The sequence below is a fragment of the Mustelus asterias genome, chromosome X (genome assembly GCF_964213995.1).
Source record: "Mustelus asterias chromosome X, sMusAst1.hap1.1, whole genome shotgun sequence".
Classification (NCBI taxonomy): domain Eukaryota; kingdom Metazoa; phylum Chordata; class Chondrichthyes; order Carcharhiniformes; family Triakidae; genus Mustelus; species Mustelus asterias.
Window position 1 is genome coordinate 1,102,077 of NC_135834.1, and position 51,163 is coordinate 1,153,239.

Sequence of the window (51,163 nt, forward strand, 5' to 3'; positions counted from 1 at the left end):
CGAAGGAGCATTGCTCCGAAAGCTTATGGTATTTGCTACCAAATAAACCTGTTGGACTTTAACCTGGTGTTGTGAGACTTCTTACTTTGAGTACCATCCCAGGACTTGATGGCCAAGGAAGATGCATTCATAACATGACCAAACAGGTTGATTATCAACCTGCAAATCTTTTCAACACATGCCCATGGTAGGTGGTAAGAATGGGAGATTCCTGGTCAGGCAAGTGATGGAAAGAAATTGGAGCCTCTACCATCACTATCCATAGCTCCTGACTACAACATGCTTGTTAAAGTGTATGTTGTCAGAACTCAGACTCCCTGAGTGATCTGTAACCCACCACCACCGCATAACAATTGTGTTTAAAAGGATAAAGGGATTTGATAGGATAGATTGAGTTTGTATTGATGTGGATATCCAAAATCGGAGAGCATAATCTTAAAATTGGAGCAAGGCCATGTCAAAGGGAAATCAGGAAGCATTTTTTCACAAAGAATAAAGGAAACTTGGTGATCAGCATAGGCCAAGGATAGAAACTGGGCTCTTCTTGCTCTGTTTGTGGGACTCAGTACCACGCTGGGTTTGAACGCCTTTCTGTAGATGAGGGCATATTTCTCTCCGTAAAGTGCCATTAAACACCTTCCCAGTTTAGTTCATACATTTTTCTTTAAGTTAGCACACACAGGTAAGAAGAACCCGTGGGGAAGGTTTCTGTGGTGTGCTCCCTATTTCTAGGAAAACTGTAAAAGTGCCCATGATTTCAAATTTATTATTTCACTGGAAATTGTAACTAGAACAAACGTTTCCAGTCCCAGTCTGAACACCAGCCTAAGCACAGATCAGTTTGCGCCAGGCAGTCCACTTAACAAGTGACCCACCAAATGAGGCTTAAGCTTTTCACTTTTAAGAATTCCAGAGAAATGTTCTGAACATTCAGTGCTCATCTGTCTCACTTTAAAATGCCTGAACAATAAAAAAGAAAGCCAGTCATTTTCTTGCTGATTTTTCTGACCTTGGTTACCTAGTCCCTTCCTGCACAAATGTCCCTTTGGCACTTAACCTCAGTATGTGACTGTTTCCTCTCCTCCCCAACATGGAATACCTGGTAGTCTTAAAGGTCAGCATAGTGGCACAGTGGCTAGCACTGCTGCCTCAGCATCAGGGACCTGGGTTCAATTCCGGCCTTGGGTGACTGTGCAAACTCCACACAGGCATTCTCCACGTGTCTGCGTGGGTTTCCTCTGGGTGCTCTGGTTTTCTCCCACAGATGTGGAGATGCCGGCGTTGGACTGGGGTAAACACAGTAAGAAGTCTCACAACACCAGGTTAAAGTCCAACAAGTTTATTTGGTAGCACAAGCCACTAGCTTTCGGAGCGCTGCCCCTTCATCAGGTGAGTGGGAGTTCTGTTCACAAACAGGGCATACAAAGACACAAACTCAATTTACAAAATAATGGTTGGAATGCGAGTCTTTACAGGTAATCAAGTCTTAAAGGTACAGACAATGTGAGTGGAGAGAGGGTTAAGCACAGGTTAAAGAGATGTGTATTGTCTCCAGCCAGGACAGTTAGTGAGATTTTGCAAGTCCAGGCAAGCTGTGGGGATTACAGATAGTGTGACATGAACCCAAGATCCCGGTTGAGGCTGTCCTCGTGTGCGGAACTTGGCTATCAGTCTCTGTTCAGCAACTCTGCGTTGTCGTGTGTCGTGAAAGCCAAGGTTCTCCAAGGCAGCCTTCACGACACACGACAACGCAGAATCGCTGAGCAGAGACTGATAGCCAAGTTCCGCACACATGAGGACGGCCTCAACCGGGATCTTGGGTTCATGTCACACTATCTGTAACCCCCCACAACTTGCCTGGGCTTGCAAAATCTCACTAACTGTCCTGGCTGGAGACAATACACATCTCTTTAACCTGTGCTTAACCCTCTCTCCACTCACATTGTCTGTACCTTTAAGACTTGATTACCTGTAAAGACTCACATTCCAACTATTATTTTGTAAATTGAGTTTTTGTCTTTATATGCCCTATTTGTGAACTGAAATCCCACTCACCAGATGAGGGGGCAGTGCTCCGAAAGCTAGTGGCTTGTGCTACCAAATAAACTTGTTGGACTTTAACCTGGTGTTGTGAGACTTCTTACTGTGTTTCTCCCACAGTCCAAAGATACATAGAATCATAGAAACATAGAAACCCTACAGTACAGAAAGAGGCCAATTGGCCCATCGAGTCTGCACCAACCACAATCCCACCCAGGCCCTAACCCCATATCCCTACATATTTTACCCGCTAATCCCTCTAATCTACGTATCCCAGGACACTAAGGGGCAATTTTAGCATGGCCAATCAACCTAACCCGCACATCTTTGGACTGTGGGTTAGGTTGATTAGCCATGCTAAATTTCCGCTTGGTGTTGGGGGATTAGCAGGGTAAATAAATAAATGGTGTTACGGGGATAGGGCCTGGGTGGAATTGTTGTCAGTGCAGGCTCGATGGGTCGAATGGTCTCTTTCTGCACTGTAAGGATTCTATGACAGGCCGGGTTAAACACAGCTGTCTCTCAGGCTAAATACTCCTATCTACGAGCAGGAGAAATGAATGCCTTTGTGGACAAACATGTTACAGTGGGTTTGAGTTAATGACTCCTTTTGTTCTCTCCCTTCAAATCAAACAAATGAAAACCATGCCATGCAAATATACACCAACGCCCACAGAGGCTAGAATTGCTGGATCATCACCACCTGATACCTACCTAACCTGGAGTGCAGTTGACTGGAGTGTTTCTGTGTTCTTTGCTCATCTCAGCTGTCAAATCTGCAGACTCTCATCGATCATTGAATCACACCAAAGCACCAAGGTAATGTAAATTTAAATATAAAACCAGTCAATTTTAATTTCCACTGGGAACTGGGCATAGCACGTCTCATCAGATGAGGAAAATTCCTCAAATTCATATGCAGCGGATTCAGAGACGCATGGAGTGGGGCAGCTGATTTTTTTGAGAAACGAGAGGGGCAGATGTTTACCTTTCTCATCCTCCTGAAAGGTCAGTATGTTTAAAAGCATCACTAGGTGAGATCTGAGGACTACAGGAGTAAGTTTATCAAGGGGGTTCTGTACTTTCACTAGGATAATTCTCAACCACTCCAATCCAGTTTTATGCATCATTTTCTTTGTTTAATCAAGCACCGCACTCAATATACCCGGGATATATTTTATTTATTTAATTTATTAGTGTCACGAGTAGGCTTACATTAACACCACAATGAAGTTACTGTGAAAATCACCTAGTCACCACACTTCGGGTACACTAAGGGAGGATTTAGCACAGCCAATGCACCTAACCAGCACATCTATCGGACTGTGGGAGGAAACCGGAGCACCCGGAGGAAACCCATGCAGACATGGGGAGAACATGCAGACTCTGCACAGACCGTGACCCAAGCCGGGAATCAAACCCGGGTCCCTGGCGCTGTGAGGCAGCAGCACTAATCATTGTGCCGCCCATATTTTGTTCCAGCTTCTATGTATAGTGGAGTAGCCTTATGAAGATTTGCGCTGGTCAGTTCTCCCAGTGAAATTGTTTACTAGTAAATAGGATGAGAAGGCAGTTCCATTTTTAATCCTGGCAATGTTGTAAGGGGCAAGTGGTATTCACAATCCAAAATAATATATCTCCGACAAATACCATAGGCCTGGAATTTCCTGTAAGTGTACCATACACCAACGAATGCACTGTACTATGGTTGTCTGCCACTTACACTGAACACACCTGAAGCAGTTTAACAATGCAAGTGGCAGACATACTTCAGTTCCTTACAGGGCTACCAATACACCAGGATTGTCCTGGAGGCTCCAGGAATTGAAGGCTAATCTCCAGAACACTACTGCAAGCTAAACCCAGGAGGAAGATCACAGGGGCACTTTTAAAAAAAGCTTGTTTTTTTTATTCTTAGAACACTTCTGTTCATTAATTATAAAAGTATTGGAGATAGGGGAATATTGGGAATGAGTCTTTTCACTGATTTTTTTTTAACCCCCAGATGAGGCACCGTGAGGATTGATGTGTTTGGCAACCAATGGTTGGATTGTGAGGGGTGAAGCAGTAGGAGGTGAAGGTCATGTGATAAAATCATAAGGAATATATTCAACCAGAGTTGCCAAACCTAGTTCAATTTGGAGTATTGTGTACAGTTTTGGTCACCTAGTTACAGGAAGGATGTAAATAAGGTTGAAAGAGTGCAGAGAAGGTTCACAAGGATGTTGCCGGGACTTGAGAAGCTGAGTTACAGAGAGAGATTGAATAGGTTGGGACTTTATTCCCTGGAGCGTAGAAGATTGAGGGGAGATTTGATAGAGGTGTATAAGATTTTGATGGGTATAGATAGAGTGAATGCAAGCAGGCTTTTTCCGCTGAGGCTAGGGGAGAAAACAACCAGAGGGCATGGGTTAAGGGTGAAAGGAGAAAAGTTTAAAGGGAATATTAGGGGGGGGCTTCTTCACGCAGAGAGTGGTGGGAGTGTGGAATGAGCTGCCGGATAAAGTGGTAAATGCGGGGTCACTTTTAACATTTAAGAAAAACTTGGACGGGTTCATGGATGAGAGGGGTGTGGAGGGATATGGTCCAAGTGCAGGTCAGTGGGACTAGGCAAAAAATGGTTCAGCACAGACAAGAAGGGCCAAAAGGCCTGTTTCTGAGCTGTAATTTTCTATGGTTCTATGGTTCTATCGTCAATATAGGGAGGTGGCTCAATGCTTTTCCACCTTGCAGCCTTCACCAGCGAGAGTTCTTTCACAAACACTTGCCTCTTTTTTCAGCAAAATACGTTGATTTGCAGAAAGTTACAATCCAAACCAGAATGTCAGTGGAAATGGTCTTTAATGCTGTTAGCAATACCCCTGGATTGCTGATATGGAGAATTGAGGTGAGTTGGTATTCTTGAGCTGCACGCTTGTTTATAAATGGATGGTAGAAATTTCCTCCAATCAGTTGCCATAAGTCAAACGTAAGATTGACAGAAACCCCAGAAACGAGTAAACCGAGTTTGCGCCATATTTACAGCTGTTAATCAGGCTTTCCGAGTTGTAGAGTGTTTGTTTGCAGCGGGTGCCATTGAGAGACCAAGAGACAGTAATCCAAAGGATTAGATTATCAACTAGGAGTAAAGTTCTTGATCAGCGGCTCACCTACATATTTCAAACCAATAGCAGCCTAGTCCTTTCAGTTGTCACTAAATAGTGGCAGTGAAATTTTTATTTTCTGCTTTCTCTTATTACTCTTGGTTAAGTGTGATCTATTTTTTATCAGAAATTGGAGTTGGTGCCTATTCCTGAGAAGGCCTATGGGAACTTTTTTGATGGTGACTGTTACATCCTCCTCGCGGTAAGTTTAAAAACCCGGCTTTACAGCATTGTAAATGGAAATAAGGCCTGTTAAACTATTTTTGGTGTTGGTTCTTGTGATAATTAAAGCAATGGAAGTCAATAATAGGGAAGATAAAATGTTCCAATTTTTTGGACTCCACATCACGCAGGGCAGGTATAGTGTTAGGTACAGAGAAAATCTCCCTTTACACTGTCCCCATCAAACACTCCCAGGACAGGTACAGCACGGGGTTAGATACAGAGAAAATCTCCCTTTACACTGTCCCCATCAAACACTCCCAGGACAGGTACAGCACGGGGTTAGATACAGAGTAAAGCTCCCTCTACACTGTCCCCATCAAACACTCCCAGGACAGGTACAGCACGGGGTTAGATACAGAGTAAAGCTCCCTCTATACTGTCCCCATCAAACACTCCCAGGACAGGTACAGCATGGGGTTAGATACAGAGTAAAGCTCCCTCTATACTGTCCCCATCAAACACTCCCAGGACAGGTACAGCACGGGGTTAGATACAGAGGAAAGCTCCCTCGACACCGTCCCCATCAAACACACCCAGGATGTGTACAGCACGGGGTTAGATAGAGAGTAAAGCTCCCTCTACACTGTCCCCATCAAACACTCACCAGACAGGTACAGCACAGGGTTAGATACAGAATAAAGCTCCCTCTACACTGTCCCCATCAAACACTCCCAAGACAGGTACAATATGGGGTCAGATACAGAGTAAAGCTCCCTCTACACTGTCCCCCATCAAACACTCCCAGGACAGGTACAGCATGGGGTTAGATACAGAGTAAAGCTCCCTCTACACTGTCCCAATCAAACACTCCCAGGACAGGTACAGCACGGGGTTAGATACAGAGTAAAGCTCCCTCTACACTGTCCCCCATCAAACACTCCCAGGACAGGTACAGCACGGGGTTAGATACAGAGTAAAGCTCCCTCTGCACTGTCCCCATCAAACAGTCCCACGACAGGTACAGCACTGGATTAGATACAGAGTAAAGCCTCCATTCAGATATCACAATAATATATTCTTATTTCTCATACAAATATGGTTATGGTTTCTCTGATGATGTAACCAATTGATCTTAAATTGTGGGGTGTTTGGAATGGAATCATTCTGGGGTGAACTGAAATAAATAATCCAGCAGCCTAACTGTGGGGGAAGGAGGAGTTTCTGCTCTTGAGCCTTCAGCTAGTCAGAGCTAAAATTGGCATTTTTAAAAAATGACGAGATGTTTGCTAAGTATTTAATTTCCTTAGCCAGTGTACTGGTGGGACCCATTACAACAACCTGTACGCTCCTGTATTAGAAAGGGAAATCAGTCAGATTCCTGCTTCTGATCTTTATCAACTAGTCTATGCTGGGAGTACATTTGTGTGTGAATGTCAGGGCGGTGAGAGTGTGAAACTCGCTACTAGGAAGAATAGTTGAGGTGAATAGCACGGTTGCATTTAAAGAGAAATTAGATAAACACATGAGGGAGAAAGAAATAGAAGGGTATGCTGATAGGCTGAAATATAGAGGTGGAGGAAGCTTATGTGAAGCATAAATACCAGGTTAGATTTGTTGGGCCGAATGACCTGTTTTTTTTGCTGTGTGCTGTATGAATGGAGGAAGGGATGGGCAGGATCAGCCTGGGCCTATGCTCACTCCTACATCCTTATTCTAATTATGTGTTACAGCATTGTTGGTACTGTGATGAAAATTTGCAAATGATATGTATCTATAAATTGGGCGGAATTTTCTGGCCATGTTCGCCACAAAACTGGAAAATCCTGCCCAAGGTCAATGGACCTTTGCATGATCCACGCCCCCCCCTCCCACTACAATTCCCGTGGCGGGTGGGACGGGAAAATTCCCCCTCCTTGTGTGTCCTTTATGTTTCAGGAGAATGTTTTAAAGTTCCGCTTTTTTCTACAGGTAGTCAGTATACCTGGAAGGAATACAGCTCAGATGCTGGGAGAGCAGAATAATTACTAATTTCAACCTTGCAAGTGGTTATGTTAAGTAGAGTTAATGGACTTTTGTTTATTTAAGTTCCCCAGGGATTTCAGAGTAGAGTGATTGACAGGGTCATGTGATGTAGTTTATGTGCAGTCCTTGATATGTAGCAAATTAAACAGGCTTTTGCTGAAAGGAGTTGGAGTTTGGCTGTTCTAGTTGAAGTTAGGACAGTTTTGCAGGCTTCTTCAAGCTCTATATCTTTCTGAACACTCCAAGGCTGTCCACACTCATTATAGCAAGTATATTTGTGATTGCTAACTATATTTAAACTGGATTTTAAGTCTATCAAAAGAATGTTGCTTATTTGGAACAGAAATAGTGATAAATTAGATATTAGAGTTGTTTCTTTTCACGTTTAAATATTATTCAACAGTTTAAGAGTTAAGCTGATTCATTTTGTTAGAGTTATATGTAAACTGTGTTATGAATAAAGCTTGTTTTGATAAAAGATCCCTAAGTTGTCAGTGGGATCACTCCTGGAACAAAGCATCCTTTCCTCACATTTATGCCAAAATAGAAAAATTGTTGGGGTCGAGTCTAGCTTCATAATATATCTTGGGGTTCTGTTCTGGGACCCTAACAGTACTAGCCTGATACCTCTGCTTGTTGATTTACATTGGCTCCCAGTCTGCCAATACCTCCATTTTAAAATTCTCATCCTTGTTTTCAAATCACTCCATTGTGTCCTCCCTTCCACTGTAATTTCCTCCTGCCTTCCCAAATCTCTGCACTCCTCCAATTCCAGCCTCTTGTGATTCCTGATTTTAGTCACTCTGCCATTGGTGACCATGCTTTCAGCTGTCTGGATCCGAAACTCCAGAATTACCCCATAACCTCTCTGCCTCTCTTTCAAGATGGTTCTTAAAATATATTTAAATTTCCTTAGGTGGCTCAAATGTCCCAATGTTGGTCTGATGTATGCTCCTGTGAAGCATACATCAGACCAACATCTTCTGTTAAAGGTGCTATATAAATGCAAGATGTTGTCAAAACATTCAAAACCTTTTCTCCTCCTCCATTGTGCAGACCCAGAGAGTTGGCAGTGGTTTCAAGCGTGACATCCATTTCTGGATTGGGATGGAGTCGTCCCAGGATGAGCAGGGTGCAGCTGCAATTTACACAATCCAGCTGGACGAACACCTGGAGGGAGCTCCAGTGCAGCATCGGGAAGTACAAGAACACGAGTCAGAGACCTTCAAGGGTTACTTCAAAAATGGAATCATGTGAGTTATTTTCTTTGTCTGTGAGTAGGAGGACAGACAGCACTTGGGGTGTGATAGTTGGGGGACATAATGCTTAGGGCTCATTATTGTTAGGGGCGGCACAGTACTTGGGGTTTGATCTTCAGCGCACTGTGCTTGGGGCTCAATATCCAATGGACACATTACTTGGGGTGTGATATTGGGGGGACGCGCTGTTTGGGACTTGATATCCAGTGGACACGGCACTTGGAGTTCACAATTGGGGACACCACTTGAGATTGGATATTCAGTGGACACAGTACTTGGGGCTCCATATTCAGCAGACACTGAGTCTGGGGCTCGATTTTGGGGGTAACTCAGTACTTGGGGTTCAATATTTAGCAGGGGGGACATGAAAGTTTCAGGACCAACACTTGTCATGTAATCATGGTAAGATCTAAAAATAGATCAACCAATAACTATGACCAAACTTTTAGTTTCATTGTAAGATTCATACAGCCCTTCAGCACAGGAGGTCCTTTGGCCCATTCTCTGAAGGAGCTATCCAATTAGTCCCAGTCCCTTGTCAGTTTCACTGCAGCCTTGCACTATTTTCCTTCAATTATTTTTTTCTTACTATTTCCCCCCGTTTCCCCCCCCCCTCCTTTCCACCCACGTAAAAATAATCTCTCCTTGCATTACCTCAAACGTTGACCTCAAATGTCTCACCCACGGAGCCACGTGAGTCTTAACAATGACTAGTGAGAGACTGTTCAACCATCAAAGCCATCCCAACTGTTCGATCCTATACCTCTCACCAAGATGTTCACTTTCCAGCAGGGATCTTTGGAGGGTAGCCATTTCGCTCCTACCCAGCTCATCAATTACTGAGGTAATAATCCAGCTAACAGGGCGGACCAAGGTATGGGAGTTTCTGCTCTGTATTTTCACTGGGAAAATTGAAGGAGTTATCAAGCAAATGAAATTTATTTGTGCGCATGAGCTTTTTAAAAATCCCCATCCTTCCTTATTTTCATAGTTTTTCTGAGACTGGCTGAACAGGCAGCCTACCCCCAGGCCTCTGTCAGTGCTGCTCTGAGTTCATCACTCAGAGATCCATGGAAGGTGTCCTAAAGCACAAAGTCTAGTTACTCATCTTAATGTGGAGGCCTCTGGCCTCCATGAATTTTGAAAAAAATTGTTTTGTGTCTTGGCAGTGCTGCATAGATTGGCCATTCTTAATTACCTTGGTGATGATGGGCCACCATCTTGAACCACTACAGTCCATGTAAAGGTTCTTTTACAGTGATGTTGGGTGGGTAGTTCCAGGATACTGACCCACTGGCGACAAAGGGACAGTGATACATGTCCAAGTCAAGATGGTGGGTAACTTGGAAATGATGGTGTATCCACAATATTGCTTCTATTGTTCTTTGCTCTCATTCTTTATTTTAGGGTCTGCTGAGCTTTGTGCTTAATGCTATTTAAGAACAAAGAACAATACAGCACAGGAACAGGCCCTTCGGCCCTCCAAGCCCGTGCCACTCCCTGGTCCAAACTAGACCACTCTTTTGTATCCCTCCATTCCCACTCCGTTCATATGGCTGTCTAGATAAGTCTTAAACGTTCCCAGTGTGCCCGCCTCCACCACCTTGCCTGGCAGCGCATTCCAGGCCCCCACCACCCTCTGTGTAAAATATGTCCTTCTGATATCTGTGTTAAACCTCCCCCCCTTCACCTTGAACCTATGACCCCTCGTGAACGTCACCACCGACCTGGGGAAAAGCTTCCCACCGTTCACCCTATCTATGCCTTTCATAATTTTATACACCTCTATTAAGTCTCCCCTCATCCTCCGTCTTTCCAGGGAGAACAACCCCAGTTTACCCAATCTCTCCTCATAACTAAGCCCCTCCATACCAGGCAACATCCTGGTAAACCTCCTCTGTACTCTCTCCAAAGCCTCCACGTCCTTCTGGTAGTGTGGCGACCAGAACTGGACGCAGTATTCCAAATGCGGCCGAACCAACGTTCTATACATCTGCAACATCAGACCCCAGCTTTTATACTCTATGCCCTGTCCTATAAAGGCAAGCATGCCATATGCCTTCTTCACCACCTTCTCCACCTGTGACGTCACCTTCAAGGATCTGTGGACTTGCACACCCAGGTCCCTCTGCGTATCTACACCCTTTATGGTTCTGCCATTTATCGTATAGCTCCTCCCTACATTATTTCTACCAAAATGCATCACTTCGCATTTATCAGGATTGAACTCCATCTGCCATTTCTTTGCCCAAATTTCCAGCCTATCTATATCCTTCTGTAGCTTCTGACAATGCTCCTCACTATCTGCAAGTCCTGCCAATTTTGTGTCGTTGGGCTACCTGTTTAGGCTACCATTGGGCTACCTGTTTAGAAAACAGGTAGCCCAATGCAGTAGCCTCACCAGGTTTGTACCCCATTTTAAGTATACAGGTGCACCATTCTACACACCACATGAATCAGAATTGGTCTCTTAGTGTGTTGGTGATGAAAGAGTAATGGAAGCCCCAGGGCCCTGCGCGAATGGATTGTGCTGCTGGAGTGCAATTCTGATTTTTTCTAATGGCCCAAAGTGCATCATATGAAATATGTCCTTCACCTGTCCCACTTAGAACTGTAAGATTGACAGCTCAGTAGAATTGGAGGGGGGAGCAGTTAAACCAACTCCTCCCCATTCTACAGCACTACATGTGGATATGCTCCATCACTATGCAGGCCAACCAGCTTTGGGACATCCTGAAGGTGTGAAAGGCATGTTCTTTGGCTGTAGCATGGTGGCACAGTGGTTAACACTACTGCCTCACAGCTCCAGGGATCCGGGTTCAATTCCAGCCTCAGGTGACTGTCTGTGTGGAGTTTGCACGTTCGCCCCGTGTCTGCGTGGGTTTCCTCCGGGTGCTCCGGTTTCCTCCCACAGTCCAAAGCTATGCGGGTTAGGTTGATTGGCTATGCTAAATTGCCCCTTAATGTTGGGGCATTAGCAGGGTAAACACGTGGGGTTACGGGGTTAGGGCCGGGGTGAGATTATTGTTGATGCAGGCTCAATGGGCCAAATGGTCTCCTTCTGCGCTGTCGGGATTCTATGAACACTGGTCAGGTGTAGTAGCGCATTGCTCTCGCATTTAATTTCTTGCAGCTACAAGAAAGGGGGGGTGGCCTCTGGAATGAAGCACGTGGAAACCAACATTTACAACGTGCGTCGCCTCCTCCATGTGAAGGGAAAGAAGACTGTCATTGCTACTGAGGTAAGACTGTCCCCTGAACACTACCTGCAGCTAGATAAGCCTGAACCTACCCACTATAAAAAATATCTGGAATTAAGATTCTACTGATGACCAAGAAACCATTGTCAATTGTTGGAAAAACCCATCTGGTTCACTGATGTCCTTTAGAAAAGGGAATCTGCCGTCCTTACCCGGTCTGGCCTACATGTGACTCCAGAGCCACAGCAATGTGGTTGACTCTCAACTGCCCTCTGAAATGGCAAGTCAAGGGCAGGTAGGAATGGGCAATAAATGCTGGCCAGTCAGCGATGCCCATGTCCCATGAATGAATAAAAAAACCCAGAGTCATGGATTGGTCTTGGGTCAGTCACACAACGTGGTGTTCTGTCAACCTGTTCAAAGATTGAACAGGCTGCAGCTCTTTTCTCTCAGAGAGAAGGCTCAGGGGTGATCTGATAGTGGCCTTCAAGATTATGATATGATTAAATAGAGTAGATGTAGAGAAAATGTTTCCACTTGTGGAGAAAACCCAAACTTGGGGCCATCAATATAAGACAGTCACTAGTAAATCCAATCAAGAATTCAGGAGAAACTTCTTTACCTCGATTGGGGAGAATGTGGAAATTCACTACCACAGGGTGTTGTCAAGGCGAATAGTATAGAAAAAATTACAGCTCAGAAAGGGGCCCTTCAACCCATTTTGTTTGCACCAGCCAAAAAGAGATCAAAGGAAACGAGCTGCACATTTTAATCGCACTTTCCAACATCTGGTCCGTAGCCTTGCAGGTTACAGCATTTTCTTTGCAGATTAAGGTACCTTTTAAATGAGTTGAGCATTTCAACTACCGATTCAGGCAGTGAATTCCAAATGCCCACCACCCTCTGGGTGAAAAGGTTTTTCCCCATGTCCCCTCTAATCCTTCGATGGCCCCTGGTAATTGAATCCTCGTGTGGAGATGCCGGCGTTGGACTGGGGTAAACACAGTAAGAAGTTTAACAACACCAGGTTAAAGTCCAACAGGTTTATTTGGTAGCAAAAGCCACACAAGCTTTCGGAGCCTTAAGCTCCTTCTTCAGGTGAGTGGGAATTCTGTTCACAATCTGTTTGTGAACAGAATTCCCACTCACCTGAAGAAGGAGCAGCGCTCCGAAAGCTTGTGGCTTTTGCTACCAAATAAACCTGTTGGACTTTAACCTGGTGTTGTTAAACTTCTTACCTAATTGAATCCTCAGCAGGGGGAAACAAGTCTTTCCTGTCTACCCCGTCTAGGCCCCTCATAATTTTGTGCACCTCAATTAGGTCACCCCTCAGCCTCCTCTGTGCTAAGGAAAACAATCTCAGCCTGTCCAGTCTTTCCTCATAGATGCAATTTTCAAGCCCTGGAAACATTCTTGTAAATCTCCTCTGCATCCTCTCCAGAACAATTATGTCCTTCCTGTAATGTGGTGACCAGACCTTTATACCGAACTTGAGCTGTGGCCTAACTAGCCTTTTGTACCATTCCATCATTACATCCCTGCTTTTGTATTCAATACCTAGCCCAATAAAGGAAAGCATTCCATGTGCTTTCTTATCCACCTGTCCTGTCACCTTCAGGGGCCCGTGGAGGTGTCCGCAAAGGTCTCTCACTTCCTTCCTCAACCCCTTTCAATTTCTTTCCTGTTTATTGAGTATTCCTTTGCTTTGTTTGCTCGCCCCAAATGCATAACCCCTCACTTTTCCCAATTGAATTCCATTTGCCATTTCTCTGTCCACTCAACCAAATCATAGCTGTCGACTCCAGAATGATATCAATCCTCTTCAACTACACAGGCAATTTTTGTGTCATCCGTAAATTTCCCGATCATGCCTCCCACATTTAAGCCTAAATCATTAATATATACAACAAACAGCAAGGGCCCCAACACTGTGGAACACCACTAGAAACCACTTTCCATTCGCAAAAACATCCACCAACCACTATATTTTATTTGCTGTCACTGAGCAAATTTTGGACCCAACTCACCACCTTCCCCTGTATCCTTCTCGTTTCTGACTAGTCTGCCATGTGGGACCTTGTCAAATGCCTTGCTGAAATCCACATAGACAATGTCCACTGCATTACCCTCATCAATCCTCCCAGTTACTTCCTCAAAAATTTTGATTAAGTTAATAAGACACAATCTTCCCCTAACAACACCATGCTGACTATCCTTGATCAATCTGTGCCAAAGTGACCGTTTAACCTATCTTCAAAATTGATTCCAATAATTTGCTTACCACCGATGTCAGCTGACTGACCTATAATTTTCTGGCCTGTCCCTCACACCTTTTTTAATAATGATACAATGTTCACAGACCTCCAATCCTCTGGTACCTCAGCTGTATCTAGTAAGAATTGTAAAGTGATCTTCAGAGCATCTGCTACTTCCTCCTTGGCTTCCTATAACAGCCTGGGATATAATCCATCCGGCCCTGGTTATTTATCCACCTTCAAAGATGTCAATCCCTCCAGTACTTCCTCTCTCATAATGCTTATTGTAACTAATATTTCACACTCCTTCTCTTTAACAAGAATGCCTGCGTCATTTCTCTCCTTGGTGAAGACAGAGACAAAGTACTCATTGAAAGCCCTGTTCACATCTTCTACATCAACACACAAATTACCATGTACACCTCTGATAGGCCCTACCCTTTCCTTAGTTATTCTATAATGTACCAGTAAAACATCTTTGGGTTTTATTTGATTTTACCTGCCAATATTTTTTCGTATCCTCTCTTTGCTTTCCTAATTTCCTTTTTTTTACTTAACCCCTTTGTCTACACTTCCAGGCTTTCTACAGTATGTGACTATCAAATGCTTTTTTTTCCTGCCTTATCTTGCGCTGCACACTTCTGGATAATCTGAATTTTTTGAGGAGGTAACTAAGTGTGTTGATGAAGATAGGGCAGTTGATGTCATATACATGGATTTTAGTAAGGCGTTTGATAAGGTCCCCCATGGTCGGCTTATGATGAAAGTAAGGAGGTGTGGGATAGAGGGAAAGTTGGCCGATTGGATAGGTAACTGGCTATCTGATCGAAGACAGAGGGTGGTGGTGGATGGAAAATTTTCGTACTGGAGGCAGGTTGCTAGCGGAGTGCCACAGGGATCGGTGCTTGGTCCTCTGCTCTTTGTGATTTTTATTAATGACTTAGAGGAGGGGGCTGAAGGGTGGATCAGTAAATTTGCTGATGACACCAAGATTGGTGGAGTAGTGGATGAGGTGGAGGGCTGTTGTAGGCTGCAAAGAGACATAGATAGGATGCAAAGCTGGGCTGAAAAATGGCAAATGGAGTTTAACCCTGATAAATGTGAGGTGATTCATTTTGGTAGGACAAATTTAAATGTGGATTACAGGGTCAAAGGTAGGGTTCTGAAGACTGTGGAGGAACAGAGCGATCTTGGGGTCCATATCCACAGATCTCTAAAGGTTGCCACTCAAGTGGATAGAGCGGTGAAGAAGGCCTATAGTGTGTTAGCTTTTATTAACAGGGGGTTGGAGTTTAAGAGCCGTGGGGTTATGCTGCAACTGTACAGGACCTTGGTGAGACCACATTTGGAATATTGTGTGCAGTTCTGGTCACCTCACTATAAGAAGGATGTGGAAGCACTGGAAAGAGTGCAGAGGAGATTTACCAGGATGCTGCCTGGTTTGGAGGGTGGGTCTTATGAGGAAAGGTTGAGGGAGCTAGGGCTGTTCTCTCTGGAGCGGAGGAGGCTGAGGGGAGACTTAATAGAGGTTTATAAAATGATGAAGGGGATAGATAGAGTGAACGTTCAAAGACTATTTCCTCGGGTGGATAGAGCTATTACAAGGGGGCATAACTATAGGGTTCATGGTGGGAGATACAGGAAGGATATCAGAGGTAGGTTCTTTACGCAGAGAGTGGTTGGGGTGTGGAATGGACTGCCTGCAGTGATAGTGGAGTCAGACACTTTAGGAACATTTAAGCGGTTATTGGATAGGCACATGGAGCACACCAGGATGATAGGGAGTGGGATAGCTTGATCTTGGTTTCAGATAAAGCTCGGCACAACATCGTGGGCCGAAGGGCCTGTTCTGTGCTGTACTGTTCTATGTTCTATAATCAGGGGGCTTGAGTACCAACCTTTCTCTTTATGGGACATGTCTGTACTGTTACAGTAGACTCTCACTTTTGAATGCTTTCCACTGATTTCACATTGTTTTCCCTGTCCAGTCCACTTCCATCAGTTCACCTGTCAGCTTTGTGAAATTTGTCTTTCCCCAAATTTACTCCGGTTCTATCTTTGTCCTTTTCCATAATGGTGCTAAATCTAATTGCATTATGGTCACTATCTCCAAAATGGTCCCCCACTGTTACTTCGTTCACTTGCCCAGCTTCATTTCCTAATACTAAATCTAGAATTGCACACCCTCTCGTTGGGCTTGTTCTGTGGTGGCTAAGCAACACATTAAGGGGAAAGGAATAGAAGGATACAGTGATGGGGATGAGATGAAGTAAGGAGGTGGGAGGAAGCTCATGTGTACCATTAGCACCTACATAGATCTGTTGGGCCGAATAGTCTGTTTCTGTGCTGTGGACTTGATGTAACCATGTAAGGGGGAATGCCACACTGTCAGATTGGACGTGCAACATGAAAGTTAGCAACATAGGAACAGGGGGTCATTCAATCCCTCAAGCATATTACATAGGAACAGGAGGAAGCCCAGTAGGTGGGTGCTTATCATACAGCAAGAGTCTCCTGTTCATCCACATTCTCTGATACTCCTTTTATCCACCCCACAAAGGTGGGAAGCTAAGTGAACACTGAAGGCCTTGATTCCAAATCTCAACGGACTGAGCAATTTGTTTTAGAGAAAATGCAACAGCTGATCAATCTCTGGTTGCTGGCACTGGGTGAAAGTTAGTCTATCATGTGTTTTACAGGTTGAAATGAGTTGGAAGAGTTACAACTTGGGTGACGTATTTCTACTGGATATTGGTAAAGTTATTATTCAGTGGAATGGGCCGGATAGCAATAGAATGGAACGACTCAAGGTAGTGTATTCGCAGTCAATGCTTTCTCTGCTTCTCTGAAAAACCTTTAAGAGGGAATATTCTGAGACATTTTCATGGGGTTAGTTCCCTAAATTTTCACTTCAATGCACTACTAAGGGAGTGTTGCATTGTTGGAAGGGCCAAGTGCCCTGGTGGCCTGTTAAATGTTAAAGATGCCATAACACAATTTGAAGAAGAGAAGGAAATTCTCCCAATGTCCTGGCGAAAATTCATTGCTCAACCAATTCTACCATAAAGAAGTAATCTGGTCGTTGAACCATCGAATCCCTACAGTGCAGAAGGAGACCATTTGGCCCATCGAGTCTGCACCGACTCTCCGAAAGAGCATCGTTACCCAGGCCCAACCCCCTGCCCAATCGTCATAACCCCGCGCATTTACCATGGCCAATCCAAGGAGTGATGAACAAAGCATCGTAGCTGTGAGGGACAGCTCGGTGGATAGGATATTGGTATGTAGATAGGCTGGAAAATTGGGCGGGGATCCTGGATTCAGGATTCAATCCTGGACCGGGGAGCGGCGCGGGCTTGGAGGGCCGAAGGGCCTGTTCCTGTGCTGTATTGTTCTTTGTTGTTCTTTGAGCAATTTAACATGGCCAACCCACCTTACCTGCACATCTGTGGACTGTGGGAGGAAACTGGAGCACCTGGTGGAAACCCACGCAGACATGGGGAGAACTACAAACTCTACACAGACAGTCACCTGAGATCAGAATTGAACCTAGGCCCCTGGCGCTGTGAGGCAGCTGTGCCACCGTGCTAGCCTCCTCTCATTGCTGTCTGTAGGATGGTATTGGTGTAAAATGTCTTTGGTGTATAATTAGCTGCCATGCTTCTTACTCTGGTAGTATTCTGAATTGTCAGATGTGGCTCAGTCGGTCGCATTTTTCCCTCTGAGTCGTAAGATAGTGAATTCAAGTTCTACTCTAAAGACTTAAACATAATATCCAGACTGACATTCCCAGTATTGCACTGAAAAAGTGCTACACTGTCAGAGGGGCAGTACAAAGAGAGTGCTGCACTGTTGGAGTTCAGTACTGGGGGAGAACTGAACTGTTGGGAGATACAGTGTTGCACTGTTGGAAGGTCAATGTGGAGGGACAATGTTGCTGGCACTGCACTGTTGGAGAGGCAGTATGAGAAAGCGGAGCACTGTCAGAGGGTCAGGACTGAGGGAAAGCCACACTGTTGGAGGTACTGTACTGAAGGAGCATTACACTGTTTGAAGGATACTATGGAAGGACAGTATTATGGTGGCGCTGCATTGTCAGGGGGACAGTCCTGCTGGAGCACTGCACTGTTGGAGGGTCAGTGCAGAGGGAGCACTGCGCTGTTGGAGGGTCAGTGCAGAGGGAGCACTGCGCTGTTAGAGGGGCAATACCGAGGAGCACTGTTGGGGGGTGGTGGGGGCACAGTACTGAGGAAGTGCCACACTGTTGGGGGGTGGGGGGGGTGTCATCAGTACTGAGGGAGCACCATAGTGTCAGAGCAGCAGTGCTGAGGGAGCGCCGCACTGGTCAGAGGGTAGGTGCTGAGGGAGTGCCACACCGTCGGAAGGACAGCCCTGAGGGAGGTGTTGTCTTTTGAGAGGGATGTTAAAAAAAAGGCCCCGTCTTTCCCCTGTCAGATGGATGTAAAAAAAATCCCATGGCACTATTTCAAAGTCTACCACCACTATCCATAGTTCCAGACTACAACAGGCATGTAAAAGTGCATGTTGCCGCAGAAACTTTGATTCCCTGAGTGATCTGTAACCCACCACCACCACTATTTCAAAGAAGAGCAAGGGAATTCTCCCTGGCGTCCTGGTTCAATATCAATGGTCAATCAATATCATTAAAAATGATTATCCAGTCATTATCACATTGTTGTTTGATGGAACTTGCTGTGCGCAAATTGACTGCTGCATTTCCTCCACTACAAGTGACTGCACTTCAAAAAGTACCGGGCGGCACGGTAGCACAGTGGGTTAGCACTGCTGCTTCACAGCTCCAGGGTCCCGGGTTCGATTCCCGGCTTGGGTCACTGTCTGTGTGGAGTTTGCACATTCTCCCCGTGTCTGTGTGGGTTTCCTCCGGGTGCTCCGGTTTCCTCCCACAGTCCAAAGATGTGTGGGTTAGGTTGATTGGCCATGCTTAAAAATTGCCCCTTAGAGTCCTGAGATGCGTAGGTTAGAGGGATTAGCGGGTAAAATATGTGGGAGTAGGGCCTGGGTGGGATTGTGGTCAGTGCAGACTCGATGGGCTGAATGGCCTCCTTCTGCACTGTAGGGATTCTATGATTCTATTCTATTCTAAAAAGTACTTAATTGACTGTAAAGTGCTTTGGGCTATCCTGGGTTGTGAAAGGTGCTATAGAAATGTTCTTTTTCTTTGTTCATCAGATCCACCTCCCAATGAGTTAATATTTCTTTCTATTTCGCTTGTCCTCTCTATAGGGTATGCAGCTAGCCAAGGACATTAGAGATCGGGAGAGAGGTGGACGTGCAGAGATTGGAGTGATCGAAGGTGATGAGGAACAAAAATCTCCTGAGCTGATGAAGGTTGTAATAAACTTTCTTGGGGAAAGGACCAAGAAAATAAGCCCACCAACGAGTGATGAAAAAGCAGTTCAAAGACAGGAAGCTAACATTAGCCTCTACCAGTAAGAGTTTAAGTAAACCTGGCTCCATTTTATATATAGGAATAACAGACTGCTAGGATTGGGTTGCACAAAAATGACTAATGTGTGGAATATTTTAAATATAGAAAATTGCGTGTGTGAAACATGTTGCATGTAGAATATCAGACGTAGTGCATGTTTTTGTTGTGGGGAAAATCTATTGGGGTCTACAGAGAGGGCTGCTACTTGCCAAATTGAGGGTGGCCTAGAGAAACAATGAAGGGTATAGATAGGGTGAACAGTGGGAAGCTTTTTCCCAGGTCGGAGGTGACGATCACGAGGGGTCACGGGCTCAAGCTGAGAGGGGCGAAGTATAACTCAGACATCAGAGGGACGTTTTTTACACAGAGGGTGGTGGGGGCCTGGAATGCGCTGCCAAGTAGGGTGGTGGAGGCAGACACGCTGACATCGTTTAAGACTTACCTGGATAGTCACATGAGCAGCCTGGGAATGGAGGGATACAAACGATTGGTCTAGTTGGACCAAGGAGCGGCACAGGCTTGGAGGGCCGAAGGGCCTGTTTCCTGTGCTGTACTGTTCTTTGTTCTTTGTTCTTTGAAACCATGATGAGACCCTGACTGACTGCAGAATTTTGGCAGACTTTAATATCGTTGCAACGAGAGATGTGAACTCTCAGAAAGAGCCACCTCTGCAGAGAAAGGTCGTTACCGAGTTCTTATAGTGTGATTTTTACACTCTATTCCATTGAAACACATCTTCATGGAGGTCATGTACAATGCTTGGAGATCATTTACCATTATATTTTCAATGATGTTAAAGAGCAGAATTCCAGTTTCATTGGGTCCAGGGTACATGTTAATAGCTCCCAATTAGCTGTTAATACAGACGAGATCCGCTAAACATTAATGTACATTGTCAATTTCCAGACACCTTGTGGCCCTGTAACTATAACCCCTCCCAGCATTCCGAGTTTCCAGAGAGTTTTGATTGTGTTCAAATACACGAGATGCTTATTTTGCTCCTCTCGTTTCATACCTGTTTGTATGTTAGATAAGCCCAACCCTTAGTCTTTGTTTTAACATCTCCAAGTTAAATCTCACTCTGCCAGGGATCCAGGGTTTCGGCACCAAGATATGTATTCCTAGTAATTCTGCTATCGAGCTATGTCTGTGAATTCCCTATCCAGTCAAGGAGCATAGCTCCCTTCCTAAAGTCCACAACAACATTTTATACAAGAGAGTGTATGTATGGAGTATGTTATATACAGAATAGCACACATGGAAAATGTTCTACAAAGGTTAGTACACAAGGAGGTAAATTTATTATAAAATAGCACACATGGGTTAGCGCAGACATAGAACATGTTCCATATAAGAGCACATATGGAATGTATAACATAAATGATAGCATTCATGGAGATGATTACAGACAATGTAGTGGATATGGAGTGTGTTAGAAATAGGGGTCCAGAAAGTATCATCTGTGGACAAATACTGAGGTGTTTAATTCACACCATCTAATCCCTGAGACACATCAGAACCCTAAACACACTGCAGCCTTTGTTACTCATTATGATATATGGAGATTGTGGTGATATTCCATTCTGGTGTGTAAGATTCTGTTGCTTTCTTTATCAGTGAGAGGTGTCAGGGCAGGCAATGACAAATAGGAGGGGAATCGGAGATGTTGTACGTATTATACAGTGAATGGTGGTCCCTGTATATAATTCTATGGCAAAACGAGTTTGTGCAATGCTGCATTATATACCGAAGAGTATTCAAGTAAACCAATGGCTATAAACAGGTACAGAACAAACAAAAATAAGCTGCTTTTATAATTCAGTATTTCAGATGCTGATGGACATATGAAAGTGACCGAAGTTGCTACACGGCCTCTCATCCAGGACATGCTGAATCACAATGTGAGTACTCAGCACAGCCTTCACACTCATAGAAATCATAGAAACCCTACAGTGCAGAAGGAGGCCATTCGGCCCATCGAGTCTACACCGACCACAATCCCACCCAGGCCCTACCCCCACATATTTTACCCGCTAATCTACACATCTCAGGACTCTAAGGGGCAATTTTTAACCTGGCCAATCAACCTAACCCGCACATCTTTGGACTGTGGGAGGAAACCGGAGCACCCGGAGGAAACCCACGCAGTCACGAGGAGAATGTGCAAACTCCACACAGACAGTGACCCGAGCCGGGAATCGAACCCAGGACCCTGGCGCTGTGAAGCAGCAGTGCTAACCACTGTGCTACCGTGCCGCCTTTAGGCTTTGAGTGTTCAAGAACATGGGCTAAACACGTTTTCTTCTCCCCCTACTTATTGGTGACACTGACACATTGAACCACTTAAATGACCGCATAGGACACTTACTGAAACAGTACGTAAAAAGAAACAGTACGTGTTGTGTGATGGTCAAGATTTGACACCTCCAAAAGTGAACGTTCTACCACAGCACTGCCTACAGGGATCATATTTAATTGCAAAATTGTGGACACGTTTATCATAGAACCCTACAGTGCAGAAGGAGGCCATTTGGCCCATTGAATCTGCACCGACCACAATCCCACCCAGGCCCTATCCCCATAATCCCATGCATTTACCCTAACTAGTCCCCCTGATACTAAGGGGAAATTTAGCATGGCCAATCCACCTAACCCGCACACCTTTGAACTGTGGAAGGAAACCGGAGCACCCGGAGGAAACCCACGCAGACACGGGGAGAACATGCAAACTCCACACAGACAGTGACCTAAGTTGGGAATTGAACCCGGGTCCCTGATGCTGTGAGCTCAGCAGTGCTAACCACTGCGTCACCCTATTATTTGTAACTGGGTTCTTGCATTTAATAATGTGAGATTGTTCAATATCTTTCAGGATTGCTGTGTACTCGACCAAGGTGGAACTAAGATTTATGTCTGGAAAGGAAAAGGAGCTACAAAGGCAGAGAAACAGGCTGCTATGTCTAGGGCTTTGGTAAGTTTGTCTAAAATGCTAGTCATCTGTTCCCAATCCTCAAGCAGTCAAAAGGAAGGAAAGCAAAAATGTTTGTTTTTCCAATTGTCGTTCCTGGCTTTGCTGTCTCATGCTGAGATTTAACAGGTTCCAGCTGCCTCTGGTATTTTCCCCACGTGGTTGTTCATACAGTGAGTGCTGGTGGGCTATTTAACCATGGGAACCATCAAAACACAGCTTAATTCAGTCCTTCCTTGTTTAATATCCACACATGCTCACTTATCAGCACCTTCCTGTCCTGCTGAAGTTGACCCTTGCTGCGGGTTCCCCAATGGCGGCACAGGTGAGGAATGTAAATCGCCATCAACTTTGGCAGGACGGAAGATCCCGATAGCAAGCTGCCTCTGCTGCGGGAAAAACCACCGCGGGGGTTGGGGGGCTAGAGAATTCCGCCCTTGGTTTCGAATAGAAATCAACAAGGTGCCTGGTTCATCACTGGTCTCTGCTGAGCTAATAGAAACATAGAAAATAGGTGCAGGAAGGCCATTCAGCCCTTTGAGCCTGACCACCATTCAATATGATCATGGCTGATCATACACTTTCAACTCGGAGAAAACCATTGACCTCAGTGCCTGCTGAGCTCAGAAGTTGAAAACTCAGACTGGTTGCAACTTCTGAGCTACCTGCCACTGGGTTGAATTGATTAACTAAGCAAGATTGACCTGCAGTCAGATGTTCAATTGGTTTGAATACACAAATGATTTATAAATATATATTTTGATGGATTCCTTTGTACAATTCAGGATTTTATTAAGATGAAGGACTATCCAAATACCACGAACATTGAGATGGTGAATGATGGAGCTGAGTCAGCCATGTTCAAGCAGCTTTTCAAGAAGTGGTCGGTGAAGGAGAAAACAGTGGGTTTAGGGAAAATACACACAGTTGGTAAAGTTGGTAAGTATGTACATTTCAGAAATATGTAGAGAAAGCTTTGACTGTTTTTTCAGATGATAGGGGTTTTCTTTTTAATGCAAGTAGAAGTCCAAAGAAATTTAGGGGACCGTGTACACAGATCACTAAAATGTAATAATCATATACAAAAAATAATTTTAAAATAGCATGGCGGCACAGTGGTTAGCACTGCTGCCTCACAGGGACCCGGGTTCGATTCCCGGCTTGGATGACTATCTGTGTGGAATCTGCACGGTCTCCCCGTGTCTACGTGGATTTCCTCCGGGTGCTCCGGTTTCCTCCCACATTCCAAAGATGTGCTGGTTAGGGTGCGTTGACCCGAACAGGCACCAGAGTGTGGCGACTAGGGGAATTTCACAGTAGCTTCATTGCAGTGTTAATGTAAGACTTACTTGTGACTAATAAATAAACTTTACTTTATATTCGCATTTATACCTTTTAGGGCTAGATTATAATAGGGAGGACTTTTTGTTCGAGCTATAGAAAGCCTTGGTGAGACCATACCTGGAGTAATGGACACCGTACCTTGGAAAGGATACATTGACCTTGGAAGGAGCGCAATTCAGATTCATCGCTCCCAGTGTTAGGTTATGAGGAGAGATTACATAAAGCAGGCTTGTATTACATTGAATATAGAAGGCTAAGGGGTGATTTACTGGAAATTTCTAAAGATTTTGAAAGGAATTTATAAAGTGCATAGGAGCCATTTCCAAGAGTGTGGGAGTCTAGAACAAAGGCACATAACCATAAATTTAGAGTCAGGCCATTAAGAAAGAAGTTAGGTAACATTTCTTCACGATAGAATTATAGTCTATCTGATACTAAAAGCTAGCTAAATTAATATTTTATAGCTGAGAGTGATGGAATTCTGCTAAACAAGGATATAGGGGCGGCACGGTAGCACAGTGGTTAGCACTGCTGCTTCACAGCTCCAGGGTCCCGGGTTCGATTCCCGGCTCGGGTCACTGTCTGTGTGGAGTTTGCACATTCTCCTCGTGTCTGCGTGGGTTTCCTCCGGGTGCTCCGGTTTCCTCCCACAGTCCAAAGATGTGCGGGTTAGGTTGATTGGCCAGGTTAAAAATTGCCCCTTAGAGTCCTGGGATGCGTAGGTTAGAGGGATTAGCGGGTAAAATATGTGGGGGTAGGGCCTGGGTGGGATTGTGGTCGGTGCAGACTCGATGGGCCGAATGGCCTCCTTCTGCACTGTAGGGATTCTATGATTAAAAGGATATGGAGCCAAGGAGGGTGGATGGAATTAAGAAATTGAACAGCCATAATCTCGTTTAATGGTGACACAGGCTTGAGGGGCTGAATGGCCTCCTCTTGTTTCGAAGTACACTGTGCTTCTTACGAGTTAACAACTTTGATACCTTTTAACTTTCTATTCCCTTTCCAGCCAACGTTAGCCAACAGAAGTTTGATGCCACCTTAATGCATGCCATGCCAGAGGTGGCAGCTCAAGAGAGGATGGTTGATGATGGCAGAGGAAAAACAGAGGTACAGTACTATTATTATTTGATGTTGGTCTTGAGAAAGATATAAAATAAATAAATGGCTGGATTGGTCATATCTTTAATCCAGTGCTGGATTAGAAGGCTAATAAGGGGTGATTTACTGGAAATTTCTAAAGATTTTGAAAGGAATTTATAAAGTGCATAGGAGCCATTTCCAAGAGTGTGGGAGTCTAGCACAAAGGCACATAACCATGTCTCTTTGCACCTGTTTCCAGTGCAGTAGTCAAATGCTATAAAGCGGATTTGTGCCAAAACAAACTGTGGAGTTTGTTCCGGAGTGAAATCACTTGAGAAAGAAATCATAGAAACCCGACAGTACAGAAAGAGGCCATTCGGCCCATCGAGTCTGCACCGACCACGATCCCACCCAGGCCCTACCCCCATATCCCTACATATTTTACCCACTAATCCACGCATCCCAGGACACTAAGGGGCAATTTTAGCATGGCCAATCAACCTCACCCGCACATCTTTGGACTGTGGGAGGAAACCGGAGCACCCAGAGGAAACCCACGCAGACACGAGGAGAATGTGCAAACTCCACACAGACAGTGACCTAAGCCGGGAATCGAACCCAGGTCCCTGGAGCTGTGAAGCAGCAGTGCTAACCACTGTGCTACCGTGCCGCCACTTCAACTGAATGTGAAAAATATTGGGAGCAAAGATAGTCTTTGATTTTGCACCAGCTATAACTTTTTAAACATTGTTTTGAATATTTTTAACAGCAGTGATGCAGGGACCCCATTTGGATGCCCTCTGTTTTCTCTGGTGCTGAAGCTGGCAATGAACGCTACCCTGCTCTTCATATGACCATAGATCCGTATTGTATTTGCAGGTTTGGAGAATCGAAAACCTCGAACTGGTTCCAGTGGACCCCGAAAGGCATGGCTTCTTCTATGGTGGCGACTGCTACCTGATCCTGTACACATACCAAGTGAACAGGAAGCAGCATTTTATCCTCTATATTTGGCAGGTGAGGCTATCTGAAAAGGACATCACAAAATACATCATAACTTACGCTGCTGCAGCCTTTCAATTCAAACTTTACATTACAGATGGTCAAGTGGGCAATTTGGCCACACTTTTGAATTCTGATTTGCAAGCCATAATTTGTCAAGATGGTAGGCGTCTGTGTTCTATCTGCAGTGTTGAAAATCATCTGAAGATTGAGGAAATTGAATAGAGATGTGTAGCCCTCCAAGCCTGCACCGACCATGCTGCCCGACTGAACTAAAACCCCCTACCCTTCCAGGGACCATATCCCTCTATTCCCATCCTATTCATGTATTTGTCCAGACGTCCCTTAAAACCATACTTAGAAGGAATGTTCAAGGTTTACCTGTGGCACAGTCTAGAGTCAGAAGGTTGAGTGTTCAGAGACTTGAGCACAAAATTCAGGTTGACACTCCCAGTGTAGTACTGAGGCAGTGCTGCACAGTCAGAGATGCTGTCTTTTGAACAAGATGTTAAACTGAGGCTTTGTCTGCCTTCTTAGGTGGATGAAAAACAGTATTGTTTTGCAAAAGAGTAGGGAGTGTTCTCTCCAATCCTCTGGCCAGTACTTATCCTTCCACCAAATTCACTAAAAAGGCAGATTATCTGCATGATCATTTCTGTTTGTGGAAGCTTGCTGTGATTAAATTGACTTCTGCATTTCCTATAGTGACTACACCTCAAAATTCCCCGGTGTTTGATCATCCTGAGGCACTTGCTATCTGAATCTGCACATAGCCACTTGGGTGAGGTACCAGAAGTCTGGGGGCACCTGTGGAACCACCACCTCCACGGGAAGAGGTGCCCAATCGCCCAGTTTCTGTTGAAGAACGTTGTGAGATATGAGCTATTTATCAGTAAAAATCAAATGTTTTTTTTAACTGACACATAATGAGGAACAATTTGGGTTAATCAAGTGGTGAATGGAAGGGAGAAACTTAAAACAATCGCCATCAGCAGGGGATGGATGCTAGGAAAAGTATTAGAACTAATGGCTGTCAAGTTCCCAGTACCAGATGGCATGCATCCTAGGGTCCGGCATAGATAGCAGTTAGTTACAATGTTCCTTAGATTCTGGAAAGGTTCCAGCGCAATAGAAAATAGCAAATGTAACACCTTTATTCAAGAAAGGAGGGAGAAACAAAGCAGGAAACGACAGGCTAGTTATCCTAACACCTGTCATAGGGAAAGTACTGGAATCCATTATTAAGGAGGTTATAGCAGGAAACTTAGATAATCACGATTTGATCAGGCAGAGTCAACGTGGCTTTGTGAACAGGAAATAGTGTTTAACTAATCTGTTAGGGGTTTTTTTGATGATAGAGAGCCAGTAAACATGGTGTACTTGGGTTTCCAAAAAGGATTTGAAAAGGTCATCAAAGGTTACTACACCAGATAAGAGAACATGTAAGGGGTAACGAGGCGAGGGTTATGGGAGGACAGAGAGAATGTGGAGCTGAGACACAGCCAGAACAGTCATGATTTTATTGAGTGGTGGAGCAGGCCCAAAGGGCCAATGGGCTACTCCTCTCTACCTATGTTATGAGTAGCTTAACCAGATTAGTGCCTCTATTCCTAGGGTCGTCATGCCAGCCAAGATGAACTGGCTGCCTCAGCCTATCAAGCAGTCCAGCTGGACCAGAAGTTTGGTGATGAACCAGTGCAAATTCGGGTCACCATGGGCAAGGAGCCACGACACTTCATGACCATCTTCAATGGAAAAGTGATCATCTTTGAAGTAAGTCTTTGATAAAATATGGCTCAAATAGAATTATTACCAGTGACTCAGTGTGTAAATACACCAGCTTGCATGGGACTGGACAGGAAGGTGTCCCTAATTTGCGAGGCAATTTGACAGAGGTGCACAAGATTATGACTGGTTTGGATGAGGTAAACAAGGAAAAACTGTTCCCATGAACTGATCGTGCAGGACGAGGGGTCACAGACTTAAGGTTTTGGGCGAAAGATGCAAGGGGATGTGAGGAAGAACGTTTTTACGCAGCGAATGGTAAAAATCTGAAACTTGCTGGTGGTGGCCTCCCTCCCCACCCTCCAGTCAACCAGAGAATGATCGGGCCTTTCCCACCCCCCACCCCCCCCCACCACTAGACATCACCCCACCGCACAACATAACTGTCCCCCCTTATCCACCCACCCCAGACTGATCGCAACCCCCTGCCGCCTTTCCCCCCCCACTGATCACCCACAGAGTGGCAGCAGACCCCCCTGCTCCTGCCCCCCACCAGAGAACCATCTACCCCCCTCCTCCTCCTCCCCCACCCCCCACCAGAGAACCATCTGGCCTCCCTCCCTCCCCACCACCCACCAGAGAACCATCTGATATCCCTCCTCTCGTTCCCCCCCCCCCCCACCAGAGAATGATCGGGCCTCCCTCCAATAAACCAGAGAATGATCGGGCCTCCCTCCCACAAACCAGAGAATGATCGGGCCTCCCTCCCACAAACCAGAGAATGATCGGGCCTCCCTCCCACAAACCAGAGAATGATCGGGCCTCCCCTCTGCCCTCCTCCTCCCACAACAGAGAGCGATCGGGCCTCCGTTCCGCCCCCAACCTCCAACCAGAGGATGGTCGGGCCCCCCTCCCCACACAACAGAGAGCGATCTGGCCTCCCTCTCGCTCCGTACCAGGGAATGATCGGGCCTCCTCCCCAACCCCCCCAACAGAGTGCGATCTGGCCTCTTTCTCCTCCCCCCCCACCCCCACAACCAGGGAATGATCCCCCCCCCCCCCAAGAGAACGATCAGGCCTCCCGCCGCACCCCCCCACCGCCCCCCAATCTGAGTCAGAGAGCTGTTGGAAGCTCTGAAATTACCTCTTCGGAAGCTGGAGCACCCGAAACAGACCTTTGCTAAGCATGTCTGTTTCGCGCTGAATCTGGACAGGCAAACGCGATGGTAAAGGGGGAAATGCAGGTAAGATTGGGCATCCAGCTCATTATGTCAATTTAAATGCATGCAAATGCATTTAAATTGACATCGCACCTGTTTCCGGTGCGGTTCGGATTGCGGCCATTTTCGGGCCTTGGTAAAGTGGGCATCTGCGCGGGCGCGGATCGCGCTAATCGCCTCACGCCCGACTTTACCAAATTTTCACGCTCGAAAACGGGCGTGATGCAATGGTAAAATCGGGCCCAATGTCTCTAAAGTGTTCAGATGGGCAAAACAACAAAGAACCTATTCAGCCCTTACCTTGGCAGGTGCCAGAACCTTCAAATGAGGTGAGAAAAAGGAAATAAAATTGAAAAAGAAAAGGCAAAAATTTCCAGAATGCCTCTATTACCCCTCCTACCAGTAATGCCTGAATTATATATTCTAATCGACCTTATTTGGCCACTCTGAAGATTTAACCTTCTGACTGATTTGTATCACTGTATCCGTCTTAGTTGGCTGACTCTCGGTAACTATTGATGTGTACATTAAATTGAATATAAGGAATTGATTTAAAATGTTCACCTTAAACTACAATAGAACATGATAGTATTTGGATAGAATGTTGTTTGCAGTAAATGCGAGGAAAAGTTTGTTTTGTGGGGTAGAATATCCACACGCTCTAATAAATTCAGGGCTACAGGAAGACTAAAGCAGGGAGGGGCTTGTTTTGCATTGATCTATTAATGAATTGGCACAGACACAATAGGTCAAATGACCTCAATCTGTGTTATATAATTCTGTTTTGTGAGTTGAATTCTCACTGTGATATATACACGATGTGATTTCACCTCATTGCTTTTTAAAGGAATACAGTCCATCAAACGACGAAAGAAAATGGCCAAATTATTGCGAGAAGAAACAAACATTTGGCAAATATTTTCTTCAAGCTTGCTTTACCTTAATGAAAACAATGTTGAGATGTGCCATTGTGTCACTAAATGTTTGTCAGCCACTTTTTACTTTCTTCATGGAGGGCTTGCCCCTTACCCGGCATATTTATAAAGTGCATCTTTTGTTTGTTTGTTAGGGTGGCACTTCAAGGAAGAGCAGCAACCATCCAGAGCCGCCTGTCAGACTCTTTCAGGTTCATGGCTCTGTTAAGTCTAATACCAGGGCAATTGAGGTCCCAGCCTACGCTTCATCTTTCAACTCAAATGATGTATTTCTTCTAAAGACAGAAGCAAATTGCTACCTGTGGTGTGGGAAGGTAAAATACTTTAAACCACAAGTGACACACTATCAGGTAGCTTTGGATAACATTCAGAACTCCTCATGTTGACTTGGTTGGTAATTGCGTGGCCTAGTTTGGAAGTTCAATCCCTACTCTGTTCTGTTGGCTTCTCCCAGCAGAGTATCGAGCTGCAGCATCCCTGGGCTATCACTAACCAGTGAATCCTGCTGGAGATGTCAGGTCTGAAGAGAGTAAGAAGTTTAACAACACCAGGTTAAAGTCCAACAGGTTCACCTGAAGAAGGGGCTTGGGGCTCCGAAAGCTTGTGTGGCTTTTGCTACCAAATAAACCTATTGGACTTTAACCTGGTGTTGTTAAACTTCTTACTGTGTTTACCCCAGTCCAACGCCGGCATCTCCACATCAGGTCTGAAGAGGACAGGACTAGGTACTTCTGAAATGCATCTCTCAGAAGAATTAGTCAAATGACACTCACTCAGACACACAGGGTGGGTGTCGGGTTGCCAGCTCTGGCGAGACATATTTCTGGAAGTTTTGTTGCATAAACTCCTACCCTCACAATCCAACCATTGGGGGAAGGGCAAAAGCAGCCACTTCCTTGAAGAGAAGAGGGGATTGGAGAGTAGGGGGCAGCATAGCGCTGAGGATGTGTGGAGGTGGGGTATATTAGAATATACTCATCAAATTTACATCTGGCAGCTATACCCGAAGGGAGAGCAGGTCAGAGAACTGTTGATACTGTGGTACAGCTATGTCTCCTTTTGGGTGTGATTCTCCACAGGGAGTACAGGAGAGTGGAGTTTACCCTAAAGCAACTTTTGTTCGAAGCCTGTTTATAAACAACCAAACTGTCCATCTTCCCCACCCACTCCAAGTAAAACATTTCTATCTCTTGTACTTGTGATCCTAATGACCTATCAGAATAAGATTTGTTGCTCAGTTTTAGGGCTATTTTTGAGCTGGATGTGTAGAGGTCACTTGATAATCTTTTGTTTACAGCTTAAGCCATAGAAGAAAAGGCTTTTGTCCGTTATTGTAGGCCAGATCCAACAGCCGTCAGTCAGAAGTAAACACACATTGTAATGTGAGACAGGGCGGCACGGTAGCACAGTGGTTAGCACTGCTGCTTCACAGTTCCAGGGACCTGGGTTCGATTCCCGGCTTGGGTCACTGTCTGTGTGGAGTTTGCACATTCTCCTCGTGTCTGCGTGGGTTTCCTCCGGGTGCTCCGGTTTCCTCCCACACTCCAAAGATGTGCGGGTCAGGTTGATTGGCCATGCTAAAATTGCCCTTAGTGTCCGTAGGTTAGAGGGAGTAGTGGGTAAATATGTAGGGATATGGTGGTAGGGCCTGGGTGGGATTGTGGTCGGTGCAGACTCGATGGGCCGAATGGCCTCTTTCTGTACTGTAGGGTTTCTAAGATTCTAAGAATGTTACAGCTGGAAGTTGTTTAAGGGATATAGAACTGATATGCCTCTTTCTTCCTGTGTGTAGGGTTCCAGTGGGGATGAACGTGCAATGGCAAAAGAATTGGCTGCCATTGTTGCTAATGGGAATGAGGCCATCATCGCTGAGGGCCAAGAACCACTGGTATTCTGGGAAGCACTTGGTGGAAAGATGCCATATGCAAATGACAAAAGGTAACAGCCATTTTCCTTTACACCCCTTCAAAGCTGAGTTAAAGTTCCTCGGGTAGGGGCTGTCCTTACTATTCTCTCCAAATGAATGTCCATTGTCCACCTAGATAGTGAGTGTCGATGGGCTGTTGAGTCATGGGGTGGGCATCGTTGCCAAGTCCTCTCCTGACCTCATCCACTGTCCATATACATGACCATAGTTGTAAGGAGTGGGCATAGAACCATAGAACCATAGAAAATTACAGCTCAGAAACAGGCCTTTTGGCCCTTCTTGTCTGTGCCGAACCATTTTTTGCCTAGTCCCACTGACCTGCACTTGGACCATATCCCTCCACACCCCTCTCATCCATGAACCCGTCCAAGTTTTTCTTAAATGTTAAAAGTGACCCCGCATTTACCACTTTATCCGGCAGCTCATTCCACACTCCCACCACTCTCTGCGTGAAGAAGCCCCCCCTAATATTCCCTTTAAACTTTTCTCCTTTCACCCTTAACCCATGTCCTCTGGTTTTTTTCTCCCCTAGCCTCAGCGGAAAAAGCCTGCTTGCATTCACTCTATCTATACCCATCAAAATCTTATACACCTCTATCAAATCTCCCCTCAATCTTCTACGCTTCAGGGAATAAAGTCCCAAGCTATTCAATCTCTCTCTGTAACTCAGCTTCTCAAGTCCCGGCAACATCCTTGTGAACCTTCTCTGCACTCTTTCAATCTTATTTACATCCTTCCTGTAACTAGGTGACCAAAACTGTACACAATCTTGACCAACAGGAGTAAAAGGTCACTTGGGAGACCGATGGTGTCAGGTCTTCAGATCGAGAGACCAACAGGGGTACAAGCTATTGGTTAGAAGAATAATAGGAGATGGGGCTTTGGGTCAGGACATTGAAATCATAGAAACCCTACAGTGCAGAAGAAGGCCATTCAGCCCATCGAGTCTGCACCGACCACAATCCCACCCAGGCCCTACCCCCACATATTTACCCGCTAATCCCTCTAACCTATGCATCCCAGGACTCTAAGGGGCAATTTCTTTAACCTGGCCAATCAACCTAACCTGCACATCTTTGGACTGTGGGAGGAAACCGGAGCACCCGGAGGAAACCCACGCAGACACGAGGAGAATGTGCAAACTCCACACAGACAGTGACCCGAGCCGGGAATCGAACCCGGGACCCTGGAGCTGTGAAGCAGCAGTGCTAACCACCGTGCTACCGTGCCGCCCCGTTAGTTAGCGTGAGTTAGCGCTGCCAACACTTTTTCCAAGACTGATCGCTCATGGGGAGGAATTTTATGGTCTCACTCTTCCCCAAACCATAAAATCCCGCCCGAGGTCGACGGACCTTTTCATGTTCCACCCCTCGCCCACTCTGATTCCTGTGGTGGGCAGGGCGATAAAATTCTGGCCTTGATATCAGTGAAGCGGCACGGTAGCATAGTGGTTAGCACTGCTGCTTCACAGCTCCAGGGACCTGGGTTCGATTCCCGGCTCGGGTCACTGTCTGTGTGGAGTTTGCACATTCTCCCCGTGTCTGCGTGGGTTTCCTCCGGGTGCTCCGGTTTCCTCCCACAGTCCAAAGATGTGCGGGTTAGGTTGATTGGCCAAGCTAAATTGCCCCGTAGTGTCCCGGGATGCGTGGATTAGCGGGTAAATGTGAGGGTTAGAGGGATTAGCAGGTAAATATGTAGGGATACGGGGATAGGGCCTGGGTGGGATTGTTGTCGGTGCAGACTCGATGGGCCGAATGGCCTCTTTCTGCACTGTAGGGGTTCTATGGAAGGGAGCTCTTTCATTTTACTGGCTGCCATCTTAGAATGGCTGGACAATGAGACCTGTGGAGTGTACACTAATCTGACTCTTGTAGAAGCACCCAGATAATAGAGAATTTTCTGGGCCTTCATGAAGGGAAGATGAGGAAAATGGGAGAGTGTTCTTGTTCTACAGATTGTTTCTGTCCCTGATGAAGCGTTCTTCCATTCCCACGTAGACTCCAAGATGAAAATGAGGATTTCCAACCTCGTCTGTTTGAGTGCTCCAACAAAACAGGGCGATTCATTGTTAACGAGGTCACAAACTTCACCCAGGATGACCTCAGTGAAGATGATGTCATGCTCCTGGATACATGGGATCAGGTAAAAAGAATCAACCAATGGAAGCACAGTTCTCAAGTTATGGCCTGAAGATTAGTTTGCTGGTCTCATGTTTCCCCTCTCTGCTCAACCAATCATGGATTGCAGGATGAGAGGGATGGAGGTCCAGTTTTCCCACTTGGGTGAGAATCCCTTCCTGAGCTTGTCTTATTTGGAGCTGGTTAAATGTGCCAATCTCAGTATGTGGGCAATTCATTCAAATGACCCTACTTGGGCACTGAATCTGCAACAAAATTGTACGAATTAAGCACCTGAACCACTCAAACACACTAGCTGTTTACTAAATGGCTTCCTCCTTTTAAAATATTTTTGTGGAAATTCTGTGCTGATCCAGATGAAGAATGGAAAACATCCAGTATCTGGATCCAGTACTCCCAGATTAGAGCTGTGCTCCCTCATCAACAATGTACGATCTTGGTTTCGGACAAAGCTCGGCACAACATCAAGGGCCGAAGGACCTGTACTGTGCTGTACAGTTCTATGTGCTATGTACCTGAACACAAGTTAAGAAGGGCACTCGTCACTGTGTGGGGAGTGCCCATAGCTCACACTGTGGGCACTTTGGGTACAGAAATCATTACTTTTGAAAATACTGTATTCGTGGAAACCATCAATGATTATGCTGTAGAGTGGGATTCAGCAATCTAGTTTGGTGCCACTCCAATGTTATTTCATTAAGGAACAGTTTGTGACTGTCAAAGAAAAGCCAGGGTTGAATTATAGATCAGTTCTAGATGATGTTCAACTTACCCTCCCTGATCATAACTTAGATTTCCCCCTCCTGTTTTTCTCTTTGATTTTTCTCCTTATATCCTCTCTCCTCTTGCCACAGAATCAATTCTGGGGTTACGGACCCATGTACAGAGATCGGCCTCCAATTCCTCACCCCTAGAGACCAAAGAGATCAAAGTGATGAACCATGAGCAGCTCTGGCTATTTAACTATGTTAGCTGCTAGTCAAGCCCTATTCTACCACCTCCAGCATCCACACATTCAAACTTCTTGAGGGGAAAAGGCTAAGCGGGAAGCTTGGTTGATTCCATTATTATCCCACCATCCCTAAGAGTAACTTTAGCCCCAATAACCACACTGACTGAGATCAGCTGCACAAACTGGGATCTTCCTGGTCCACATCTTTCACCAGGCTGTCTATGCATCAACTGAGAAAAGAATATTTAGAATGGCAACCAAAATGAGTTAAGAAAATAAAATCTGCACTTTTTTACATTTTCTCAAGTGCTTTGACTTTTTTATACAGGGAAGTTACAGCACGGAAATTGGTCATTTGGCCCTAACAGCCCAAGCCAGTGTTTACCCTCCACATGAACAAATAACTATATTCACATTAACCCAACTTGTTCCAGTATCCTTTTGTCCTCTCTTCCTTCATCCACTTTTTAAAAATTCATTTACAAGATATGGATGTCACTGGCTAGGCCAGCATCTATTGTCCATCCCACATTGTCCTTGAGAAGGTGGGCTGCCTCCTTGAACCCCTGTAGTTCATGTGGTATAAGTGCACCGCAGTGCTTTAGTGAGGGAATCCAGGATTTTGACCCAGGGACAGCGAAGGAATGATAAATTCCTAAGTCAGGATGGCGAGGGACTTGGAGGGGAACTTCCATGTGGTGGTGCTTCCCATGTGTCTGCTGCCCTTGTCCTTCTAGATGATAGCAGTCATGGGTTTGGAAGGTGCTGTGTAAGGAATCTTGGCGAGTTCTTGCAACGCATCTTGTTGGTAGCACACACTGCTTTCATTGTGCATTGGTGGTGAGAGGAGTGAATATTTGTGGAAGGGGTGCCAATCAGATGGGCTGGTTTGTCCTGAATGGTGTCGAGCTTCTTGAGTGTTGTTGGAGCTGCACCCATCCAGGCAAGGGCGAATATTCCATCACAATCATGATTTGTGCCTTGTAGATGGTGGAGTGGCTTTGGAGAGACGGGAGGCGAGTTACTCGCCATAGGATTCCTAATCTCTGATCTCTCTTGTATCCACAGTATTTCCACGGCTACTCCAGTTCAGTTTCTGGTTAATGGTAACCACCCAGGATGTTGTTAGTGGGGGATTCAGTGATGGTAATGTCATTGAATGTCCAGAGGTGATGTCTAAGTTCTCTTGGAGATGGTTATTGCCTGGCACTTGTGTGGCACGAATGTTACTTACCACTGTCACCCCAGACCTGGACATTGTCCAGGTCTTGCTGCATTTGGACATGGACTGTTTCAGTATTTGAGGAGTTACAAATGGTGCTGAACATTGTGCAATCACCAGTGAATATCCCCACTTCTGACCTTATGATGGAGAGAAGGTCATTGATGAAGCAGCTGAAAACGGTTGGGCCTAGGACACGAACCCTGAGGAACTCCTGCAGAGATGTCCTAGAACTGAGATAATTGACTTCCAACAACCACAACCATCTTCCTGTGTGCTAGGTATGTCTCTAACCAGTGGAGAGTTTCCCCCCTGATTCCCATTGACCTCAGTTTTGCTAGGGCTCCTTGATGCCACACTCGGTCAGATGCTGCCTTGATGTCAAGGGCAGTCACTCTCACCTCAGCTCTGAAATTCAGCTCTTTTGTCCGTGTTTGAACCAAGGCTGTAATGAGGTCAGGAACTGAGTGACCGTGATGGAATCCAAACTGACCGTGAGGAAGCAAGTTATTGCTGAGTAAGTGCTGCTTGATAGCGCTATTGATGCCGCTTCCATCACTTTACTAATGATGAAGAGTACAGTAATGGAGCGGTAATTGGCCGGATTGGATTTGTCCTGCTTTTTATGTACAGAACATACCTGAGCAATATTCCACATTGCCGGGTAGATACCAGCGTTGCATCTGTACTTGAACAGCTTGGCTAGGGGCATGGCAAGTTCTGAAGCACAGTACAATTGTTGGAATATTGTCAGGGCCCATTGCCTTTGCAGTATCCAATGCTTTCAACCATTTCTTGATATCATGTGGAGTGAATCCAATTGGATGAAGACTGGCATCTATGGTGCTGGGAACCTCTGGAGGAGGCAGAGATGGATCATCCACTCGGCACTTCTGACTGAAGATTGTTGCAAATGCCTCAGCCTTATCTTTTGCACTGATGTCTTGGGCTCCTCCATCATTGAGGATGGGGATATTTGTGGAGGCTCCTCCTCCAGTGAGTTGTTGAATTGTCTACCACCATTCATGGCTGGATGTGGAATGACTGCAGAGCTTAGATCTGATCCGTTAGTTGTGGAATCACTGACCTCTGTCTATCACTTGATGCTTATGCTGTTTGGCATGTAAGTAGTCCTGTTTGGTAGCTTCACCAGGTTGACACCTCATTTTTAGGTATACCTGGTGCTGCTCCTGGCACGACCTCCTGCATTCCTCATCGAACCAGGCTTGATCCCCGGCTTGGTATCGTTACGAGGTGACAGGGTACAATTCTGCTGCTGTCCAGGGCCTACAGCACCCCATGGCTGTCCAGTCTTGAGTTGCTAGATCTGTTTGAAATCTATCCCATTTCACATGCTGGTAGTGCCACACAACACGGTAGAAGGTATCCTCAATGTGAAGATGGGTTTTGCCTCCACAAGGACTGTGCGGTGGTGACTACTACCGATACTGTCATGGACAGATGCTACTGCAGCAGGCAGGTTTATGAGGATGAGGTGAAGACTGTTTTCCCTCTTGTTTGTCCCCTCTCCACCTAGCGCAGTCCCAGTCAGCAGCTATGTCCTTTAGGACTTGGCCAGTTCAGTCTGTGTTGGTGCTACTGAGCTACTCTTGGTGATGACAAAGTCCTCACCCAGAATATATTCTGCACCCTTGTCACTTTCAGGACTTCCTCCAAGTAGTGTTCAACATGGAGAGGTACTGATTCATCAGCTGAGGGAGGGAGGTTTAGATAGGTAGTAATAAGCAACAGGTTTCCTTGCCCATGTCTGACCTGGTGCCATGAGATTTCATGGGGTCCGGAGTCGATGTTGAGGACTCCCAGGGCAACTTCCTCCCAATTGTTTACCACTGTGCCACTGCCACCTCTGCTGGTTCTGTCCTGCAGTGGGACAGGACTTACCCAGGAATGGTGATGGTGGTGTCTGGGACATTATCTAATGAGGTATGATTCCGTGAGGCTGCTGCTTGGTCTGTGAGACAGTTCTCCCAATTTTGGCACAAGCCCCCAGATGTTAGTAAGGAGGACTTTGTGGGATCGACAGGACTGATTTACCTTTGTTCCAGACCAGGCAAGGACAGCAGGTTTCCTTCCCTAAAGGATATTAATGAACCAGATGGGTTTTTACAACAATCAATTCATAGTTATCATTCAACTTTTAATTTTGGATCCAAACCTGGGTCCTCAGGGTCTCTGGATTACTATTCCACTGGCAATACCAAAATGTCATCGCCTCCTCCCACATCCTGCTCCTTCTGCTCCCTTGTGCTCTGAGTCACAAAGTGCCATGGAATATCTGAGCTGGCACATAAGAATGAAAATGCAAGTGATGCATTCAGTGGATAAGAGAAGAGGAGCATGGAACTGGAGGTCCTGCAGGAGCTCGTGTGGGTTTGAGTCTGACTTCATCTCTTTCGACATAATCCTCCTTTTCTTCCTCCGTATCATTGTTTCTTGTGTTCCAGATTTTTATTTGGATTGGCAAAGAGGCGAATGAGATAGAAAGGAAGGAGACCATGATCACGGCACAGGACTATCTGAAGACACACCCCAGTGGCCGGGACCTTGGCACACCCATAATCATCATCAAACAGGGTTTTGAACCACCAACTTTCACTGGCTGGTTTGTGGCATGGGACATCAGCAAATGGAGTGTAAGGAACCTCTAAACTTTGACCTCTATAGTAGTCTTTCAGTGGTCAAGGGAAAACAACAATCTGTGTAAAGCTTCCTACGATTAGAGAGAACTCTGGAAAAAAGTGTAAGGATGCACTTAAATTAAACCTTTGAGTATTGCTTGAAAAAAAAACTTGCTGTCGAAGCTCTTTGTCTTACCACAGGTATTCTTGCAAACTGATGAGTGCAAAGGGAACAACAATTTATACTTCATCAGAAGAATGCTGATTGGTTGGCAAGTGGATTATCTCCTCTCTTCTCAAGCAATATAAATTGTTGTTGCCTTTACAATTGGTCTTTGTACGAGCTGTCCTGATGAGTGCAAGATGAAAAGCTTCAACAGCATGTCTCTTCTTTCAGCAATACTCAAGTTCTGAATACCAAACAACCAAAATTAAAAATTATTGGAGGTACACGCAATCCCAGGGATATTAAGCAAAATACTGGAATCCTTTCAGTATTAGAACAGAGAAAGGACAGTTCGGGAACAAGCTGGAAGAATAAAACTGATGGTGGTTAAATATTAAATGGATATTTTCTAGGAGCGTTCACTGCAGATGGTAATACTAAGTCAAAGGGAAAGCATTAGAGACAGAGGAGGCAGTAAAAGGTTTCCAAGAAGATTTGAATCAGTTTTGTCATTGAGCAGATAAATGGCACCAATATAAAGTGCTGTACGTTTGTCCAAAGAAATTGAAATGTAACTGTAGAATAAATGGAATTGCAATAATGGAGAGAAGCTTGGGAAGGGAACTGGGAATAATAGTGGACACATCAAGTCCAGTGTGTAGATATTGTTATGGAGCAGTTACAAAGACACAGAATGCTAGGATGCCAGAACAATAAACTGGAAGTCTACACAAGTAATGCTAAGCTTTTGTAATGTGCTGACCAGACCTCATCATATTGTGTTCACTATATGTTATGATGTTAAAGGTACTATATAAAGGTCTGGTAGTTCAATTTCAAAAATATGAGAGAATGAAGGACAGGAAAGGAACATTTCAGTTCATTAAGCTTAGTTAGCTTAACATCCGTAGTTGGGAAAATGCTGGAATCTATCATAAAGGAAGGAATAGCAGGACACCTGGATAAGAATGGTTCAATCAAGCAGACACAGCATGGATTCAGGAAGGGAAAGTCATGTTTGACTAATTTACTGGAGTTTTTTGAGGAGGTGACGAGTGCGGTTGACAGAGGGGAACCGGTGGATGTGGTGTATTTGGATTTCCAGAAGGCTTTCGATAAGGTGCCTCACAAAAGGTTACTGCAAAAGATAAAGGTGCACGGAGTTGGGGGTAAAGTATTAGCGTGGATTGAAGATTGGCTATCTAACAGAAAACAGAGAGTAGGTATAAATGGGTGCTTTTCTGGTTGGCAATCCGTGACTAGTGGCGTGCCGCAGGGATCGGTGCTGGGGCCTCAACTATTTACCATATACATAGATGATCTGGAGGAGGGGACCGAGTGTAGGGTAACAAAGTTTGCGGGTGACACTAAGATGGGTGGGAAAGCAAATTGCGTGGAAGACACAGAGAGTCTGCAGAGAGATTTGGATAGGTTAAGTGAGTGGGCGAGGATCTGGCAGATGGAGTATAACGTTGGTAAGTGTGAGGTTATCCACTTTGGAAGGAATAATAGGAAAAGGGACTATTATTTAAACGGTGAAAAATGACAACATGCTACTGTGCAGAGGGACCTGGGGGTCCTTGTGCATGAATCACAAAAACACAGTTTGCAGGTGCAGAGAGGGATGGAGTATAGAAGCAGGGAGGTCATGCTGCAACTGTACAAGGTGCTGGTGAGGCCGCACCTAGAGTACTGTGTACAGTTTTGGTCCCCTTATTTAAGAAAGGATGTATTGGCTTTGGAAGGGGTACAGAGAAGGTTCACTAGGTTGATTCCGGAGATGAGGGGGTTGGCTTATGAGGAGAGATTCAGCAGACTGGGCCTGTACTCCTTGGAGTTTAGAAGGTTGAGGGGAGATCTTATAGAGACATATAAGATAATGAAGGGGCTAGACAGGGTAGAAGCAGCGAGGTTATTTCCACTTACAATGGAAACAAGAACTAGGGGGCATAGCCTCAAAATACGGGGGAGTCAATTTAGAACAGAGTTGAGGAGGAACTTCTTCTCCCAGAGGGTAGTGAATCTTTGGAATTCTCTGCCCAATGAAGCGGTAGAGGCTACCTCATTAAATCTGTTTAAGTCACAGATAGATAGGTTTTTAGCCAATAAGGGAATTAAGGGTTATGGGGAGCGGGCGGGTAAGTGGAACTGAACCCACTATCAGATCAGCCATGATCTTATTGAATGGCGGAGCAGGCTTGAGGGGCCAGATGGCCTACTCCTGCTTCTATTTCTTATGTTCTTATCCCTCGGAACTCTCTAACATACCTGGCCTAAAATCAAACACATACAGCCCATAATAGAATTCACTTTTTTGTCTTTTACAGGCAGGCAAAACTTATGAACAGTTGAAAAAAGAGCTTGGTGACACTGCGGTGATTGTCAACATCACAACTGTAAGTATCATCTCATATAGCTCCTCCCAATCTCCAGATACCCCATCTTCTCCCTCCCTGTACTCTCTTATTGTCTTCTATTCTAAATCATTCTTTCCCAAGATCTCAACACTGGTCTCAGTTTTGCTTCCTTTTACAATCTTCTAGCTTTTACAACTCATGTTTCCTTTCATCTGCTCATTGACTCACTTGACACTCTCTTCACCCTTGGTGATGTCCTCCCATCTGGGTGTGAGCCGAATAGGGAACAATAGGGAGACAAAAGGCGGGTAACTATAGGCCGGTCAGCTTAACGTCTGTAGTAGGGAAAATGCTGGAATCCATTATTAAAGAGGAGATAGCAGGGCATCTGGATAGAAATGGTTCGATCAATCAGATGCAGCATGGATTCATGAGGGGAAAGTCGTGCTTGACGAACATGTTGGATTTTTATGAAGATGTGACGAGGGCGGTTGATGGAGGAGAACCGGTGGATGCGGTGTTTTTGGATTTCCAAAAGGCGTTTGATAAGGTGCCCCATAAAAGGCTGCTGAAGAAGATTAGGGCACACGGAGTTGGGGGTAGTGTGTTAAAGTGGATTGGGGACTGGCTATCCGACAGGAAGCAAAGAGTCGGAATAAATGGGTGTTTTTCCGGTTGGAGGAAGGTAACTAGTGGCGTGCCGCAGGGATCGGTACTCGGGCCGCAACTGTTTACCATTTATATAGATGATCTGGAGGAGGGGACGGAGTGTAGGGTAACGAAGTTTGCAGACGACACAAAGATAAGTGGAAAAGTGAATCGTGTGGAGGACGGAGAAGATCTGCAGAGAGATTTGGACAGGCTGAGTGAGTGGGCGAGGATATGGCAAATGGAGTATAACGTTGAGAAATGCGAGGTTATACACTTTGGAGGAAATAATAACAAATGGGATTACTATCTCAATGGAAACAAATTAAAACATGCTACCGTGCAAAGGGACCTGGGGGTCCTTGTGCATGAGACGCAAAAGCCCAGTCTGCAGGTACAACAGGTGATCAAGAAGGCAAATGGGATGTTGGCCTATATTGCGAGGGGGATAGAATATAAAAGCAGGGATGTCTTGATGCACCTGTACAGGGCATTGGTGAGGCCGCAGCTGGAATACTGTGTGCAGTATTGGTCCCCTTATATGAGGAAGGATATATTGGCATTGGAGGGAGTGCAGAGAAGGTTCACCAGGTTGATACCGGAGATGAGGGGTTTGGATTATGAGGAGAGGCTGAGGAGATTGGGTTTGTACTCGTTGGAGTTTAGAAGGATGAGGGGGGATCTTATGGAGACTTATAAGATAATGCGGGGGCTGGATAGGGTGGAGGCGGAGAGATTCTTTCCACTTAGTAAGGAAGTTAAAACTAGAGGACACAGCCTCAAAATAAAGGGGGGTCGGTTTAAGACAGAGTCGAGGAGGAACTTCTTCTCCCAGAGGGTGGTGAATCTCTGGAATTCTCTGCCCACTGAGGTGGTGGAGGCTACCTCGCTGAATATGTTTAAAGCGCGGATGGATGGATTCCTGAGCGGTAAGGGAATTAAGGGTTATGGGGATCAGGCGGGTAAGTGGTACTGATCCACATCAGATCAGCCATGATCTTATTGAATGGCGGGGCAGGCTCGAGGGGCTAGATGGCCTACTCCTGCTCCTATTTCTTATGTTCTTATTTAAGGTGCCTGGTTTTTTACAAATCACAAATCCTATTAAGACAGAATGAGCTGTGGTTTCAATCCTCTGCCGATCGTTCGTGCTCTATCGTGACTTATATGAGCACAAAAATGCCCCTAGCCACTGCTGAGTCATGCATAATAACAGAGATCAGCTTCACTTCTTGGCCTCTCATCACGTCTTCTGAGTTCCTTCTCTCTCCATCTATTTGCCTCTGAACCCATTTATACTTCAATGTCCTTCCCTGGTCATCTATTCCATATCTTGATTATCTTTTATGTGAAAAGGTTCACCCTTTCTTCCTGTGTCCCCTGCTAACTGAACCCTTCATCATAATGAACAATTTTCCGGGATCAACTTTGTCAATTCTGCAGTATAATTTATGCATGGACACGATGTGCCAGAGGTATTGTCTTAATCAGTGGCACAGTGAGCCTAACGTTATGTGACAGGACCATCTAAAGTGGAGATAAGTGGTCCACTTTAGGAAATGTACATGAGGAAAAAAGCCTCTAAGAAAATGGCTTTAAAACAAAATCCAAATCCAGTAATTAATAATATCTTATTTAATGCAGGATTTGAATAGGGTGGACTCGGACTGCGAGGTGGGCTCATTCAAGTGCTACCCCCCAGAGGCACTGATTAATAAACAAAGACATCAATTACCTGAAGGTGTCGATCCGACTGGAAAGGAGGTTAGTCCTGCTTTTCCATTCCATTTGTAATTTTAAGTTGCTGGTATAATAGCTGATGATGTGGAGATGCCGGCGTTGGACTGGGGTAAGCACAGTAAGAAGTCTCACAACACCAGGTTAAAGTCCAACAGGTTTATTTGGTAGCAAATACCATAAGCTTTCGGAGCACAGCTCCTTCGTCAGATGGAGTGGATATCCACTCCATCTGACGAAGGGGCAGTGCTCCGAAAGCTTATAGTATTTGCTACCAAATAAACCTGTTGGACTTTAACCTGGTGTTGTGAGATTTCTTACTATAATAGCTGATAGCAGAGATGTAGGGTTGGAAACTATGTGCAGTAAGGGACTAAAGGATCTTTCACATGGGAGGACAGCTGACAGCTCATGGGGCTTTGTTTCAATTATCTGCACTCTATTATAAACAAGCCAATAGTTAAAGAACTGGGAGCATCTTTAGATGCACAGAAATCTGACACTACGGATCTGTCTTCAACTCTTAGCACTGCAGTGGATGGTGCATTTCCTGACTCAGCCATAAGGACTGGGAGACTTGAGAAGCCTTAGGGGGTGAGGATGAAATTTTCAATTTCTCTCACTGGGTCACCCCAGCCTTCACTGAGGAGGTGGTGTTGGGGGAGAAGAGTTACTGCCTGGTCTGTGAAATTGCCACTAAAAGGCATATGAGAGTAGCCCAGTGTTGGTGCTCCCAATGATTTTTGCCTCATCAAAGTGGAGGTGTTTGGCTCTTATTTAGTGCCCCTGTCCCAAATCAAGGCTGAGAACGTAACAGCAAACAAACATAGGAAAACGTCACACAAGAAAAATCCAATGGGTCCATGGAGCCTGGCACACACACACAAGCTGCACATTCACCCACTCCCATGATTTCTTGGGAGAGTGAAAGCAGCACTAAAAACCCAGGAGGAAATGTCTGTAGAACTTCTCCCCGACCCTTAGCCAATGAAAGAGAGTTCAAGAGACCATATTGACCCTGAATTTAAAATGGCAGGACACTTATTTCCTGTACTGAGTGTCTCCTGCCCTGCCAAAAACAGGTCGATCTCTCTCTTTAGCAAAAGAGTGTTTACCACAAGAGCCAACATACTGGGGTCTACTGTTCTGTGGTGTTGATGCTGCAAGCCGCAATGCTACATGTATTTTACAGCTAATATTCTGTACCTGTTGCACAAAGGGACTGATACATTTATATGTGTCCTCACATGTTACTGACACCCGTGCATTTTCCAGCACCGTGGAGGGTCATGAAAGAACCCAAAAAGATTTGGGTCCTTGAGTCTATTCCTACATGCTACAACGGTAAAGCTGAGAAGGTTCTAGAAGCATGGAGAGGATTAAAATTGAACCCGTAAACTTCCTCCACAGAAGTCCCTGACAGACCAGGATTTCAAAATGGTTTTCGGCCTGTCGAGGGGGATGTTCACTGCACTTCCCAGCTGGAAACAGATAAACTTGAAGAAGTCGAAGGGAATGTTCTAAAAGGTGATGGAAAACTGGATAATGCTTGTGTCACTTCTGCCAACAGAGATTCTGTCTTCTGCATCAATTATAGTTTTGTACCAAACCTTTTTGTTGCTATAGTTTAGGGAATGTCTCCAAACCACCCAGTCCTTCAGCAAAGAAAAACACAAACACCATCTATTATGCAAAATGTTGAACAGAAACCCAATCAGCCAATTATTAAAAAGAGTAAACATTACACATCCCCACTTAATTATTTCATGACTTAAAATTAACTGATCCATCAAAAAAACTACAATGGTCATATAGGTGGAGCATAAACACAAGATTCAGTCCTTTGAGCTTGTTCTGCCATTTTGGCCACAAAAAAGAAATAATTTTATGCCCAGTGCTCTTTTTGATCAATCAGCCTACTTCCCCAACATTCTCTTCATTTTGCACAAATCCTTTCCAGAAGCACATAAGAAATCATGGAGTGATAACAGGACTTTCAGCCCATCAGCATCACTCATTCCACAGACCATACACCATGCTGTGGACTCTATGCCACCATCTCCTGAACAGAATTCCCAAATATTGATCCAGCTCCACAATTCAACCCAACTTCCTGATAGTAAGCTGTGGTTTAACTTCCTCTGATGCCCCATTCAATGAGCCTTTGTCACCTAGAAGTCACCAAACTAATACCAGAGAGCATCCCATAGGGAGAGAAAAAGAGAGGGGAAAAACAAAGTGGCATTTCCCTCTCTGTTCCTGCCCTTAGTGACTGTGCCTATGCAGCAGATCTTCAACCTGTTTTCTTGGCTTCAGATGATGTACAGCAGGGGAGATAGGGAGACACATAGGAGCCAGAAGGATCTTAGAAACACAGGGAATGGAGTGGACAACTGCAGTCTATGCAAGTCTAGTCTGATACCTCTTTCAAAATGTTCAAGTGCTCTTTGATGCAGTTGACATGACATATATTTGGGGTTGCTGAATCACAACTCCTCACCTTCTCCCTGCCTAGTTAACTCTTCATACTGTTTACTTCAACCTTCTTTTCTGATAACAGCTTCTGGGAAGTTTATTGTTACTCTTTGAACGAAGACAGTTGTACCTAATTTTCCATCTTACAAGGTCTCAGTTCTGCCTCAGTGGGTAGCTCACTTGCCTCTGAGTCAGAAGGTTGAGAGTTTCAAGTCTCACTCTATGAAGATTTGAGCCTGGTAATCCAGGTTGACACACCAGTGCAGTGCTCATGGAGTGTCAGAATTGCCTTTTACATCCAGCTGAGAGGTTTGACATCTCAGCTGAAGGAAAGATCTCATTGTACTATTTGAAAAAGAGCATGGGAGTTCTTCCTGGCGTCCTGGCCAGTATTTATCCCTCAACCAACATAACTAAAATGGATAATCTGGTCATTATCTCAATGCTACTTGTAGGAGCTTGCTGTGCGCTAACTGGCTGCTGCGTTTTCTACAACAGTGACTACACTTCAGAAGTACTTCATTGGCTGTAAGATGCTCTGGGATTTCCTGCAATTATGAAAGGCACTACAAAATTGCAAGTTCTTCCGTGTATCTCTCTGATTTTAGCTTATGTCCCTTGTTGTTTGACATTTTTGCTATTTGTCTAAATGTAATTATATCTCTAGAAAAGACTTCGCAGCAATTAATTTAAAAAAGCATAAGTTTGGAGAGAGGCCTTGAATCTATTAAATCAGGATCTTATGAGGAGACAAGGAGAGTAATAGATGGAACACAAATCTTGAGTAGCAACAAGAAAGTTGCTGTCACAATCAGCTTACTCACAGATAGCCAGTCAGCGTTAAGCCAGCTCATAGAAAGTCCGCAAATAGCTTGCAAGCACACAAATCGCAGCCAAATGTATATGTCAACAGCAGTCGGCTCATAGACTGTCTACAGCTACCTAGCCAGTAGGTTTGCAGCCAGCTGGTGAAGCCACAATGAGCCTGCAGTCAGACAACCACCAGATCTCCAGGACATGGAGGACAGGAGCTGTGGGATCGAGAATAATGGCAAAACAGGTCTAGTCAGTAGCTGGTGGAAGTCTCATGCTCTTGTTTCTTGAGACTTTCACTGAGAGACAGATTACACTTCTGCTCCCAAATCCAAAATTTAACAGCCCATTGTTTTATTTCCATGTCTTGTTACTGTCTCATTTTATTTGAAAATTTTCCTCAGGAAAACAGCTTGTACAAAGGAGTATTCTGCAGTAAGGGACTTTATAATGCTTTGTACAGTAATGTTCTTGAACTGCACACAATACTCCAGCTGCAGTCTGGCCAACTCCTTGTGCGGCAATACTAGAACCTCTTAAGATTTGTACTCTATCCCTTGGCCGGTGTAACCCAATCGTGTTTAATTTTACATTGAGCAGAATGGACGAGTTTGGTGGGTTGAGGTTAAAAAAAGTGCGCAAACTGTGCTGAGATTTTTTTAAAAACATTATCTTGCAAAATTTCTGCTCTAAGTATCTCATTTCATGCTAAAGTAACTAGAACTAGCTGATTCGGTAATGCAGTGACTGGGAGCAAGAGTTCAGAAACTGTTTCCACTGAGGCTGCACTCAAATGGTCACAAATAAAAGTTGTTTCAAAGCAATTTACTGTCTGTATTCACTTCACTGCAACCTGTATTAAGTTGAAGTTAAGGGTTCGGATTTTTAGCAGAACTGTCAACATTGCACAAGTCCAAGCTGAGAGAGTTTTAGACGCTGCTTATCAACTTGGCGCTAAGCAAAAGCACAATTAAAAGCGCTAACATGAATGAGGTGTTGACCGTTTCGTCTTTCTCTCCACAGCACAATGAACTGTTTGTTTTCTCATAATGGACAGCAAAAACAAGTCTCAGGTCACCCTTTTAAAGGAGAAGAAACAGATTGATAATTAAACAACATTTCAGTATCATTGTAGTTCTGTCCTTTAGGGAAGGAAATCTGCCGACCTTACCTGGTCTGGCCTACATGTGACTCCAGAGCCACAGCAATGTGGTTGACTCTCAACTGCCCTCAGGCAACTAGGGATGGGCAATAAATGCTGGACAGCCAGCGACGCCCATGTCCCTCGAATGAATAAAAAAAAGTTGGTTCAGAGGCACCCTCACTTCTACAGCAAAAGATTGTGGGTTCAAGCCCCATTCTTGGACATGGAATACTCAAGTTTCTGTAGGTCAGGAAAGGAAAAATTGAGGTTCAATTTATACATAATTGGTGACTTAGTGGATAACCTATGCCCAGTGCACTAAATCATACTCACCCATGTTCCTGCTCCTCATTGCTGTCCAATGAATTCCCCTGGTAGGCAATGAACCCATGTGGATGGCAGAGGAAACAAGATTGGGCTCAGACTCACCTACAGTTTGAATAGCCCACCACCACTCATTGACTGGGCTAACACAAAGCTGGGCTAACACAAAGCATGCCCACTTGGACAAAATACCAGAGTGGCAGCCAGTGCCCTCAGAACTGCATCATAGTGTGAGTCAGTGCCCTGAAGACCATACCCTAGTAAAAGGCAGTGCCTTCAGAACTGTCTCCTAAGAGCCAGCACCTTTAGAACTGTCCCCCAGGAAAAGCCACAGCCTACTTAGAATAAGTGCCCTCATAATCAGATTCCAATAAGAGACAGCATCCTCAAGAGAGGAGGCAGCACACCAGAGGAAGGGGGAATTAATTTATGTTAAATGAATACACTAGGATCCCTGTGCTTTTGCTTCTGAGCGATGTCAGTAATCACACATATGCAAACATGAAAATTGAAACGAAAAAGCAAAGAAAAACTTATATGTTCTTTATGATTTCCCCACACCAAACACAACCTCTCACCTCTAAATTGTTTTTTTTCTATCAGATGCCAAGAGGCATCTAGAGGCGTATAAAGACGTATTCTCTCAGTATTGATCCTGGCAGTTGCACAAAAGGCCTGGCGTGACTGTCTGCATTTCCTGGTGCAGTACTGGCAGCCTGTGGCTCAGTGGGGTGACCAACTGGGTCAGGAGGTTGTGGATTCAAGTCCCATTTCACAGACTTGAGCATCATAATCCAGGCTGACATTCCCAGTGCAGTACTGAGGGGGTACGACACTGTCAGAGTTGCGGGGAGGGGCCATCTTACTGTTGCCCTCTTTTTAGGGGGCAGGGCAAGCCAGTAAGATCGCGTGAGAGCCGAGATATCAGGTTCGCACCCGATTTCCTCGCCTCTTGCCATCTTACCGGCACCGGATATCTGGCACGATCAGCCTCGCACCCATTTCTGGCGTGAGGCTGAATAAATTATTTAAACTTATTCAAAAGTTATTTTTCATTGATTTAATGGACCGGAGATGCTATTGTCTGGGCTCTCTTGCCTCTGTGACCTCGCTAGGAGAGGTTCTCTCCGGTGAGAATCACAGCTGGTCCCCGGCAACATGGACCAGTCATGATGGCCTCAAAGGTAGAACCAGAGGCCACTGAGGCCCCCCCCGGGGAGATCAGAGGCAAGGGGTGGTGCCAGCCTGGCACTGCCCACCAGTCACCTTGGCACTGACCACCAGGCAGTGCCAAGGGGCAAGCCCTGAGCCTACTGGAGGCCGGGAGCTGCTGCGCACTCTGCAATGTGATCAGTGGAGGGAGGGGGAACCTGCTACCACTCTGCATTGGGGTCAGTGGAGGGTGGGGTGGTAGGGTGTCCGATCGTGGGGAGGGGGGCCAAACATGGGAGTGGTTGGTCGGTAGGTCAGGCAGGCAATCATTGAGGGGGGTGGGGGCGATAGGCCACAGGCCCCCACGGTAGCTGGGGGGGAGGGGGGGGGGGCGGGGATGGTTATGTTTATTTGGCTGGGTGCTTTATGAAACAGTAAGAAGTCTCACAACACCAGGTTAAAGTCCAACAGGTTTATTTGGTAGCAAATACCATAAGCTTTCGGAGCGCTGCTCCTTCGTCAGATGGAGTGGATATCCATATCCACTCCATCTGACGAAGGAGCTGTGCTCCGAAAGCTTATGGTATTTGCTACCAAATAAACCTGTTGGACTTTAACCTGGTGTTGTGAGACTTCTTACTGTGCTTACCCCAGTCCAACGCCGGCATCTCCACATCATGCTTTATGAAAGCCATGGAGGCAAGCTGAGAGCAGCAGAGTCTGATTGACAAGTCTCTCCTGCTGGAGACCCGTGCATGCGCAATAGCGCCCTCTGCTGCTCTCAGCCAGTGTTCAGGTGACTTATGGGGAGGGAGCAAGGCCTAAAGTGAGGAACCATTTCTGCTGATTTTTCATGCACTGTGTGAACTCGCCCAAAATATGTTTTCCCACCCATCCTGGACTTCAAATGTTTTTGGGATTCGAACCCAGGTCCCTAGAGCATTACCTTGGGTCTCTGGATTACTGGTCCAGTGAAAATACCCCTACGCCACTGCCTCCCCCAACGTACTTTGGAAGTGCAGTCACTCACTGTTGTAAATATTGCAGCCAATCCCACAAACAGCAATGTGATAATGAGCAGATCATCTGTTAGTGATGTTGATTGAGGGATAAATATTGGCCAGGACACTGGGACTAACTCCTCTGCTCTTCTTCAACATAGAGGCTGTGGGCTCTTTAACTCCACCTGAGGGGGAAGATGGAGCCTTAGTTTAACCTCTTATCCAAAAGCCAGCGCCACTGATAATGCAGCACTTCCTCAACCCTGAATGGGGAGTGTCAGCCTAAATTATGAGCTCAATTCTCATGGAGTGGGGCATGAGCTTTTGACTCGGAGATGAGAGCACTACCCACAGCAGAACCTGGGCCCTTCCTGGAAGTAATAACTATTATTCAATTCTACACAGGACAATGTTTGATCACTTAAATGCAGGTATACTTTGTATTTACCAATTATCTGTTCCAGCTGAGCAGTGTGTAAATATTTACATTTATTGTATACTAACAGCTTTCAAGTACAATAGCAAGAAATGGATCATGCAGCTGTCTCAAATGTGTGTTACAAGCACTGTTTGTTACCTGAAAATTAGACCCAATCACATGAACCAAATTTCTCTGAAAGCAATTAGTAGACAAAGT

The 51,163-nt window shown here is 45.3% G+C and overlaps 1 protein-coding gene across 3 annotated transcripts; it reads left to right on the plus strand.

Annotated features, from left to right (window-relative positions):
- The first annotated feature begins 4,861 nt into the window (after nucleotides 1-4,861).
- Nucleotides 4,862-45,141, plus strand: avil (advillin). 3 transcript variants are annotated; one of them, XM_078201181.1, is made up of 20 exons: nucleotides 4,862-4,927; nucleotides 5,311-5,385; nucleotides 8,427-8,623; nucleotides 11,763-11,871; nucleotides 16,784-16,894; nucleotides 19,350-19,555; nucleotides 21,377-21,455; nucleotides 22,427-22,525; nucleotides 23,308-23,461; nucleotides 24,876-24,976; nucleotides 25,829-25,966; nucleotides 27,566-27,724; nucleotides 29,966-30,145; nucleotides 31,624-31,769; nucleotides 33,756-33,900; nucleotides 38,536-38,724; nucleotides 41,203-41,275; nucleotides 41,736-41,749; nucleotides 43,555-43,644; nucleotides 45,028-45,141. In XM_078201181.1, exons 1-20 carry the CDS (start codon nucleotides 4,862-4,864, stop codon nucleotides 45,139-45,141), a joined length of 2,445 nt encoding a protein of 814 aa, XP_078057307.1. The 3 variants fall into 3 exon arrangements, with proteins under 3 accessions (XP_078057307.1, XP_078057305.1, XP_078057306.1); XM_078201179.1 differs by lacking the exon at nucleotides 41,736-41,749 and having other exon boundaries at nucleotides 41,203-41,271; nucleotides 43,525-43,644; XM_078201180.1 differs by lacking the exon at nucleotides 41,736-41,749 and having other exon boundaries at nucleotides 41,203-41,271.
- Nucleotides 45,142-51,163: the final 6,022 nt, after the last annotated feature.

Bases quoted from the DNA above. Each gene is read 5' to 3' on its own strand.
- avil (XM_078201179.1), top strand. From the start codon at position 4,862: ATGTCAGTGGAAATGGTCTTTAATGCTGTTAGCAATACCCCTGGATTG. The intron at 24,977-25,828 runs GTACAGTACTAT...TTGTATTTGCAG, and splicing joins ATGGCAGAGGAAAAACAGAG to GTTTGGAGAATCGAAAACCT. The intron at 38,725-41,202 runs GTAAGGAACCTC...TGTCTTTTACAG, and splicing joins GGGACATCAGCAAATGGAGT to GCAGGCAAAACTTATGAACA.